We start from the raw sequence: 72,089 nt of genomic DNA on the forward strand, positions 1-72,089 counted from the left end.
TCCTTGAAAAAAAAATCAAGGGTGAATTTTTTACCCTTAGATGAATTTATGACAATCAAATTGGAGCTAATGTGAATGAAATTGAAATTTGTGATTTTGAAGCACTAAAAACTTTGACTGCACTTTTGAAGTGTAAAATTACCTAACTACCATTTAGGGATATTTTCAAAAGTTGGCCTTTTCCATCTTAAATTTTCATGAAAATTTTCATATAATAATTGAACTTTTTTTAGTATTTTTGATGCATTAAAAACCCAAATCACACCTTAGGAGGTGTGAAATTACAAAATAACTTTGAGGGTATTTTTCTAATTTGACTTTTCTAAGGTTGAATTTTCGCAAAACACTCCAGATCAAGGTTTGGTATTATTTGATGACTTATAGAATTTTGAAAACCTTGATCGCACTTTATAATGTGTGAAATTACTAAAATTCCCTTTAAGGATAATTTTATAATTTGATCTTTTATCATAATGTATTGGTCTAAAGACTCGATCATTAGACATAAAAATTTAAAAATTGTGAAAAACACGAGGAATCACCACCAATCTTTTTAAGGTATGATTGGTCACCCAAAAATTTTATCTTTTTAATATAACAATAAAACAGGTTTAAAGCTTTATCAAAAGATAATTTTGGTACATAATAATAGATCGGGTTCAAGAGTTGATTACATGGGGAAAAGAATTAAAACCCTTACAACACCCATAAAATTGGTACCAATTAATTATGTGCTATTTGTAATTCTAGATAAAAATGGTCTTTTATGTGAAATTTAATTATAATTCCCTTTGTTTGTAGGAAATAAAATTAGTTTAAAAAATTTTTATTTAGGAATATGATGAAAATTTTAAATACCTTTAAAGTCTCTGACATAAAAGCAAAATTCAAAAATGGTCTTTCCATTTAAGATTTATCATAACATTCCCTCCTAATTAATAAAATAATACACTTTGTAAATGATAATTATTGATGACTCTCCAATATATAGGTAGGTACCAATCATTATATTTCCTAGAATGCTATTTTAATTTTATTTGTTCAAAACTAAAAATTTTTAAGAAAACTTTTTATGCAATAAAAAATGAATAATATAACAAGCATTAAACACCAACAAATATATATATGAATTATGAATGTACACATTATTCTAAAAATAAGTTATATGCAAATGATGATAAAATGCAAATTTAAGAGCCGAGTTTTCAAATATAAAGAAACCACCTGAACTCCCAGCCTCTAGGTAGAGTTTGGGTGTGACTTTTTATATTTAGAATCTCGTCCTATATTCTTATTATATTTATATTTATATTAGTTATTTTAACAAAACAAATTTATTTTGAGTTGTGGAAATGTTTGCAAATTCTTAATGAAATAAAATTTCCTAAATATCCCAACATCTAAGCAGCAATCGGGAACAAATTATTTCATAAAAGATTTTCAAGCGAATCCTTTAAAATGAGTTTGGGATTTTAGGTAAGTTTAAAAAAAATTATAAATTTACGAACCTCTCTAGAAATCTCTAATACCTAAGCAGACTTTCGGAGCAAGCTCATTTTTATAATTCTTCTAAAAAATGAATTTTTATATTTTTATATATTTCATATATATATTTCTTCTTTCTTTAAATTATTATTATTATTATTATTATTATTATTATTATGCATAACTTTAAAGTGCATGAAAAATAAAATATATCAAACATGGATTTAAGTATGAAAGCTTAAATTAAAACGAGCATAGGAATCCAAACAATGAGGAAATTCACAATGCATGAAATTAAACTTACAATTAAATATTAACAATCATAAAAAATTGCATGGGTATAATTAAAATCAAACACACATAGAATTAAACTTTATTGGAAACAAACTTTAAGCCTTATATTTTTATAAAATTTTATTTGTCACAAGATTCCAACTAAAGTGATTTTTTAAACTAGTATTCTACCTTTTTTATTATTCATGTCAGAACCAAAAGGGAAACATAAAATACAATAGCTTTATCCTTTAGTCCCAACGTTTTGGGCTTTTAATATTCATCTTTATTTGGCTTTCTTCATTTAGTATTTTTTTCCTTCCATCCTAAAATCATGCAACATGTAGCCCCCACCCATTTTAAACAAAGCTTAGTTTTCTTCTTTGTAGCTTTCTTCCCAACTTTAGTGTTTCTTCTACCCATTGCTTTTCTTAGGTTCTTTTAGCTTAAACGAGAATCATTCATGTTTAAAAAGAATGCATCAAACCTTTTCATGCAAAAATCATGAGATAATGAACTAAACATCCCCACAATTTACACAAATGAAACAAGATGAATATTACATGCACTTAAAAGGTAGAGAGATGGATAAAGCAGCTATCTTTCCCCTGAAATCTTCTAAAGATAACAACTTCCTTCCAAGCTCCCTTTCTTTTCTTCAAAGCCCTTTTCCTTCTTTTCTTCATCTTTTTTTTTAGCTCCTCCAACCTCTTTCAACTTTTGGCTGACCCCTTTCCTTTTTTTTTTACATTGACAGGCCTCCTTTCTTTGTGAAAAAGAAGACCCTTAAAAAAATTTCTTTTTTTGGTGAATATAAGCCCCTAAATCAAATCTCATCACAAGGCCAAAGTGCTTTCCTTTTTTTTTCAAAAAGCAATCTTTAGCAATTGGATCAAGATTTAATAAGAAATCTAATGATCTACATTATTCATTGCAAGTGTTAGATTTTTATAGCCCTTAAACCAAATGAAAATACCATTTTAACCTTAGTACAAAGTTTTCGATATTTAGGCCATTTTCTTACAAATAAATGTTCCCATGCTCATTTTTAGGATTGTAAAGCACCAAAAATCATGAAATACTATAAAATTGAGATATGAAAAGTTTCACGAAAATTTAAGCTCATAAAGGTCAAATTATGAAAATACCCCTAAAGGGTTTGTAATTTCACACCTCTCAAGATATTGCTATGATTTCATTTATACTATTTCATAGCAATTTTTATAATATCTTAATTTCATAGCAATATCATTTATACTATCACACCTCTCACACCTCTCAAGATATTGCTACCTTTACAGAGACTGCTGAAAACTTTTTTTTCATTTATACTATTCTTTGGTGAGTGCAGATATCACTTCCTTGTTTTTTCAAGTTTTATTCTTTCAATACTCCACCATATTTCTTAATTCTTCCATATCTTTATTGGATCCCCTCAAAAGTCTGATGTCCAACCTCAATCGTTTATTTTCTTCATAAAGATCTTGTAAATCTTCTTTCAATACCTTTAGTTCATTGGTCAATTTTTGTACTACATCATCTTTCATCATCTAATCATATCTTAGTTGGTTAACTTGATCTATCATTGCCATCTTTTCTTTCTTCATCTTCTTTCTTTCAATCTCACACTCTCATTGGGTAATATTAATAGTTGACAATACCAACCTTGAAATAGAAATGGGCAACTCATCTAAAACATTGACTGGTAAAGGCCTAACTTCATTAACTTTTTCATCCTTCATGCAAGTTACCTTTTTACAATATTATCTATAAATTTGGTCGGGCTCATTTGGTTAACCTACTTGCATGCCTTGATGACTTCACGAATCTTTTTCATATAACCAGATGCCACATAATCAAATTCGAGCAAATTGAGTCCATGAATCATAAAGATGAACTTATGCAAGTCATATTGTCTCTGAACCATAAGAGGTGCATAACTTACTACCCCTATATCCCAAATAGGGGTACCCATGACATGTTTCCATAACTATACAAAATGGTCATAAAAAGCATTATGGTGCCCTCCGTGTTACATTCTCACTAGTAAGCTCTAGAAAGAACAATATCCATTGCCTTTTTGTCTAATCCCTTTATCATTTTTTGGTGACGAACTCCTTGATGGGAACAAAATGAATGGAGAATAGCCAAAATGATATTTTTTCTTTTTTCTAAAAATGACTTCTAAGCCAAATAAAGAGCAACTAAGCAAATCTTATGAATCACCACTCACCCATCCTTTGATAAAAATTAAACAATTTAATGATCTTTGCTAAAATAGTCAGTGAAAGATTTATACCTTTATCCAATTACTCAAAAATGTCAACCACTAATGCTTCTACATGTCCTAATACCTTAGAGAAAATCATCAATCCATCACGACCAAAGCAAACACATCCAACCCCCTATTAGTATCAATATACCTCTTTATATGCTTAAATAAAAAGCCTAAAAGAATAGTCTCAACCTCGTCATTTTCCTTCTTATACTTGTCTATCTCCTCAACCCCTATTTATATAATCTTGGCTAACTTCTTTCTATATCTAGTGGTCTTCTACTTCTTCCAATAGATCATGTTTTGATTAGCAAACTCCATCCAGTCAAGATGAATATTCTTCAATTGTGGGGGCCAAGTCTTGTTGGTTAAATATGAAACACGGATAAAATGGATCCCAAAATTGCATCGTAACCCAAACCAATGCCTCATCAATCTTCACCAATATGAGCAGTGTCACATCTCCATATTTTTTCAAAAAAGATTCATTTTTTACTCTCCAATGTTGCCATATAGATTTTAATTCGACTACATTATTTTGACTCAAATCCATGTGCACCAATTGTGGAAGTGTAGACATATAACTGACCCTTAAGCAATCTCTTTTTTTTTTCTTAAATGCTTTCTGATTGGCTTTTGACTTCCAAATAATTCTTACTAGGGCTATTACTATTGATGGCTTCATGAATGCTTCATTTACTATTGATTGATCTAAAACAAATACCCTCTCTAAGAAATATGATGCCCATATAATACATGCAGCAAGATTAATGACAACAAAAAAATTAAATAAGTCAATAATGTTAATGAATAAATAAACAAATAAATAAATAATCAAGCATAGCATATAACAGAGTAGAATATACATATTGTCCTAGCTTTATGTAATTTTTTTAAGAAGGACAGCATGGCTTTATCCTAAGCTGAACCCCTAGGGTTTATGCTATGCTGGGTTAGGATTTATACGTCCAAAGGTTCCCAAACTATTCCTTACATCATCGTCCATTATAGACTAGTAAGGTTCCCTTATCCTCATACATTACAGGCTACTAACATAAAGGGTTCAATATGAGTGGAGCTGTTTCGCTAGCAAATATGAAGGTTATCACCTCACGAGAGCAAAGCTACCACACTTCCTCCTAATAAGGATAGAGCCTAGGTCTAGAGCTCATACATGTAAATGAATATGCAAAGATGTGCAAAATGATGTATTAAACAAAATAACATAAATAGACCATAAACACAAAATCAAAACAAAGTAATAACTAACATACAATTTATTTTATTTATTAAATTCTGTATTTTCATTATTTTTTATGAAATTAAAATAAAAGAAATTAAATTAAATATTAATTAAAACCAATTGAATCCAAAATTTTTAATAGCATATAATTAAAATTCTTGGCTTGACCCTCAAAATATCCCCAATGGAGTCACCAAACTATCATAACATATCGGTCTGGAAACTCAATTACTAGACGTAAAAATTTAAAAATTGTGAAAAACATAGGGAGTCACCACCAATCTTTTTAGGGTGTGATTGGTGACCTAAAAATTTTATCTTTTAATAAAACAATAAAACAGGTTTAAAGCTTTATTAAAAGATAATTTTGGTTTACGAAAATAGGTTGGGTTCAAGAGTCGATTACGTATGGGGAAGGATTAGCACTCCCCACAATGCCTACAAAATTGGTACTGATTTGTTATACACTATTTGTAATTTTGGATAAGGTTTTATATAGGAAATTTAATTATAATTCCCTTTGTTTATAAGAAATAAAATTAGTTTTAAAAAAATCTTTATTTAGGAATATTATGAAAATCTTCAAATTAAAGAAATACTTTCTAAGTCTCTAACATAAAGACAAAATTCGAAGATAATCTTTCCATTTAAGATACTGTTTTGAAATGAAAAAGAAACCAAAAAAGCCATGAAACAACTAAGGGAAGCTCTTGACCTTAAGGCTCTATATCTAGGTTAAAGATTTCTCTTCACTATTTGATGCTTTACTTGCTTTGTCTTATAAATCTTGGCATGTCTATGTGTTGGGGCCTTATGGTTATATGCTTCCTTACTTCTTCATTCCTTGGTTTTATGTGTTTTATGCATAAAGTATTTCTTTTTTAATTTCCCATTCATAGTAGTTCTCTATGTATTTGACAAAAAATCTTTTGGCTATAATGAGTTGTGTCTAAAGATATTTTCATGTGCTTGATGTGTGTCAAATATGTATATTGATCTTCCTATTGTATTGGTTAGAATAATATTTACATTTCTTTAAAAATTTTCTAATTGTTTAACAAAAGTTTTGAAAACAAAAAAAAAAATGGTGTTTTAAGTTTTTCTTAAAGTGTTTGATAAAATAAAAAAAAATATTTTATTAGGTTTTTTTAACATTTTATATAGGTTCTAGCAACATGGTAATAATCATTAGTGAGTGGCCAACAAAAAATTCCCTTAGAAGGCCATAGGGTCATTTGGCCAAAACATTCCCAATGCTCGACCAAAACCTTTATTCCCCCCATCATGATGCTTTGTGGTTGTTTGCTTGTGCATGGTTAGTATGTTTAGTGTTTGTGTAATTGCCATAGTCATATAGTTGTATGGTAGTCTAATTTCATTTATCATTCACATGTAGTTAAATTTCATAATTAGCATTTAAATGTCATAAGCATTGGTCATGCATTGCTTATACATTAAAACCCTAAAACCATAAACCTATCAAACCAAAACTCTTTTCCAAACCCTAAATTTCAACTCCAAACCCTAAATCCATGTTGCATTTTCATGCATTTGCATTTTATTTATTCAATATACTCTATTACTTACATTTACATTTTTAATTTTCATATATAAATACCTAATCTATTTTGTTGCATTCATGCATTTTACTTTGTATTCACATTATCTATTTTGTTGCATTAATATGGACTTTTAATGATAGTTTCAAAAATAAATAAAAAACAGACAAAAAATTTTAGAAATAAAATAAGATAATATTCCAAGTAAAAACTAATTCTTGAGACCTTGCCTAGATATAGGAGGATTCTCAATAATTATCTTTTAAAAAATATATTATATTTATTTTGATGGATCATCATGAAAATTCCAAAGTTAAGAAAAGTTTTTGAAATTTCACCTAGATATAAGAGAGTTTAGAAAATGTTCCGATGCCAAAGATTTTCATTTTAATACAAAATAAAATGGTTTGCATTTTCAAGAAAAAAAAAAAAAGAGATTTTGAGGAACTAAATGAAATTTTAAGGAATTAACTTTAAACATTAAAGTCAATATCATTTTATCAAAACTTAAGAACAACATGTAATTAATTAGTATCATTTTTAAAATCGGTGTTATAAGGGTGTTAATCCTTTGTCACACATAAACGAACTTTCAAACCTATTTCTGATTTCAAAGACCAAAATTATATTTTTGATAAACTTTAAACTATTTTAGGGTTTTATTAAAAAGATATACTTTTTAGATGAGCAATATCACCTATAAAAAATGATTGATGGCAATTCTTTGTTTTGATTTTAAAATTCATTTAAACGATCTATTCTCAAACCTATACATTATAATAAGAGGTAGTCAACTACTCAAACTCTTTACACATCCTATTTAAGCTTTAGTTAAAGGTAGTCAAATATTCAAAAAGGATAGTTAATTTCCCTTATGAAAATTACATTTTGTGTGAAAATTTGCCTAAAGCAATCAAATGCTTTAATAAAGGAAATCGAATGCTCGATAAGATTTTACAATCATGTTGAGATTTCACTTAAAGCAATCAAATATCATTATTAGTCATTCGAATGCCTTTCTAAAATAAAAAAAAATGTTTGTTCAACATGATATTTCATTCCAAAAGTAATAATTCTTCAACCAATTAGAGGCGCTCATTCATGGAAGGGTATTTCAAACACTAGTTGAGATTTATAAGTACTTTCATTAATATTCATTTAACACAACTTTACATTCAATTACTTGAAAAATTCATACCATTCTCTTTTTAGACTTTATTTTTTGTTCAAGTAGATTTAAAAAGAATTGAAATGCAATTTGATTTTTCTTCAAACTTAGGTATTGTATTCTAAGAATAACATTTTCAAAAGTTCATTTATACCATAATAAAAAAAAAAAACTATTATCCTTAAAATATTTTCATAGAAGTGCTTTGCTTAAAAAAATCTTTTGTCTTCTCCATTAGTGCATTATTTGCCAAAACTATACCATAAAACTACATACAACATTTCAGCAACAAAATGCTAAGCTTTACTGCAATAATGTTGTTCCATTCTTATGTGTTTTTTTCAACTTTTGACCAGTTAAAGGGTGATCCATTTTTTATATTTTTTGTACTTCAATCACTGGTTCCTTTTCTTTGTTACCCAAGTGCTACTTTTTACATTCACATGGTGTAACAAGAAAATATATTCTTTTATTTAAGGTTTTAATGAAACCATGGGTTGTTTTAATTGGTTTTGTTTCTAATCAACTACTTATTTTTAATCAAAAATGATTAATTGTGAAAAGTGATCATAAAGATGAATCTATGATTAATTTTTGTCCTTTCATATTAATAATACATATAATAATTATGTTTGTGACTAGGTTGCCAACCATCCAAACTATAATTGAACAATAATGAAAGCTACAATTACTTGGACGATTAATGCTGCCACTAAGTTGGATTTTATATAGTATACACTTAACATTAAAAAAAAAAGCCAAATGAGCCAAGTTTCAATTTCCCTAACAAATATCAATTTTTGTATTAATTTAAAGGCTACTAGAATGACATTTGTCATTCAAATAGCCATCTCACAAATTTTTTATTTTTTTATTTTTAGGATTTTTATTTTTAAATAAAAATAAAAAATGTAAAGGAAAATAAAAATAAAAGAAAAAATTGTAAAATTTTTTCCTTTTCATTTTTTAAAATTTTTCATAAAAAGAGTTTCAAAAAAAAAATGGAAAAAAATAAAATAAAATAAAAGATAATTAAGATTTTCTTAATTTTCTCTATTAATTTTTATGAAAAAATAAAATAAAATAAACATTTTTATGAAAATTATAAAAATAACAAAAAATATAAAATATTAATAATCAATAATTACCAATGAATTAATTAGGTTAAATTATGCGATAAGTCCCTGTACTTATACTAAATAGAAACTTTAGTCCTTATACAATAATTTGAAGAAAATCAGATCCTCATACTAATTTAATTTAGCAATGTTGGTCTAATTGATAACGGTGTTAATTGATCTTTATTAAGTTAGCTGAAATAGCCATTAACCATACTAACATTGCATTGACTTCAATGATATGACTTGACTTGCTTACGTGGCAATTGAGATTGATGAAATTAGTTGTTAAATTATGCAAATGGTCCTAATACTTGCATAAAATTTGAAATTTAGTTACTATACCCACACAAAATTTGAAATTTATTCTCTGTACTCGTATAAAATTTGAAATCTAGTTCCTCTAATACAGAAAATATTTTGAATTTTCAAAACTTTTCTAATTTTTTAAAACATTAAATTTTAAAAATTGTTATAGTGCTCTCTCATAATATTTTATCACAATATTGAAAAATCTATCACAATATTTAGTCACAATTTTCATATATTGTCAATGAATCTATCACAATTTTTTGTCACTCATGTGAAATACTATTACTAGTTTTGTCACTATTTCTTGTTACATTCTATCATTAAATATAAATCTGTTACTAATTTTATCATACTTTTTTTGTCACAATTGTAGCATATTATGGCCATATGAAAAAAAATCTTGACCAAATATATGATACAAATATGTCACTAATTGCATAATTTGACCCTTAGAAAATGATGCAAAAATTAAACTTAATTAATATAACTACTTAAAAATTTACAACAAAAGCCAAAAAGGTCAAATAACATTAAATGCTTAATAGCATCCGACGACCCTAAGCACTAGGCTTTCAGCTTGCAACAACTTCCTTTTTTATGCTTTCAATTGCTTCAACCTATTAGCTAACCTTAGTTGGGAGACTCCTAGCACTTGTTGTAGATCAATGTAAGCTTTGGCAATTTTTGGGTTGTATTAGGATCAAGGATTCACCACATAAATAAATGAAGTTGGTTCAGCCTTGCAACATATTAGCTCAAAGGAAATGATCAAGAACTTAGCTTTTCGTCCTTTAAGCCATTAAAGTCCAAATTAGCCTCTCTATGTTCCATGATTGCAGGTTTTTCATCATGGGAACATGAACATAATTAATGTTTCTCAAATCAAAGAACCTCATACTCTTGTTAAGTATGATTTGGTCCCATTTATCAACCAAATCCTTTGCAAATTTCTCGTTGGAACTTGTTTCCTCCTAAAATTTTAGCAAAAACATAATCACTTTTCCAATACCACTTTTCTTGAACTGTTCTTGTCATTCTTGTTACTCTAAATCCAGTGGAAAATCTTCAAAATGTTTAAAACTATGCCATGGATATTTGCGTTTCATAAGCTTATATCAAAAAGGGGTTTAAGCCAATTCTTTGAGATTGTCAAAACCCCACAATCCAAGAATTGTTGTTGAAAACTTTTCTTAGACAAAACGTCAGTAAGAAAAGGTAGTTTTCAAAGTTTGTTGATGGTAGGTTGGCTAATTTTCTATTCAATTGTGCATCATCTTCAATAGCAATATCAAGCTCAGCCATTACTTTCTCAACAAACAATATGATTTTTTTAGGACTTTTTTCAATATTCTTTCTCCTTTTAACAACATTAAACATGGCATTGATCTCTAGATCATCTCCTAGAAAATCTAAAAATAATAGTTTTATTAAAATTAGATAGTGACAAATTTGTACAATATATTAACAAATTTGTGATAGCTTTTTAATATATTAGTTTAAGATCTTTTTTCATATGACTACAATATATTTTACTTGGGATAAAAAAGCATTACAAAATTAGTAATAGATTTATATTTTATGATAGAGTGTAACAAGAAATATTGACAGAACTAGTAATAGTATTTATATGGGTGACAAAAAATTATGATAGATTTAGTGATAATATATGAATATCGTGACTAAATATTTGATAGATTTTTAATATTGTGATAGAATATTATGAAATAATATTGTAGCAATTTTTAAATTTTAATATTTAAAAAAACTAAAAATTTTCTAAAAATTCAAAATATATTTTGTATTAGAGGGACTAAATTTTAAATTTCATGCAACTACATGGACTAAATTTCAAATTTTGAGCAAGTACAAGCATTAAATTTTAAATTTCATACGAGTATAAAGACCATTTGCATAATTTAATAACTAATTTCATCAATTCCAATTGCCACATCATTGAAGTCAATGCCACATCATTGGAGTCAAAAACACGTTAATATGGTTAATGGCTATGTCAAGTAACTTAACGAAAATCAACTAATACTGTTATCAATTGGACCAACATTAATAAATTAAACTAGTATTAGGATATGATTTTTCAAATTATTGTATAGGGACTAATGCTCAAATTTAGTATAAATACAGAGACTAATCGTATAATTTGACTAATTAATTATCAATAATAATAACAACAATAACAACAATAACAATACTAACAACAACAACAATAATATAAATAATAAATATAATTAAAATTTTCCTCAAGTAATGACAATCCAAATTGCAGTGCTCAATTGAACGACAAGGAAAAAAATTCAAAACATAAAAAGTTTTTATTTATTATTTATAATAAATAAAAGATTAAAATCCTAAAAATATGTAATAAAATAAATAAAAATACAAAATTGGTAGGTTGGCCAATTTTCTATTCAATTGTGCATCGTCTTCAATAGCGACATCAAGCTCAGCCATTACTTTCTCAACAAACAATATGATTTTTTTAGGACTTTTTCAATATTCTTTCTCCTTTTAACAACATTAAACATGGCATTGATCTCTAGATCATCTCCTAGAAAATCTAAAATTAATAGTTTTATTAAAATTAGATAGTGACAAATTTGTACAATATATTAACAAATTTGTGATAAATTTTTAATAGATTAGTTTAAGATTTTTTTTCATATGACTACAATATACTTTATTTGTGATAAAAAAGCATGACAAAATTAGTAATAGATTTATATTTTATGATAGAATGTAACAAGAAATATTGACAGAACTAGTAATAGTATTTATATGGGTGACAAAAAATTATGATAGATTTAGTGATAATATATGAATATCGTGACTAAATATTTGATAGATTTTTAATATTGTGATAGAATATTATGAAATAATATTGTAGCAATTTTTAAATTTTAATATTTAAAAAAACTAAAAATTTTCTAAAAATTCAAAATATTTTTTGTATTAGAGGGACTAAATTTTAAATTTTGTGCAAGTACATGAAATAAATTTCAAATTTTGAGCAAGTACAAGGATTAAATTTTAAATTCCATACGAGTATAAAGACCATTTGCATAATTTAATAACTAATTTCATCAATTACACTTGCCACATCATTGAAGTCAATGCCACATCATTGGAGTCAAAAACATGTTAATATGGTTAACGGCTACGTCAACTAACTTAACGAAAATCAACTAATACTGTTATCAATTGGACCAACATTACTAAATTAAACTAGTATTAGGATATGATTTTTTCAAATTATTGTATAGGGACTAATGCTCAAATTTAGTATAAATACAGAGGCTAATCGCATAATTTGACTAATTAATTATCAATAACAAAAATAACAAAAACCACAATAACAATAATAACAACAACAACAACAATAATAATAACAAATATAATTAAAATTTTCCTCAAGTAATGACAATCCAAATTGCAGTGCTTAATTGAATGACAAGAAAAAAAAAATCAAAACATAAAAAAGTTTTTATTTATTATTTATAATAAATAAAAGATTAAAATCCCAAAAATATGTAATAAAATAAATAAAAATACAAAATACATAAAAAATAAAAATAATTTATTTTAAAATTATAATTTTGTATTTTCTTATTTTTCTTTGCTTTCATAAAAAAAATTATAATATATAATAAATTGAACAAATCATACAAATGATAAAATAATAAAAAAATCATTATGCTTTAATATGGTACGAAAGGTCAACAACAAAAACAATAATTACAACATATTAAATATTATATTTAAATTTCTTTTAAACTTTTAGTTTTCTTATAATATTTAGTGTGTACTAAAATTTAAAAATAATATGTATATATTAATATAAAAAAATTCATGAAAAATATGAACCCGGCATAATAGTGCCAAATCCTAGTTTATATAATGACAAGAAATTATTTTTATTTAGAGACAGATAAGACTATTGCAAATGCAAAGAATCAAATAGAAAATAAATATGTACAAGAATTTGAATAACTAATTATTTATGGATGAAATTTTTGTGCATACCTACATATCTATAACTTGTATATAAAAGTAGTTCAGTGACTGTCACTGGCTAAACAAGTCATCAATGTCTTAAAAAAACATTAGAGGACAAATTTGGGAAAAAAATTGTTTTACAGTTTTTTTATTCTAGGCTACTATGAAAATTTAAAAAAAAAAACTGAGAAAAAAAGATCAAGGAAGTTGATTGCACTTAAATTTTAGCTTTTTCATTCTCATTTTTATTGCAAGTTCCTATATATTTTAACTTATTCCTTAGGATTTCTGGCAAATTACTCCTAAATGAACATTTATCTCATATATAGGCACAAATAGAGCAAATGAGAAATTTTGGAAATTTTGGACACATTTTGGAGGATTTGTGGTGGTAAATGCCAGCAAAGGTCACAACTAGTGTAATTGTGCTTCATTGCCTATTAAGGGAGTTCTTCTTATCCTTTTCTTTTATAACTTCCTGAGCTCAAATGAACTTCATGGAACCATATTTCAAGTCCCAATTCTTATCATTTTCATTTAGAATTATCTTTCTTAGCTCAATTATACAATAGTACCTTTTTAGGATCATAATATATGCTTGAAAGGTAATGTGTCATTAGTGAGTTGAAAGTTAATTTTTATGTGGTAAATTTTCAGAATTTTTTTCCAAGCATTATAATGTATAAATTTTTCCTTTTATGACTTGAATTTTGGCAAAAAAACTAAAGAACATATGGATGCATTTAACACCAAAAAGAAGGAACAAGGATGCAAGCTTACATGTTGGAAGTTGGCCATGCAACCAATGCACTTTGGTGCCATCTTTTGAAGACTTAAAGGAGGTTTTAACGAGTACATGAGCTTTCACTTTGGAGATCTTCTATTGGCTATAAAGAGGACTTTTTGACATGGCAAAAATGCATGCAAAAATGCTTGCAAGCCAATAAAGAGTTTTAAACCCAAACAGCCATGCACCAAATGCAGAAGCGAGGAGGAAAGAAGTCTCTAGAAGTTTGCCTCATTGTAGATATTTTAAAGAGATTTTTTGGGTTTCATTCACCACTCACATGCCTATAAATATCAGTGGAGCTAGCCATTTTAGGGAGACTTTAGCCTAGAATTTTATTTTTCTTGTTCTTTAATTTCTGCACTTTCCTTTACTGTATTTTACGTTCTTAGCAATGAAACAACCTTTGATCTTCATGTTTTTCTATTGATTTTGATTGCATTTTTACATTTCCTCAAGTTTTTTTCAGTTTTATTTACGATTTTGGCAATGAAACTTGCAAAGTTTATTTATTTCTAGCTCAAATCTACTAATTTTTTGTTGATACTCAAATCTATTTTTCCATCTACTAGTTTTGACCTACTTGGGGTTTTTTTATGGTATCTCATTCAAATATTTTTTTTTTTTGCTCAATTTTTTTTTCATAGTTTATTAATTCAATTGGATACAACATAGTAAAAATTCAACCTCAAACTCATACCACAGCCTTCCAGATCAAGCTTGGAAGATTTGTCTAGATGCAGATGACAAGTGCAGGTCAAATGTGATCAATCAAGTTTGGTGTGGAACTACTATCCCCTTGGCAAGTTGTTTGCTTTCTTTTAATTCTAAATCCTATTTTTACTAGTTTACTTGTTAATTCTTACTTGATTCAATTTTATTTCATACCATCTCATTGTTGTTTGGATCATTTTCGTAGATGATGTTTTGATTTTTTAGATTCTACACCTATTTTGGAGTTGAGTTTGTTGAGCTGATTTCTTTATTGAATCATGCTATTTTCTTGTTGATTTAGTAGCTAATTCATAGATCTAGGTTGTTGTAACTTAGATAGAGTTCATTTTTAGTATATACACCTTGAATTTTTTTTCTTTTGCAATTTCATGCAGTGCAATACATGCCATTTGCAAGTCAAATTTTGTTAACCATTTGCTTAATTGTTCTTCACATGTTCTGCTGCAATTTTGGATTTCATTTGGTCCTTTATTCTTTCATCCATATTCTATATTAGATGTAGTTTCATCTATGCCATATAGGAGTCTCAACCGTGAAGTATAAAAGTTCATTTACAGCTTGTGTTTAACTGTATCTGGTTTGCATTTTCTTTGTAGTTGACTTTTCTTTTACAGTCATTTTATTCATTATTCTTTAGATAATGCAATTTCATAGGCTGTTTAGTGGTTGGTTAAAATTCAATTCAAGTTTAGGAAACCTTGCATGTTTAGCTTTGTTTACATGTGCTATTGATAGTTTTATAGTGATGTTCATTATAGGCATTAATTTTAGCTATATGATTTGTTTTCAGTTTTTTCGTCATCTTTGTTCATGCATTTTATATTGGATTTTCAATTTTGTGTTTTATTTTAGATAGCATTTGATTTTGCATTTAGGCTTAGTTTCATTAAAATTGGTTACTATTTAGATATAGTTGCTTGCATTTCATGCCTTGATTGGTGCATTTTATTCTTATTAGCAATAATTCACTATTTTTCATGACTTGTTTATCCTATTTGATTTTAGTTAGTTACTTGTATTTTTTTAGTAGAATTTTAATTTTGATATATCAGTTTTAATTGATTTTTGTTATTTTGCATTTTTTTTTGTTAATTTTGCCTTAGTAAAATTTTCATAGATACTCTTTGATTGAATCAACTTTAAAAGGGTAAAGTGATAACTAACACTTAACTTAGGAAGTTCTACCTAATCTCTGTGGGATCGATATTTCAACCAAAAGTTCACTTTTACTATTTGTACTATCTATATACTTGCAGTTTTTTCGAATCAAGTTTTTGGCACTGTTAGCGGAGATAAGGTGTAAAGAGTCCTAGGTTGATATTGACTTTCACCATACTCTTCTATAAATTAGTTCCCTTTAGTGTATATACCTTAGGCTAAAGCTTAGGCTTGCTTTGGTTTTAGGTGTATATATCATAGGTTCCCTTTGTTGATCATTTTTCTTCTTTAGTTGTACATACTTAGGTTTTCATTTTCAGAGTGGTTCATTAGTTATAGTGTTTTTATGGACCATGTATGCACTTAGTTAGGAATCATGAGCTATCCATGTAGATCTTGTGCTTAAGGCTATTCGTAGGAGGATTAGAAAGGAGAGACAAATTAATCCTACAATCACTATGGCTGAGCAAGACACTAGAGTCCTTAGAGATTTTATTGTACTTGATCTTCATAGTTTTCAACTGAGCATCAGGAGACCAGTTATACAAGCCAATAATTTTGAGATTAAACCTATATTAATCTAAATGATACAGCAATTGGTGTAATTTAGTGGTCATTCGAGTGAGGATCCGAATACTTATCTTTGAGATTTTTTTAAGATTTATGATACATTTAAATAGAATGGTGTTACTTAGGATGCCATTAAGCTTAGAATATTTTCATTTTCTCTTAGAAATAAAGCCAAGAGTTGGTTAGCCTCAATACCACCAGATTCCATCACCACTTAGAATGATCTAGTGCAGAAGTTTATGGCTAAACTTTTTCCTCTGACCAAGATGGCCAAACTTTAGAATGAGATCACTAAATTTGCTCAGCATGACTTGGAGACCTTGTATAAGGTATGGAAGAGATACAAAGAACTTTTAACATTGTGTCCACACCATTGACTACCAAAATGGCTAGGGATCCAGATTTTTTATAATAGGTTAGTGCCTAACACTATGACTTTTTTAGATATTGCATCAAGAGATGTTTTGATGAGTAAGACTTCTGACATAACTTATGACCTTATTGAAGATATGGCAACTAATAATTATCAATGGTCTAATGAGAGACAGCATTCTAGGAAAGCTTTGGAGGTGTACAAGATTAATGAGCTTATAGTGATTAGTGTTACAATAGATTTCCTAGCAAAATTTGTAAAGTCTTTACATAGTAAAGTTACACCCTCAGAGTCGAGTCCTAGTCATTCTAGGTTTACTCATACCTATAGTTTCTTAGCTATGTGTAATGTATGTGGGATAAGACACCCATGGAGTTATATCCGAGCATCTATTCAGAGATAGTTCAATTTGTGTGATAGAACCCTAGGCAACCCAATAACCTTCATATTCCCACATATGGCCTAGGTTAGAGGAATAACCTAGGTCAATATATCTAATCTAGTCAAGTTCCATAACAGCCTCAATACACTAGACCACCTCACCTTTCAAGTTTTTAGCAACCATTATATCAGTAGCAGTAACACCTACTACATATACCTACATGTCCATCTATGCCAACCCTTGAAAAAAAACCTTCAATCAAGAATCTTTTAGTTATAATGATTAAAACTCAGATCTCATTCATACAAACCCAAAACACCATGTTCCAGAGCCAAACTGCTATGTTCCAAAACCACTTTATGTCCATAAAGAACTTAGAAACCTAGATTGGTCAATTAACGATCTTCTTTAATACTTGACCATAGGGCATTTTACCCAGTAACACAAAATCAACCTTAGGAATGAGAGGAAGGAGTACTATAAGGCAATCACACTTAGAAGTGAGAGGCAGTTAACTAGTAGTCAAGGCCAGATAGGTTCTCAAAATATGGTAAATAAGAGGTCTTATGGTGATGAACCTGATATTACCTAGTTTATGATTAGAGGAAAGACAAGAAGAATGATAAGGGTATAGTACTTTTTTCTAACCAGTTACCATAAACATCATCACATAGTGCTTTACTGAGTTCATCTAGGCTTACTTTTTCTAGTGTTAAGCCACCTAGACCTTATGTTCATTTTCCCTCAAAGGTTTGAAAAGCAAAAAAAAAAGTAGCAATTTTTTAAATTTCTTAGGTGTTTAAGAAGCCACACATTAATATCACATTTGCAAATGCACATGAGCAGATGCCTACCTATGCACATTTCATAAAAGACATTATCTTGGAAAAAGAGATTATAAGACAGTTATGTTCACCAATTAGTGCACATCTATGATTCAAAGAGGACTATCTATGAAGCTTAAAGATCCTAGTAGCTTTACCATTCTATGTACTATAAGTAGTATGTCCTTTGATTAAGCTTTGTGTCACCTAAGTGCTAGTATTAACCTAATGCCTCAGTCCATTTTTTAAAGATTAAGCATAAAAAATGCTAAACCGACCTCAATTACTCTATAGTTGGTCGACAGGTCACTGAAATACCCTAGAAGGCTTATGGAAGATGTCTTGGTTAGGGTGGAAAAATTCATTTTACCTACTAACATTATAGTTCTAGATATGGATGTGGATTATGATATCTTAATTATTTTAGAAAGACCTTTTTTAGCCACTTCTAGGACTTTAATTGATGTATAAAAAGGGAAAGTGACTATAGGAGTTCAAGATCAAAAGGTCACATTTCATGTTTTAAGGCTTTACCATTCCCTAATGATTTTTATAAATGCTCAAGGGTAGAGGTATTTAATGATGTGATTTATGATGTTTTACACCTAGAGCACCATGTTTCACATTTTGAGGAGTTCCATGTAGTTGATAAAATAAAAGACATGGATTTGAGTGAGGATGATTGTGACATATCAATAGCCTTTACTTTTTGATTTGCACTACCTTCTAGTGGTGAGCCTTTAGTTAATCCTGGCACTCTCCTTAAAATGATTAAACCTTTAAATCTAAATTCACCAGATTATGAGACATTTTCATTTTAATGATATTTATCAAAGTCCTGCAAAGTGTAAGGGTGATGGTCTAGTTGATATTGATGGGATCTAATTTTTAGTTAATTTATCAATATTTGAGCAATTTCAATTTAATCATTCATGTCATAGTCTTTTTAAGAAGGAGGGTGCAGATATGATAAAACAAGTTATGATATGGTTCATGTTGCTGATAAACTGATTAACTGGATGCCAAAACCAAAACTTGCCTTAGTCCTTCTAGGTGTGAGGTTAAGGGTTTTCTTAAGAAGTTTACTGCTATTTTTGCTTTCCCACATGATCCACCATTAGATCATATTTGTGATTAGATCGTAAAAAGAGAGGTCTTGAAATGGTTAGATTCAAGAATTAAGTGTGGAGTGATTACTATGAACCTATAGGTTTGAGCTTATTATGATAGCCTAGCTTTTGGCTTTAAATAAAATGCTTCTTGAGAGGCAATTCAAGCTTTACATTTCATGTTTTTTTTTCATATATTTTTCTTATCTTTTCTTTTAATTGATGTAGTTTCTTTGTGTAGTGGTTTTCTTTGTTATGTAGGTTGAATGAGAGTTTAAAATGGATATACTAGTTTTGACCAAATCTAGATTGGAGATTTGGTCACCATCTTCCATGATTATAGGGGATTTTTTTATTCCTCTCTTTTTAGATTTATTACTTTATGCTTACACATTGAAGGAAATGTGTTATTTAAGTTTGAGGGTATGGGAAAATTGCTCCAAATTAAAAAAAAAATTTTGAATATTCCTTGAATTTTACCTTGAAATTGAGCTTAACATACAGTAGCTTGAATCATTATGATACTTTCTTTGATTAGTTCTTTATGAAGCCAATAATAAGTAGTGATTTATAATGAATATAGCTTTAGAAAAGATTGAATGTGTGAGAAATATGAGATGATACTTAGATTTAGTGAATTCTTAAGTATGGTATTCATTTATGAGTGATTTTTAAACATTGAATTGCATTTTTATATGTAGTATTGATTATGTGAGCATGAGATTTTTTTGCATTAGTCTTTGAAATGGTGTTTCATGATTCTAGGATTTGTTTTAATCATCTCTCGAGGTGAAATCTTAAAAGATACGTGATTAGAAAAATGAGATAAGCCATCTTTGGATCGATTGAGCCATTCGAACCATCCTTAATATAATATTTTCATAGTCACCCCATTAAGCCTTATAATGCCTTTTTTTTTTTGTTTTGAAACCATATTACAAGCCTATAGCCTTATTTTGTACATTTCCTATATTTTTGGTCCCTTGTTGTATATGCATCGGGACATTCATGCACCATTTGTGAGTTATGCACTATTAGAGAAAAAGGGTGGAGCTTGAAAAAAGAATGTAAAATTAAAAAATTTAAAAAAAAAAGAAAAACTCAGGCTAGCTTGCAAAAAAAAAAAAAGAGAAAAACTTTTATCAAAAAAATTTATGAAAAAAAAGAAAAACAAAAGCAATAAAGTGGTGAAAAGGCAAAGAAAAGAAGAAAACAAAGAAAAATAGGCAAAATCAAAGTTTAGGGTGATTATTAAGTTTACTTTTCTTACCTTGAGAACTTAATGGTGAATGATCATTAACATGTGATACATTGTTAGGGTACTTGAGCCTAAATAACTTTTATTATACCTTAACCCTAACCTCACATTACAAGCTTATTAAAGTCTTAAATGATCTTTGGTCATGTGTTTATTTACATTAGTGGAGAAAGATATCATAAGCAAACTTATGAAACATGAGCATACTTTATTGATCATTGTTATTAATGTTTCATATTTTTCATAAGATTACTAGATTTCATGCAAGGATATGTGAGAGGTGTTGCTTGCTTATGGAACTATAGTTAGGAATGATCTTACTTAGGTAGATTCTTGTCTATTAGCACTTGTTCATGATTTTACTTTAGTTATATCCATTGTTCAATCCATAAGGCATTTATGTTGGCTGAAACATTGAGGGTTTATTATGATTCTTGCTCAATTTTGTTTTGCTTGAGAACAAGTACAAGTTTAAGTTTGGGGGTTTTACTGCATTTAAATTTTAACTTTTTCATGCTAAATTTTAGTGTAATTTTTTATATATTTTGGCTTGTTCCTTCAGATTTTTGGTAAAATTACTCTTAAATGCATATGTATCTCATGTGTAAGTACAAATTGAGAAATTGAGAAATTTTGGACAATTTGTACACATTTTTTAAGATGCACATGAGCTGGCACTTTGGAGAGCTCCTATTGACTATAAAAAGGATTTTTTGGCATGGCAAAAATGCATGAAGAGAAGCTTATAAACTAGTGAAAAGTTTTAAAGCCAAATAACCATGTACCAAGTGCAGAAGTAAGAAGAAAAGAAATCTCTAGAAGCTCACCTTATTGTAGATATTTTAAAGAGATGTTTTGGGGCTCCATTCACCACTCACAGCCTGTAAATAGGAGTGGAGCCAGCTATTTTAGGAAGACTAGCTTAAGATTTTATTTTTCTTGTTCTTTAATTTTTACACTTTCTTTTACTACATTTTACTTTCTTAACAAACAACCAGCCCTTGATCTACATGTTTTCCTAATGATTTTGATTGCATTTTTACTCAATTTTCTTTATGATTTTGGTAATAAAACTTGCAAATTTTGTTGATTTCTAACTTAAATCTACTGCATTTTTGCTTATACTCAAATCTATTTTTGAATCTACCGACTTCAACCTACCTATGATTTTTTGATGATATCTCATCAAATCTTACTTGTTTTTGCTCAAATTTTTTTTCATAGTTTTCTAATTCAATTAGCTTCAACATAGTAAAAATTTAGCCTCAAACTCACATCACAACATTTCAAATCAAGCTTGGAAGATTTGTCTAGATACAAGTGACAAGTGCAGGTTATATATGATCAATCAAGTTTAGCATGAAACTGTTCTCTCCTTGGCGAGTTGTTGGCTTTCTTTTCACTTTAAATCTTAGTCTTACTTGCTTATTTGTTGATTCTTACTTGATGCAGTTTATTTTGTTACATTTCATTGCTAATTGAATCATTTTCTTAGATGATGTTTTGATTTTCTAGATTCTGCACTTGTTTTGAAATTGAGTTTGTTGAGCTAATTTTTTTATTGAATCATGCTATTTTCTTGTTGATTTAGGTAGTTAATTCATAGATCTAGTTCGCTCTAGCTTAGATAAAGTTAATTTTTAGTATATAATCGCATCTTGAATTTTTTTTTCTTTTGAATTTTCATGCATTGCAATACACGCCATTTGTAGGCCAAATTCTGTTAACTGTTTGCTTAATTGTTCTTTATATGTTTTGTTGCAATTTTGGATTTTGTTTAATCCTTTATTCTTTTATCCATATTCCATATTAGATGTACTTTCAATTGTGCCATGTAGGACTATCAATCATGAAGTATAAAAGTTATAACTAGTGTTTATCTATTTCTGGTTTGCATTTTTTGTTTAGTCGACTTTTATTTTACATTCATTTTATTCATTATTCTTTAGATTATTCATTTTTATAGGCTATTTAGTGGTTGGTTAAAATTCAATTTGAGTTTAGGAAACCTTACATGTTTAGCTTTGTTTACATATGCAATTGATAGTCTTATAGTGATGTTTCATTATGAGTGATAATTTTAGCTATAGGTTTTACTTTCAGTTTTTTTGTCATCTTTGTTCATTTATGTTATATTTGATCTTCAATTTTACATTTTATTTTAGATAGCATTTATTTTTGCATTTTAGGCTTAGTTTCATTAAAATTGGTTACTATTTAGATATAGTTTCTTGCATTTCATGTCTTGAACAACGCATTTTATTCTTTTGGCAATAATTCACGATTTTTCATAATTTGTTTGATTTTGATCTATTTGATTTTAATTAATTACTTGTATTTTTTTGATAAATTTTTAATTTTGATATATTCAATTTTATTTGATTTTTGTTATTTTGCATTTCTTTTGTTAATTTTACCTTGGTAAATTTTTCACGGATATTCTTGAATTGAATCAACTTTAAAAAAGTAAGATGATAACTAATATTTAGCTTAAAAAATTCTATTTAATCTCTATAAGATCAACATTCCAACCAAAAAATCACTTTTACTACCAGTCCAAACTTATATATTTGCAGATTTTTTCAATCGGAAGCAGAAGAAGTTCTTTCCCATTCTACTTCTTTCCTCTATGGTGAATGCCTTGAATTTTTCTTTTTTTTTTTTTACTTTGATTTTGCTAATTAAGATTTTAAGTTGTAAGATTTAAGGTTATGTTTTCAGTACCCATAATTTGAATTTGAATGCGTTGAATTTTTTACGTTTTCTTTATTTTAAGATTTTTTTATTTGTCTATGCTTTTTAACTTTTGCAAGAGATTGAGAGACAGTATACATGGCAATAGGAACAACGATAATAAGTTTTACTTTCTTTTTCATCATCCAATTCGCTCTTTTGAATGCCTTTTTCTTTTCTCTTTGTTTAGGGTTTTTCTTTCAAGCGACACTGCTAGTGGACCAACTCACTGCAATGAACTTGACCAACGTAGTTCAGAACCATGCATTCTCTTATCAAGTCTTAATCCGGTCCATCATGGGCTAATTCGATGGAGGGCCTGGCTTTGCGGGGCAACAAGTTCAGGCTGGTGGTTAGGTAAAGACCGGGAGAAAGCAAGGAAAAGGAATTTTTCACATTTTTAGAGCTGAACAACGAGTCATGTCCATCAAACTTGCAAGTTATTGTGGATGCTGGTGTGGTTATTTTGAGCAAGCTAGTGGCGACTGGCACGTGCGTCGTGGTTGATGGAATATTGAAGTTGTCGCTTAAAGGAAAAGCACAAAGAATCATCGTATTTACCCTCTGTGAGAGTTTCTTCGCTTTTCTTCACAATTTTCTTCAAATTGTTGGAGCTTTGTTGTTGTGTAATCATTTGCTTCATTTCTTTTCTTTTTTTACCTTGAATGAATATTCTGATGTTGTTGTTGTTGTTGTTTTCGTAAAGATGTGTTTTTTGGGGCACTTGATGTGCAAAATTGAAGGAAACCATCAATCTGCTGAAATTAAATAGTTATAGATGTTTGTTCAGACTTTGTTGAAATTAAATTTGGTGCTCTTTGTTGTTTTCTTCAAAGTTCAAGTTGGGATTTTTTTACTATGATTTATTGACATGTTTGTCCTTTTATGCATATATGATTTCTGGTTTGTTTATATTTTTTTAGTTTTAGAAGCATTAAGCATCATTTAAATCAAATGAAATGAAGTTTTGCTAATGGATCTCTGCAAATAACCACAACTTTAGCAATGATGATAATGAAAATAAGTAAAGAGTTAAGTGTTTTCAGTACTATGCTTTTTGGGTTTTTTTTTTTTTTTTTTGATCATTGATTTCTAGGTTTTGTGTTTGTTTTAGTTCAAAACTGAAGATTTAATGCCATAATGGATGACTTTGCTGAACCTGGATCACTTGCTCCAACTGGATGCAGAGATACAATGATCTATTTCAACGGGCAATGAAGTTGAATGAGAAGGGTTCATTGTCTCAAGTGAGCTACTATATTGCATTCCGAAGCCTGGAATAAACTTTTGGGAACTGTTTGAGTGCAAATACTTTTAACAAGAGCCTTGCTAAAGCTGCCACATCTCCCACCCAGGGTATGATCTGTATTGAAAAAGACAATGAAAGCTGAAGCACAAACAAAGCAAATAAGAAAAGAACCCAACCAAAAAAAGAAAGGTTAGAAATAGCCATTGGCATATGGATATATTTTTTGTAGATTCTGTTCCCAGTCCTTACTGAGATTTTTTGTCTTTTGTTTTTTGTTACAAGGACACTCAAAGCAGGAGGTAATGACTGTTGCAGCAACAGATGGCTTACAACAAATGGTTAGTTCTGTTTTATAAATCAGTAGCCTTGTGAAAGATGTTTTAATGATTTAAGAAACAGCCTTAAAAATTGAATAGCTATAAGATGATTGTAACTTTTTGAATCAAGGAAATTTTATCAGGCATGTGTAATAAAATTGGCCAAACTTTGATCACTCGAATTTTATTTTGCAGGAGAAATTAAGCTCAAGATCAATAGCCTTGGATGGTTATTTTGGCACACAACCTAGCGTTCAAGGAATGGTAAGAATAGTTACAATTGAATTCATTTAGTTTTATGTCAGTTATATACAATTTCATGCTTTATGCTTTTTGCAAGTTCAGCTTAATTTAATGGCACCACATGATAATTACTATGGGAATCAACAGATTATTCAGGGGCTGGTATTTCTCTTATTATTGAAATGTAATAAGCAAATAAGATACTCTATTTATCTAGTAAAGTGTTGTATTAAGGAAACTAATTTTGCAATGCAGGGTTTGCATTCATAGGGACAATTAAACACCATAGCAACGAGCCATGAAGGTTACTATGGCACTCAGTAAACCATGCCTGGGATGGTATAGTATCACTAGATTTGCATCTTTTTTCTATAGTAAAAATAATGGCATATTTTGGATCTTTGCAAGAATGAGCACTTTAGCTTTTTATTTTTTTAGCATCACAAAAATGTCACTGATAGTCTTGATTGAATATGAGCAATCTTATAGAATTATTTGATGTATTCCGTTGTCTTTGCAAGAATTAATTAAAAAGAGATACAATGGATTTATGCATTTGTGATACAAGGTCAAATTGCAAAAGAAAAGGATTACTCATGTGAATCACACTTGAACTTGCAATATGATTTACTTGGACTTGATGATAGGGGACAAATCTTCTTTTGTTCCCGGATTGGCTACTTGGACTTGATGACGGGACAATTCTCAGCGTAATTGTTGTCTATAGTTTTCCTTTAATAAAAGTAGAATACGTTTTTTTAAATATAATTGTTTGACATATATTTATTTTATTACTTCTTTTCCTAAAATCATGTTTGTTTTGTTACTCTTGGTTTACTGTCTATCACTGGTTTTTTATAGTTTTTCTTAAGGGTAGGATCTGAAACGCCATATCAAGTTGCAAACTGTTATTTACAGCATCTTGATTTCTTAACTGCTAAGCTATCACATGCTTATTTATCTTTTTCTTCTCTTTTATTCTATAAAAGGTTGCAGGGGAAATACCTTACAATGGTTATGGACTAGACAAGTTTAATCCTCACAAAACCTCAGCTTACATGAGCCAATATGATCTGTATACTCTAGAGATGACAGTGAGGGAAACACTTGATTTTTCTGCACGCTTTCAGGGTGTAGGAAGCAAAGCTGGTAAGTGCCATATATAAAAATGGTGATTTTGATGTAATTTACTGGTTTAATTTCTAATCTGTTTTATGCTTATGAAAGAAATAATGAAGGAAGTCAGCAAAAGAGAGAAACAGGCAGGGATAGTTCCAAATCCTAATGTAGATAAATACATAAAATGGTTTCTTTTTAGCTTATCTATTTTATTTTTAATGCTCAATTGGAAGTGGTCTTCCATTGTGATATACTTTTATACAGATAGAATATTGATAAATCAAAATGCTTTTATACCTTCCAATTAAGCCATTGCAAGTGCCTGTTTCTCTTTCTTACTTGGGAGCCAAATTGATCAACTAAAACATTTGAGTATCTTAATCCTTAGTAAAAACTGCAAGATTTGTAATTTGTTTTTATGATGCAATATGAAATTGACAGCCTTTTATCACATCACTAGGTGTAATTAACTGAACCAACCATTGAATTTTAGTCCATTTTCTTTCCTTTGATACATTTTATATTCATAACAACAATGAATAATGAATGATTATTCCCTAAACCATTGAAATCTAATCCTTAAAGAATTTATTACATAATTTCTATTCTTAATGTTCTGTACACCATTGATCCAACTATTATATTTCATACAGGCAATATCAGTTGAAAGTATGGAAAGTAACTGAACCAACCATTGAATTTTAGTCCATTTTCTTTCCTTTGATACATTTTATATTCATAACAACAATGAATAATGAATGATTATTCCCTAAACCATTGAAATCTAATCCTTAAAGAATTTATTACATAATTTCTATTCTTAATGTTCTGTACACCATTGATCCAACTATTATATTTCATACAGGCAATATCAGTTGAAAGTATGGAAAGTACCCTTTAAATGAATTATATCTGATTTTAACTTGACTGTTTATTCTTTTTTGTAGGACTTTATTTGTTTGTAGGGAGTTGAATGCCATTAGAGATGCTTAGTCTTCCCTATCTTTAGTAATCTTTTGTTATGTAGATTATTGTTCTTTTAGTCCAAAATTCAATCATTTCATTATATTCATTAATGATTTTTATGCTTTGGTGGACTCGAAACATTTGTATATCTTTGCATTTATATTTCTAATATACATTAAATATTGAGAATATCATGTGCTATACAAAACTGATTTCCAAGACCAACAAGCTGTTAATGTTTTATAAATTTAGATTTTTTACATTGATTTTGGATTTGTAATCAAAATACTTTCTGTTTACATTAGGAGTTACTTTCTCCAAACTAGATTGTAAAATGAAAAAAAAAAAAAAAAGCATGCAATGCAACCTAGAGGATTAAGAAAATGTTTTGAGATTAAATGTTTGCTTTTTCCAGATCTCCATTGAAGATGTAATGTGGGCAATTCATCTAAAGTCATTTGACTATCAGGTGCTGAATCTTCTTCTATTTCACTTAAGAGGATAAAAGGTAATCTGCTATTTGCTTATTTATATGCATTTGCATCTTTTGCATGTTTGAGGGCGTTAACATCTTTGCATCTTTCGCATAATCTGCATCTTGGCATCTTTTGCATAATCATGGCGGTCGTCATTACAGAGCATCTTTGAGGCTGGAAGCTGATAGTGTTGTTTTCAGGTTTCATTTGTAAGGTGAAGATTGGGTTTCGAGAATGGGAATGAACTGCCTCTTTCATTTAATGATGCTCTTCATGGTTAAAACCCCAAATTATGGAATATAGAAATTCACAAAATGAATGAAGGTGATAACCAAGATTTCCGATTTGTTCCCTCCTCCAAGTAAGTTGTAGGTTATAATATTTTCATAGTTAAAACAAGAACGCAGCATTGTGCGGACATGTTGACTAGTTCCTAAGGGAATCACTTTTTTTTTTTTTCTAATAATACGATCAAATTATTTTTAGATTTTGTTTGGCCTTTGTTTTCTTCAAGTGATTTTAATCTTTTACATTAACACAATGCATTTATGATTTTGTTCTCTAAGAGTTCCCAAAAAATCGAATCTTGATGGACAAATAAACACGATGTTAATGTGTGAAACAAATAAATTTGCTATTTTTTTTTTTCAAAATGACTGGATTGCCCGAGGACAAAAACCATGCGAGAAAGCAGTAGTATTTGCATCGCTAAAATGTCAGAAGAAGCCAATCGTCATTTTTTGGATATGAAAATAAAAGTTCAACCACATTTTCTTGACTCTTCAACCAAAAAAAAAAAAAAAGTTCCTTTCATTGACAATAAAAAAAAAAAAAAGATCTTTTGGAAATACCTCATGCAACTTCTCTTTCCATCTTCATCTTCTTTGGGCATATAAAATTTATTAGTAATATCTTCCATATATTGATGGTGGAAACATCACTGCCTAACATTCAGGATTTAGTTCTCTTTTCCCTTCCATATTGATGATGATTTTAATATATTGTTGTCGCTTTTTGGCGCAGCATGGATCTAATAAATGAGCTAGCTGGTCCTGTTAATACCAAACTTTGAACAAAAATCTCATTCATGACTTGCCTATTTCTGCTAGGCTTTAGAAATGATTGAAGCAAATCACTTAAAGCCTATTTTTATTTTGTCACAGTACTTTGAATTTTATAATTATACCTTCGATTTTGTTAATTTTTAAATTAAAAAAATAATGGAATTCAACAAAACTCTTTACTTGCATTAATTGAAAAATATTTTAATTTTATTACTTTTTATTCAGAAATCCATAAAATTAAAATATAGTAATCAAATTCATTAAATTTGACCGTAATCTCAAATTTCAGTGTCTTTCTCTAACATTAGGGCGTCGTCTCATTATCTACTTTGTTGAGCTAAGGGAGTACTCCGTTTTATTGATAAAATAGAGTTCATAACCCATTATTATATCAGTCCCGCTGTCATTCTTACTAATTGTGCACCTTCTTTCTTTAATTGTTCATTTAAAAAAAAATTAAGGACTTACCTAAATTTTTAGAACATTTGTCACTATAATTGAAGTTTCAAAACCCAAATTAAAGAGAGCTGTCATCTACATTAATTATTTTATAGTTGTGACCACAAATTAATTCATTACATTTATGGTTATAGAGCTAAACTGTATACAATTTAAAACTTAGAGATGTCTTTTAGAAAAGGGCTAGGTTTTCCTATCCAACAAATTAAAGGAGGTATGAATATGATATTGTAAGAGTTATAACTAAATACACAAATCAATTTTCTATCCAAAAAAACACGAGAAAACATTTTGACAGACTTATAAGATGAGAAATGCATCTTTAGTTTCCGATTATCTTTTTTTTTTTTTTTAAATTAATATTATTATTTTTGTGGTGTTTGTGAATAGTCTAACAAAACAACATTACTCTTTTAACATTTTATCATTTTAAATTTTCTTTTTTTTTTTTTTTTGTGAATTTTCATTTTAAGGATTTTGCATATCTTGTTACATGTCATCCTTATCGGAGGTTGTTTAGTGAACTTTACTAAGCTTGAGTAAGGAACCCTCACTTAAAAATTAATTTTTCCTTTGTTGGACTTCAATTGATACAAAAAAGAAAAGCTTATAAATGTTAAAATTTGATTTTAAATTTGTTAAATATTATTTTTAAAAATAATTATATAAATTAATTGAAATAAAATTTAAGTTCAACTTTAAAAATAATATTAATTGCAAAGAAATCGTGTTGTTTTTTTTTTTTTTTCTTTTGGCTTGAGCATAAAAAAAGCTCTTGAATCAAAATTAAATGACAAATAAAATTTTTATTATTTTACTACAATCAATTAAAATTTTAAATATCTATTTTACTAATTAAACTCTTTTTAAATAAAAATTAATTAACTGTCAACACCTATTTCCATCCAATTGAGTTCAATTGAATGAAAGTAAATATTTAAGATTTCAATTAGGTAAATATGAATGTTTATGAACTCAATTGGATGAAAATAAATGTTTAAGACTCAATTAATTAAAAATAAAATGATAAAAACTTGTAAAATTATTTAATTCTTAATAAAGATTTTTTTTTTTATAGGGGGCAAATAAAATATTTTAAGACTGCAATAAAAATTGATTTTTTTTTGTTCTAGTACATATCTTTGATTTATAAGTGAATTTAGCTTAGATGTGTAAAGGAATTGGCCACGTCAAGCTTGATTGATAAAAATGGAATTGAATCAAATTTTGATTGACATCATTAAAAGTTTAAATAATTTATTCATAAAAGTTTATTTAATTTAAATTTAATATTAAAAATATTATTATCGGTCAAATAAGATCGCATTTGAAAAACTTATTCAAAACCTGAACTAGACCATGCCAAGTGCACAAGTCTAGCAGACTATTTGACTCATGATCAGGTCAAATTTTAACCTTACGTCATGAATGAAATGTTATTCAATTTAAAAATTATCAAAAGAGTTATGTTGAGGTCAATTACTATTGTGATGATCAAAGGGAAACATTTGTGCATTGTAATATAACTTGTCACACATAAAGATGGGACATAGAATATTGAAATCAAATAATGAATATGGTCCTTCCATTTCAGCAATGAAACTGATTTCAAATCCATGCCAGCCAAGACAAATCAGTGGTCAAACAAACTTACCCGAGGATCTATCAAGTAGAATATTTTTTTGTCTTTTAGAAGACATCCAAAACTAGGAAATACCAAAATCACTCAAATGAAAAATACCACCAGAAAAATGCGACCATTTTGCGGTTGAACTGCTTTCCCTCGATATTTTAATGTTACACTATTTTCGATTTAAGCATTGAATTTATGATTACTATATAATACATCATAGGTAAGAGTTTTGAAATTTTACGATCAATATTAGACTATTATCATATATTTCACTAGCTTCTTTTACCCATGCAATGCATGGAATTTTTTATTATATTTTTTATAATTTAAATTTTTAATTTATATTAATTTTATATTATATAAATAAATAAAAATATTCATAATCATTTATAATTTGGAATGTAAAATTACAAAAGTCATATATATAAAAATTATTATGAATGAATCAAAATAAGCATTATGAAAGTTTTGAATTATGAAAGTAAAATTATATACAAATCTCAATAAAAAAGTTAATCTCTAATTCACGATTACATATTTTTAAAAGTATATATTATTTTAGTATAAAAACTAAGATTTACACATATGATATATCATAAAAGATTTTTTTTTATATTTGATTTTAAAACTTTATAATGTCAAACTTTTATGACAAATATCTATTGCTCTATCTTTTATAAAGAAAAAATATTGATTGTGAAAAAATCATAAATATATATTTGATAATTATTTAATTTTAAAAAATTTTATATTTTTAAAAATGTAATTTATCCAAGTTTAATTTTGAATTAAGATAAAGAAGTTACTATAATTTTAAATATAGATATATGTTTAATTTTAAATTAAGATAAAATATATTTTTCTTTTATTTTAAATCATAGAAAAATAAAGACAAAAAGATTATTAAATAATAGTGATTCAACCACAAATTTTATTTATTTAAATTTATGTGAATATTAATTTAGATGGTATGTGATTTTTTTATAATTACCAGGATTTAACTTTTAAAAAAATTTGTATTTCATATAAATGAGTAAAAGTAAGATATAATATATATTTTTTCAAGTTTAAATTAAGATAAAATTTATATAATTTGAAAGCTCTTGATATATGTAAAATTTAAAACTTTAAAATTTTTAAAAATTGAATAATTAATTGGATAAAATTATTTAAAACTATCTTACGTGTCAATAATTTAAGTTGTCCACCTAAGCATCCTCATAAATAAATTTTATTATATTTTTATAGATATTGTAATATGATATTATATATGATTAAATATTAATAAATTAATATAATTTTTAAAAAGACATATATTAATATTTTAATATTATTTATGAAATTTAAAATTCTTTGGTAATATATAGAATAATAATCCTTGAATTTATTGTGGATTTATGTTCAAATTATCACTTCATTTATTTTAAAACTATTTGAAGTTGAATATTTAGTATTTAACTTTAGATTGTCAAAAATTTTTAATAAACTTTTTCTTAGAAAAATTACATAAGAAGATTTGCTTCATCTTTCAACTATTCTACCCTGCTGTTTTAGTTTTTAAATTCAATAAATGACATTAAAATATTATCGCATGGTCTTTTATTCATAATATTAATTTATTAATTATTTTAGATATATTTTAATAAGTTAAGTGCTAGCTTTTTAACTTCATTAGTAAAGTTTAAAAATTCTATTGATGGCGTAGGAATTAACTTGTCATACTATTTTATCTAATACGTTCAAGCACTCACAAAATGAAAAAAAAAAATAGTCAAATACATACAGTAATGTTTCACATTCCATCCATTATTTGTCTATTGTACATTTTTTAATCAATACATGATTGAGTTTGAACGTACTAATCAATTAAAATTTTAATATAATATTAGAGTTCATTTTGATACAAGAAAAATAAAATTTTTTTAATTTTACAATTAAAATTAAAATAATAATATATTTTATTTTTAATTATTTTTTATATCTTAAAAATATATATTATCTTATTAATGTCACTTATAAAATTTAAAAAATTTAATGACAATAAATGTTGAAATAATTTTTGTAATATGTTTTCAACTTCTTAACTTAATGACCAAAAAATTCTTAAAAAATATCAAGATTAAGGTTTGATCTCACCCTTCTCTCCTCTCTTTGTTGGAGGGTTCTACCCTCCTTAAACACCAAAAAAACAAATTGTAATATTATTTGATATTTAAAAAAAATTCCTTTTACTGTAGACAGCAATTCAACAGTTGGCTTAGAAAACGACGAAAGACCGAAATTCAACTTTTTTTTATTTAAAATCGTTGCAGGAAACATGGAAACTCACGTGTTTATTTCTTTATTATTATTTCCCCTAATTATTACAACAGTCAACAGCTTAAGTAAAAGTTACTGTTTGGTTTGTTTTCACGATAAACCCAGTACGTTAACCTAAACCACTTTGGCTTTGAGACTGTTGAGGTAATTAAAAAATTGCTTAATTTTATCCACGTGGTAGTATAATTAAGCGATTATTGAAATTTTTTGTATTAGTCAGAGTAGGTTTTGAAAATTTCGGTGAAGGCTTTTGTGAAAAAAATTACAAAAGAGAGTCCTAGGCAAAAGCTACGCGTAAGGACAGCGGGAGACAGATAGACGTAGACTTGACGACACGAGACAGCCTGTCCCTCGTTTGTTTTCACTTTCGTCTCTCATTCCATAATTTTTTTTTTTTTTGAAATTTGCATTCATATTTTAATTTTAAATATATATCTTCTTAAAAAATAAATTTCATAAATACACCATATAACCAATGTCAAAATAAAATATCTGAAAATTAAAAATATAATATTTAATTACTTTATAACTTATTTTATTATTTTATTATTTAAAATTATTATTTTTTTATTTTTTATTTAAATTTATATTATCTTTTTAAAATTTTTTTTTTCTCTAAACTTAAATTAATTCATAAATAATAACCTTCAAATCATCAAAATCTTCCCATCACCACTATTATTATCATTACAAGATCACGCCATTACCAAACTTTTATCTTTGAACTTTTTTTATCAAAAAGTCAAATTTTTTGTTCTACTATAAGTCACAGTAACTCTTCTTCAACATCTAGAACTCCTTAGCCGTTTTGGCCTCCATCTCTAAACAATTGAGAAATAAAAGGTCTTTTTTTGCATCCCGTATAGTTACTTTTAATCGTGACGTAAGGATTGTTCGGCATCTTAATGGTTTTATGGCTGTCAAAAGCATTCATAAAAAATAGCCTATGACCACATGCAGCTTGAAAAATTGCCTATTATGGTAAAACACTATATTGATTTCAATAAAAGAAAATCTAAATCGATGGAAAAGAACGAGGTTTTTGTTTCTAGATAGAAAAAGATTTTGACAGAGGAATGCAAATCTTCATCAGGCATCCCATTGATGATCATATAAGTTCTAATTCAAGTAGTTCATTGGAATCTAAAAAAAAATTAAACCAAGCGTTTGTACTAATTTTTCAAATAGTATGTGCACAGGTAGGCTTTATGTTGAAGCCAAACAAAGTTTCACCAATGAAGAAAATAGTGAATGCGTAAGCAGTGTCGAAAAGTCTGGTGAAAGTGTTGAAGTGAGTAAAAAGACAAGAATTTATAGAGGGAGCACCAGCAGTGATGTTAGTGATGAAAACAGCTCTAGTTGTAAGCAGTACCATTTCACAAAAGCAAATGATATAAGATGGGAAACAAATCAAGTTGTTAGATGGGGAGATTTGGACTTTAAGCATTTTAGGGTGCGGAGGAGTCTAAGATGTGGGGATTTAGGCAGTGTTTTATCTATTAGAATTGACATAATGGTAATGGTACTGCAGAGATTTTGGTGATTTAAAGTTGTTGCTTGTGAATTAATTTGGGTTTAAAAAAAGAATTAATTTTGTTTTTAAAAAAAATAAAATTTTTTTAAAAAAAATATGAATTTAGATAAAAAAAATATTGAAAAAAATAATAATTTAGATAAAATATAATAAAACAAATCATACAATAATTAAGCATCACGTTTTAAAATCTTAAAAAATACTTTTATTTTGACTTTAATTACATAATATATTTATAAAGTTGACTTTTTTTAAAAAATTATTTTTGAACAAAAAAGGAATGATATGAATGCTGGATACTAGGAGATATGAATATTGGCTTTTGTAGTACTAAAATACTTGTTTGGGGTATTTGTATATTTTATTGTAAGTATTTTATATTAAATATGTTTAAAGTATAAAAAGTAATGAATTATAATTTATGTTGACATTTAAAATGTGAAATATAATTTTTTATTTTTATCAAATCCTTGTATACTTTTTATTAAAAATTTAAATTATATTTTTTAAATGTTGTTTTCATGTTATTTTTATATTATATCAATACCTTATTTTAAATTATTAGATATAAATTTAATAATATTTTTAATTTAAATTATATGAAATGGATCTAACACAATTTTTTTCTTAATACATGAGTTATAATTGTAACTCATTCTTTTTATTTTAAATATCAATTTCTTTTTAAAAAAATCATAAAGTCGAATTTGAGTTCTTTGGGTAAGAATTTATTAATATTTTATTAAATTAGCATTTTCTAGCATTTTAAATTATTTAATGATTTAATGATTCATGTATGAATATAAATAAAACTCCATTCATTTCAAATTAAATGATCATAAAACTTGAAATATTTATTTTATATTTTTATAAAAATGGAATATCAATGTTTGACTTGGTACTTAGATTGAGAAAAATTCTCAATACCTAAAATGCTTTTAATTTAATGTTTTTTTTACTAAAATTTGAAAATTTTTGCTAATACAAAAGTAAAAGAAACATTAAAGTTAATATGAAATTTGAAAAAAGTTTTAGGACAGCTTTGAAAAACCCTTAAAAAATGGATAATGAATGATGAATATGAAATAGAGAATATTATTTTAGAAATAGAATAAATTTACATTATTTTTCATTTTTCTCTCTTATGCTTTTATTTTTAGAATTTTTTTTAATAATTATATAGCAATTGATGATGTAATGTAGATTAAATTTTTTGACATCTATTAAAATTTTATTAAATATTCATATTATATTCACAAGTAAATTGATGATATTAACCTTAGATACTAAAATAAAAGATAAAATAAAATTTAAATATCAAATTAAAAATTTTAATTTTTTATTAAATTAATAAAAATGTACAATAAGTAATCATTTTTATATTTAACAAAAAAAAAAAAGAAAGAGAATATGAAACAAAAGAAAAGATGTGGTATTCTTTTTATTCCACTATTTTAGATTGTTATTGTTATTATATATTTTTTGGGTATTCGTAGCATAGCTGGAAGAAGCAATGCAAGAGTCAGAACCGCTCACTCGCTTCAATTTAATTTTTTCATTAGACGGACAATTTGACCGCAAAAAAAAAAAAAAATTCCTTCAGTGCGCGTGAAGCTGCTTTGCACGGCAGCAACAGCAGCAGCCGCAGATTAGGCCCTTTCAAAGCGTCCCTTTTCACTGCCAAATGCCCACTTCATCCACATCCATCGAAATCCTTTTCCTCCCCTCGATCTTTTCAAACAAAAACATCTCATTTCTCCATACACTCACTATTTTCCTCAGTTCCTTTCGCTTCTCTCCTTTTCTTCACCTTCACTTTTGTTCTTCTTTTTGATCCCATAATTCCCTTCTTTTTTGAAACGAATCATTTTACATTTGCGTCAAGACATATAAAAAAGAACAAAAACCCTTTCTTCTCTGCTCTCTTCTCTCACTTTCTCAACTCTTCCTTCGCTTTATTGTACGTCCTTTTTTCTCTTCGTAGATTCCTCTATTTCTTTTGCTACAATGCCCTTTTTAACCAGTTTCAGACATTTCTTTGCTATGTAAAATAAAGGGTCTTTTTCTTCTGTTCTTTCTTGGCTATTTTTTTGGGGTTTAGATTGTTGGGTATCAGTGAACATGATTTAAACTTGAGTTTCTTTTGAATTTTTTAAAAAACTTTTCTGGGTTTTTTGGAAATGTCGGTGGTAAGAGAAATGAATGAGCAGACAGAGAAAACGGCGTCGGCTTTGGCTATAACGGAGAAGAAGCCTCATAGGACTGGTGGCTGTGTTGGCATTTTCTTTCAACTCTTTGATTGGAACAGAAGAATTGCAAAGAAGAAACTTTTCTCCCGAAAATTACTTCCTCCTGGTAAGCTTTTTTATTTTTTAAATGCAAAATTCCCCTTTTGACTAAAAAGGATTGAACTTTTTTCAACTGAATTGTTTCTTAGCCCGTAGCAAAGCTTCGAAAAAATTTGGAGGAGATGAAAAAATGCCCAAATCCAAGCTTCATTTGGTATGTACTGGGATCTTTGGTCTCTTTGGTTTCTTCTTTTTGGAAAGTTATTATTTATGTTTAGTTACTTTTTTTGTTACTATAAAAAAAATAAATTTTATGTTTATGTGGAATTGGTAGATTGCTGATGAGAATAAAGGGGGATTTCCAAATGTGAAGAAGAATATCAAACATAGTAATGGAGAAACGGAACAAAAGCATGAAATGCGAGCTCCAGGTTTGGTTGCTAGGCTAATGGGACTAGAATCCTTGCCTGCTGTGAAAAGAGATAAGTCTAATAAGAAGGCCCTGGTTTCAGGAAGTAATTCCGATGTTAGAGATGGTAAAATGTTGAACAGTCAAAGTGGGGCTAATGGGGAGGCTTTGGCTTTGGAGAAGAGTGGAGTGAAAATTGAAGCAAGTCCTCAGAAATTACAGAAGATAAAGCCATATGATAGACGGGTGGTTCCTAGGTTTGGAGCTGAGGCATTGCAAATTAAGGGTGTTTTGTCGCTATCTAAAAAACATCATCATCAAAAGTTTGTTTCTCCTGTTAAGTGTCCAAGGATTTCTTCCGCTAGGAATGCATCTAGGGCATCTAGGTTGATTGATGCTGCTGCTAAAATTCTGGAACCTGGGTTGCATGCGACAAATAGAGCCAAATATGCTCTTGCTTATTCAAGTTCTATGCATTATTCATCTAAGAATGAGGATGTAACTAAGGGAATTGGGGTTCTCTCACCTGATGTTTTGAAACAATCGGGATGTAATGTTATCACTGGTAAGTCTCCGATGGGCCAGATGTCTTGCAAAAACTGTGGTAATTTGCTTGATGAGGAGTATAGAGCAAAGTTGGAGGAGCAGCAATTTATTTATCCAGCCTTTGCTCCGAATTTCATAGATGCTTTTTCTCAAGGATTAGAAAAGAATTGGCCAAGGTCTTCCCCATCCACATTTAGTCAAGGGAAAGAGGTAATTTTTGAAAGAGGCAATGATCAACCATTATCTTCTACTGGTCAAGAAGAGAGCAACGTTCAGTCCAGTAATGTTTCCGATGCGTTTAGAAAGCCTCTATCTGGAGAAGCTCAAGCTCGATGGCATTTGACAAGCCAACTGGGCAAACCTCCAAAGAATGAAAAGTCTCCTATTTCTTTCAAGCCCAAGACTCAAACTCAAAACCATATATTGCTAGACAGGGATAGAATCCCAGCAAGGGCTAAATTAAATAAACTTCAAAGTAGGAGAGCCGCTTCTGCTGCAAATGCTGTTAGTGGAGCCAAAGATTTTGTTGCCCTGAACAGAAGTTTAACTAGTTGCACCAGACACAGAGTGCCAATCAAAGTGGATAGTTGTCCTATTGACATTCAGAGAAAATCTTGTAGTCATCAGGATGATTCCTTGTCTCAGTTAAGGTCTCCGGTAAGAAAGAGGAGAAGAATTAGAGTTAATGGGCAAGCTGAAAGTGCAGGTTTCATCAATTCGACAATTGGAAAAGAAAGAACTGCAAAATGCAATCCAGTGACTAGAAGAGATATGGTGCATGCTGCTTGCACCGTGGATCGGATATGTGTTAAGAGCAGATCAACAAGCCAGGAAACTGGTAATGGAGCCAAGGACAAAAATGACACTGATATTATTTCTTTCACATTTAATTCTCCATTAAAGCAAAAACATGTCATTTCCAGGGAATTGAAGGATGAAGGAAAGGATCAAATTGACATTAATTGTAGAAATGATTCTCTTCAGAGAAGCGAAATATTGGAAGATAATTATGGAGAAACATCTGTGCAGAAGAATTTGCCACTGGCAGGAGATGCTCTAAATGTTCTTTTGGAACAAAAATTGAAGGAATTGACTTCTCAAGAGGAGTATGAACTGAAAACAGGTTGTACTCTACCAAAGAGAACAACTGCCATGATTCTCCAGGAGCTAATTTCAGCTTTAACTTCAGAGCAGCCTAACTCTCAGAATGGTCACCTGTTCAATTCAGATACGGTTTTCCAGGTTGTTTTCTCCTTCTTCCTTTAGTTTCTGCGGTTCTTGACAAAATGTAAAATCTGCTATAGTGTCTGTTTTCAATTTTATGTTGTATGCTTTGGTCCCAACTTGCATTTTTAGTTGTCTTTCACAATGACAACTTTCTTGGTTGTTTTGAAGTACTGCTTAATAGGGGTAAAATACATGTAGGAAGATCTTAAGAATACTTTTTCACCAACCCCATTACCAGGGTGTGGGCCTGGAGTTCTTATTACTTGAGTGGGATCAGGGTCCAGGTCCCTCCTCCCAAAGGAAGAAACCAAAAAAAAAAAAAAGGGAAAAAAATGAAAAGAAAAGATTGAAAGTCTACTCTTGTACTGGTCATTGAAAGGTTTGAAGGACATTTTCCATGTTATTACATTTGGATACATAAACTGCCTAGTTGCTCCTGAACTGCTAAAAGTTAATTGAAGAGTTAACACTGCCTTTAGGAATTAAGATTTGCTGGAGTTTGCAAAATCTTCAATTTAATACAAAATATTTGCCCCAGATTCAACCCAATTTAGTAGAAAAAAGATTGGTGTAGCTTAGCTGAATTTGTTTCAATTGAAGCTCATAATTTGAACCCTTCCTCTAATCTTTGTGGATGTTGTTCTTATCTGATAGCTACTGTGTAACTTTCAAAGAGTTATATATATATATATATATATATATATATATATTATGTTTCTTTTACTGGGTAGACAATTGTTCCAGAAATATGATGGCCCCTGCTTTTATTGCCAATCTGTATATTTTATGTTGCTTTTACATTATTTTTGCAACTTCATTCTATTTTTATTGGATCTTCTTTGGTAAATATTAATTAGGATGAATATTTTTTGGCTGTTAGTATGTTTCTTAAATGTATATCTTGCCTTGTGGCTGAAAAGCTTTTGTATTCCTGTAGATAATCCTTTTAATTTTTGTGCTTTGCTTGAGGTTTGTGCTAAAACAACAGCTATTCCTGGCATTTATAAGTTTTAACTTTTTTATTTCTTAGACCGACGCAAAGGCTGAAGGGACTGCTGCAGTTGGATTTGTGAGCCATGGTGATAATTTTAGCCCAGGTTCTGTTCTTGAAGCTTCATTTTCAAATGATAGTTGTGTTTCAAGCAGCCTGGATGGAAGCTTAGGTAAAAACTTTAAGTCCTAAGCCTCAAAAGCTCCCTTTTATTTTTGTCTCTGTGCAGATATGTGCATGCTATTCAAGTAACTTGTTTGGCATTGTAGTTATAGAAATGCAGATTAAATGAGTTTATGCTGAACTCTGATTAGACCGGCTAAGTAATTTATTTTCTTTACCACCTCAATAATGTGCTTTTTCGATTCCCCTCCTTCCTCACAAAAAAGAATGGATGATTCATTGTAGTTTTTTTGCATTTTTACTTCTTGCTCCAGGACTTAGGTTGCATCTGGATTCCATGGATTCCTTATATGATGAACCACAACAAACAGAACCTGATAAAGATCTTCTGGATTCTGCAGCTTCATTGGACAGAGAGACATTTGGTAATGAGATGATAACTGATCTTGTCAACCGAATTTCCGTTATGTTGCCTGTCATCAGTAATTTTGGTCTTGGATTATCCGGAGACAAGCTTATCCATGTAAAGGAGGCTATCATGAAAGCAGAACTGTTGTTTGGAAATGTGATTCCCCATGATTCAGATGAGACAGATGATTTTCTCTTGGAGCCCTATGTACATTATGAAATTGAAACTCTTGCTGGTGCTATGTGGATAGATTTTAATTCTCTTCTTGGTGTTGAACAGACCAAAGAAAATAATCAGCTTAGAGGATTTCTCTTTGATTGTGCAATAGAGTGTTTAGATTCCAAATATGGTCGATACTGTAACTCTGGATTTGAAGCGTGGAAAAGCCTACCATTTTACATGAACTCACGAAAGCTGATTCAAGACGTTGCGAACGAAGTTAGAATGTGGACAAGGTTGGCTGGGATGGTTCCTGATGAGTTAATAGAATGGGAGATGAGTTATTCACTGGGTAAATGGACAGATTTTGATATCGAGGCATATGAAACTGTTGCTGAAATGGACTGGGATATTCTTCGAAATTTAGTCGAGGAAATTGTAGTAGACCTGGTTCCCCCTTGAATTACATACAGGCCCTATGATTTGAGTGTCTTTGTAAATCATGTTGACATGCAACCACTTAATTCTCTTTGTGATGAAATTAAGATGGTAATTTTTTGTACAAATGGGCCATGGATGGGATGGTATTGTTGCCTGGGGCCATGGGATTTGTAGATGAGCATTGTATAATCTTCTGACTTGGATGTAACTTGTTCTGAAATAGCTGAACAACGTGGAATAGTCTACTGATTAATAGTTGTTTTAAGTACTAAAACTGGAAGGTAAAGATCCTCGCACAAAATTTTCTTCTTTTGCGAGGAATATGCTTGGTACTGATCAATTCCTATTCCTAGGTTACTTGCTGGTGCAAAAACTTGTAAAAAAAAAAGTGAAAGAAGGAAAAAACACATCTTTTGTTTGGTTTGGTCTTTTTCCTGAAGACTTGAGTAGCAAAAATACAGGAGATGACACACTAATTAATTGGAAAGTTGATTGAAAATGGCTCTTTGTGTGTTTGGCTTGTTCATGTTCAATCTTGAATTTGTTGAAGAAGTCAACTTTAGTTCTTCCCATTTTTTTTCAAACAAAGATTAGCAACTCCCGTTATGAACGATGCACATTATATTTGCATTTCATATTTAATTTAGTTAAATCATGAAATCATTTTAAAATTAAAATTTAATATAATTAAATTATATAATTATTTTTTAAAATATAAAATTTTAATAAATTAAAAATTCAAATCTCAAATCTCAAAATTTACAATTTATTTTTTTTTATCTTTAATTATATTAGTAATTGATGCGTAAAACATGATTGCATCTAGAGCTTTACAATGGAAAAAACAAACTTAGCAAGAAAAGAATTCATAGCCTCAAACCTCTCTGACATGTGGGAACAAGTAATCAAGTCCTTGGAAAAAAAAATCCAATCGAGAAACCCAAAAGAGAAAAAAAAGAAAATTGTTTGAAAACCAAAGTGAAATTCAGTCTTTTTTTTTTTCTTCTTTTTCTAAAACTGTCTATACCCCAAAACAGTTTTGTTATTACCAGCAACTCCTCTCCCACTACTCTTCCCTCCCCTGTTTTCTCCATTGATAGCATTAGCTGCCCTCATTGAAATCCCTTTCAATTCGTCAACATTAGCATAGCTCTTCCTTGCCATCATCAACCTTCCTTTCTTCTCCCCCGCATTGGCAGACTTACTCCCCCTGGAATTCGACAACACCCCATTCCCTTTTGACCAATTCTTTCCTGGTGGTGTCAATTCAATCCCATCGTTAATCCGATTTTCTTTCCTCAAAGTTGCTGAAAAATCAGGCACTGATTGAGCCAAAGCAGAGGACACTTTCCTAGAAATCCCGAAACTTGAATTAAACTTCACTTGTTTCTTTGTTGGGGTTTGTTTAAATTCAATTTCTTCCCTTTCTTGTAGCTTACCAATCTTCATTCTCAGCTTTGTTTCTCTCAACTCTGCATATGCTCTATATCTAGGACCTCTTTCCATTATATAACTCTCTGTTGTAAGCCTCAAAGGAATTGGATTACTGGGGCTTGAGTTCTGAGAAAGAATGAGAGAAATAGGGTCAAGGGCATGGCAAAGAGATTGCAGAGCAGGATTTGGCTGATGGGTTTGCCACTGAGATTCAGTTGTCCCTGCCATTTTTTATGAAACTTGAAGATTTACTCTGTTCTTTATCTGCAGAAAAAGAGAGTTGTTTGAATTAAAAAAAAAAAAAGGGATTTATTTTGATATTAAAAGAGATTTGAGTTTGCAACGGTCTAATAAAAAAGAGAAGAGGGAGAGAAAGTCTCGCGACGAAGTTTTGATCATTTATTTTTATTTTTCACTTTTTTTTCTTAAATTTATTCGCTTTGTTTCTAACGTCCTTATTTTGAAGTGAGTCCCAAATCCCGATGAAAAAATAATAATAATTGTGAGAAAGGAACATATGGCTTACTCTATCAGCCGTTTGATTAAAAATTTAAAATCATATTATTGGAATAATTTTATGATGGGTCATGATTTGGGAGATTGGCTAATGGGGGTAACTTCCTGGGCTAATGCAATGTGCAACGGATTGTTTTTTTTTTTTTTTTTTTTTTGTGGTTGTCGTTTTGACAAAAAGTTGTTTTCTCAATAGCGGCAATTTAAAGGCTTTACATTTGGATCCAAATTGTGCATCCTCCTCCCTCTAAATCCTCGTGATTTTTTTTTTTTTTTGGGTTTTATAATTTATTTTCTCTATATTATTAGATTTTATTTGCTTTCTTTACATAACTTTTTTTTTTAATATACAAACTTATATAATAACTGTAAACATCGAATAATTATTATATTATTAAATAATGATGAAATTTTAATCAATAAAAATAATAATGTGATTGAGGTTCCATTTATAAGTATAATATAAATGTTCTCATTATATTAAAGAGTATGTTTTATGGATGAACTCAAATAAAACTTGAATCGTGTCTATTTACATAAAATTACACTATAACAAAATTTTAGATGGAGAAAAGAATTGAATGAATGAAAATGGAGACTTAAAACTAGAAGTATTTTTTTTTCGTTGTGTAATAGATGGGTCTAAGTGATTAACTAGTGAATAAGAAATGTATGGTGGATTAGGCTTTTCTCCTCCCTTTTTTTTTTTTTTTTGTTTTTTTTGATAAAAAGCAATGGCTGTGCTGTCAATCAGTTGTCTTCTAATATTAACTTTGACACCGTCTTACTACAACTACGAGCCTCATCAAACCCATGAATCAAGATGTAAGAATACCACCAGACATGATTTATAGCCTTTCTATTGGGGTAACACTTCATGCACCTAAAAAGGCAATTTTTGGTATGGAATCAATATAGATTTTTTTTTTATTATTATCATTACATGATCTGTTACTATGATTTAGACAAGGGTAAAATAATTTTTTACCAACTTGGAGATATTTTAAGGCTATTAAAGTATTTTAATTTTTTTTTTATCGATCTGATGTGACAATTTTTAAGAGAGAAGCTTTTCTCATACATTATCGATATTCTCGAATCTGCACTTTCTTAGGCGCCGACATGGATAATCACATCATACCTCATATTTCACTTCATCATATATACGTGTCACTTTAAGTATTGAATAATCACATCACACCTCATATTTCACTTCATCATATATACGTGTCACTTTAAATATTTAACATTTGTAAGGCTATGTCAGATAGAACTCGATTGCATCAGCTCAGGTATAAGTGTCTCATTTCCCCCGCTAATCTTAAGGCTCTCATTTCTTTCATTTCCTCTGATTCCTTTGCCATTTTTTTTATTCCTCCTCTCTTCCTTGGATCCATTGACTTGGAGCACATAGAAATCACTTACTCATGCCGTTGTTATTCCTTTTAGGTGCTTACCTCGAAACCATTTTCATCCCAAACCTCCGATACTCAGTTCACAATCCAACTCAATAATTGTTGTACGCCTCCCCCCCCCCCCCCCTCTTCAAAACGTTAAGTTAGAATCTTCTCATGGTTTGATCTATAATCCTACCAAGGATGATGCAACTCTATGCCTTCGAAAGTTGGTAGAGCAGGCAATGGCATTGGCAGCACAGCATTTAAGATGTTGAAATAATATTCCATTCCTGAAATTTTTTCAGCTCTAGACTAGGGAATAACTATTTTGTTAAGACTGCTAGAATACTTTTAACACAATATCAACTTTAAAAATTTATTTTTCAGTAAACTGACATTACATACATAGTTTGTAGCAATTACTTTGAAAAGAAAATATATAAACAGATTGTGCTAAAAAGGTAAAACATATCAAATACATAGTTGAACCTTGTTTTCTAATGATCAAACTTTGTGATGCTTCTGTCCTAAATTAAATCTTGTGATTTTTTGGTTGAATCCATTGAGCACTAGGGTCCTCAGCCTCAACTCCCAGTTCCAATGCTGCATCAATCTGTCAAAATGGCCACTAACAGTTGAAATTATCAGAGCCAGAGAGAGATATTTCCACGTATTAAAAGATTAAAACTGCTTAACACATTAATCCAAGTTCAACTTTGATTTTATTTTTTAAAGTCGAATGAATCAAATATAACGCACCTAATTGAAGAGCTGAGTTTTCTGTGCGAGAGTATAATTCATTAAACATTCTGAGGGAAAACATTAAAGCAACCTGGCATCGATGTTCTCACTGTAATATAGGCAAGAGACAACTAAACCTTGCAGACTAGTTGAACTCAGTAATAATATGCCTGATTTTGCTCCACCAAACTGAACTTCTGCAGAAGATAAGCTTTCATGTCAATAGCAGAGGTGGATTTCCAATGCCTGAAGCATAAATAACTCTTTTAGAATTATGGAACTGTGAATCATTAAATGCATCTAATCTACCTTTTAGAAGTAACATCCGTTTATCAAGCAAATACTCATAGTTAAATAAAAGGTGGTGGTATTCTAGGAGCCCACCTATGCATAAGTCACGACGCCTATCACACTCTTTACTCTGCAACAAGAGAGCACATGTTAATGATTTTGAATTTCCATTGGTTAAGCAGGGAGAAAGGAAAAGATGCAATTAAATAAAGAGACAGGAGAAACAACTTTGAGATTTATTTATTAGTCCTTTGCATTAGGATGCAAATATGATCTAGTACTGCTCAAATTGATAAGATGAAGATAGCTCAATGAAAATGTGGACTGATATCAAGGACAAATTCTAGAACAAAGTAATGATTTGGCAATAGAGATATGTCCAAGCAATCAAGTCCATAATTACCAGTGGTAGAACCAGAATTTTTTTTCGGGATTATCTACTTATAATATATATAAATAACTGTTGATGAATTTACCGATTTTACCGATGGAAAGGGTGTCCAGGGACAACTTTCCTTCAATTTTTCTTATTTTCCAATCTTCATGAACACCCTAACAAAACATGTGGATCCGTCCTTGATAATTACTGAGACTACCAAGAAAACAACTTAGAATTAAAAAATATATGAGATGTTATACTCCATTTTTGTCACCATAAACACTAGCATTCTATTTTTATCACCATAAAACAGAACACAAGGACTAGAATACGATGGAAAAATAACACAGCATACAAGAGTGTCTAATAAATAAGGAGAAAGAAACTTGAGCTCCAAAGAAGCAACTACTTTAGCAGCAAATTGTCTCAGGATAGACATCTCAACAGCTAAGCAACTTTTTTTTTTCTCAAACCTTATCTAAATGATCTCATCAGAATGGTATAAATTCATGAATTAGACAGCTGAACTCCTGTTACTGCTTCAGAAGTTCTTGAATGAAAAAGAGGTTACTTAAAAATCTCAGTTAGGTTCATGAAATAGATAAACCCTATGTGCTGCTAGCAAAGCTCTTGAATATAAACAAAGGCATCTTAAGCAACCTAGCTTGGGGAGACTTATGGAGATTCTGTTATTAGTCAGAGATAGAAATGATTATAAGGTGGCTTAAATAAATAATCAAAATATCACTTAAAACTAATGAAAAAGGGTGGGGAGAAGATATATATATACAAGATAAAGAGATAAACATTACCATACATTCCATACACATTCTTTATTGATCATTAAATAAACATCTTGAATCAGCATTGTGTTATGCTTATCTGCCTATATGCTATTACAACGTTTGATTCCTCAAAGATGTACAAACTTGAAAATAATATACCATTTATACAGACAAAGCCTGTGCTACTCATAAAAGAATCCCCTCAAGTAAGAAACACTGGTTAATAAACATGAACTTAGGTGTTGCAGGATAGTCCGGGAGCTGGTAAAGTCCATAATACAGGATTTACCATTTACATATAAAAATCTCTGCCACTGTTTAAAAAAAATCCCCTCATGCAAAAAACACCAGTTAATAAACATTAATTTGGGGAGTTGCAGTGTTTCCTGGCAGCATGTAAAAGTTCAGAATACAGGATTTACCATAAACAAAAAGAGGTAGGTCTAAAAGATTAACTCCAAAAAGAAACATGGTAATTTACTTATCAATCAAATTTAAGTAGTCATGGCTTGGAATTCAGCACAACGTATTTAATTTGATAGTATCTAGCAGAATCCATCACCTATCTATACCTAATTCAGACATTCCTGATTTTAAATTCAGCACAAATGCCAAAGGGAAAAGCTCAGACCTTAGAACATTCATTGCAAGCAGTAAGGTTTTAATTGCATTTCTGATGCTTATAATCATGATGGGGCTGATGCATTTTCCTTTTGAAAATCAGAAGCATGCTGAACTACCTGTTTCAAGGACATCGGTCCCTAGACTTTATTTGTAAAACAAAAGTTGACCATCATGAGTAAGTTTCAATGTGACAATTTGTCCAAATGTCTAAACACTCATTCTAAGAGTAAGTTTCAATGAACTACTTAAACACTCATTCTAAGAGTAAATTTTCAGTTACATTCTAGATAAACCTAATCCATGACACTGCAGCATAGACGGTCAGGTGGCAATTGGTAAATAAGATAGAAAAAAAAGGAACTGTTATGTGAAGCATGAGAAATGCTGCAATACTTCTCCATGTAATAGAAAATAATCCAGCAGAGCTATTTTTTCCAAAAAAATTTTTTTTTCCTTTTCTTAATGTCAAGAAGAACTTTCCATTTGGATAATTTCCTTTATGAAAACTTCCCTTATTTATAAAATCAAAGCTTAAATTAAGATAAAAAAGGGATCAAAGTAGAATTTGGATAGCACTAATTGGGTTCTTCTAGGCCTCAGGAATTGAGGCAATAGATCAAATTTTATTTTAGCATTAATGAAACAACCAATTTAACTAACAAGATATGCAATTTATAAACATCACATTAACTTTCTATAAATCAATGGTACTAAAGACACCATACAATGATTTTTCTTTAAACTCCTAAATTATAAATAACAAGAATACAATGAGTTCCAAATTTATTCAGAGTCATAATATGATCCCTATTCCTTTTATGGATGGGTATCTAGGAAATGGTTTATTGTCCAAGAATCACTGTCCTCTAGCTATCTGATGGAAAATGTGCAGCTGATTCAAGAAAAGAGAGATGAAGGAAGCATGTATTAGAAAATATTATGAGCAAACGCTTTGACATCTCATTTCCAGCCATGTTATAAAATAGTACAGACATCTTTTCTTTGCTAACCAAAATGTGAGGAGATTCTTCAAAAGGACATATGAATGTAAGCTAACTCGTACTTGATAAGCATGACCTAGACCTGCTACATAGAACTGAGGCGAGAAAGGGGGAAAGAAAAATGCATGAGGACTAACTGACTCCCCACTGAAATTCATGTATGTCTGAGGCTTTGCCAACAGAATTGGTACTTCCCCAATGGCACCTGTACTGGTCACAAAAGGAATCTAAGCAAACCATCAAGCGTAACTGTGAATCTGGAAAGATTAAACAACACAAATATTAAATATATACCTATTCCTATTAGAGCTTTTGGCTGTATAGCGTTCAACACAATCCCTTCCTCCTGAGAAATTTGATCAATCATTTCAAAACCAACTTGATAATATACAAAAGTAAATACCATATAAACCAAAACAAAAATTAAGCCATTGGCTTCATAATTTGTAATTGATTACATTGTGCCCAGTTCCATGTTACTTATTTCCAGGGTTACCGTATCCAACAATCAACCAAGGTGCATACTCCACTTTAAATCCATCATTATTATCTGCATTAAAACAAAGCCTTGTTGAACCTGGATTCCCTTCAGCAAAATACCGGCTTCTTGGATACCAAATGCAAGCGCTTGGAAGAGAGATTGAATGCAATATTGACCTAAAAAAGAATATTCGGCCTTCTTGTTACTTGTTCCATTATCTAAAAATTCAATCTTCGATTATAATTTTCTGTTTAAAGCATAACAGAAAAAAGGGAAATCGACAATTCATTATTATGTTTCATTTCATTCAAATTTCTACATTGTTCCATAGCCAAATTGAAGCTTGAACTGAGTATCGATAATGAGCAGCTCTTACCAGAGAACACAACGAAGTAAGCAATCAGAACAAGAGAAACCCCAAAAAGAACAAAAATTTAGAACTTAAACGCTGAATAGCTAAGATAAAGTCACTGCTTTGTTATTGATACTTAAATGCCTAAAAAAAAAAATCTTTAAAAATGATAAAAGAAAAAAAAAACACAAGTGCAAAAACATAAGAAAAAGAAAACTGATATAGGAATTAGAAGCGAATAAAAAACAAGTTAAGGAATTTACCTGTTTGTCTTTGGGTCATTCAATTCAATAAAAAAAAAAAGAAAAAAAGAAAAAAGAAGGTAACAGAGAGATCAAGGGGAGGGAAGAGGCGAAGATTTCAGGCTTTGGCTGTTGGATATTTCATGTTCGGATAATTTAGCCATAATAAAAAACATGAATGAGGTTATGTTTTTGTTTTTTTAATAAAAAAATTATATCTTGAGAACAAATTTAAGTATTAAAATATGACTTTTAAATTTGTTAAATATTATTTTTAAAAAAAGTTATATAAATTTATTAAGTTAAATTTCAAATTCGACCCCTTTATGCTTTGTAATAAAAAATGTTCTTATAAAATTGGAATCCAAATTTAGAGGTAAGATAAAAAAAAATAATATTAGTGATAAATAACAATATTCCTTTGAATAAAAGGAATATCTTTGAATCTTGGATTACAAATAAAAAAAAACTACAACTTTTTTAACTACAAAAAAAGTTTAAAAAATAGTAGAGAGTGTTAATTTGTTAGGGAAAAAAACAGTTTTATACTTTTGTTCTTTTTTGTAAAATTTTTATTATCTTTGATATTTATAAAATTATTTTGGATATTTTATTTTAATAAAATTTTATTTAATTAAATATTTTGTTTTAATAAAATTTTTGTGCCATTCTTGTCTCCATGTTAAGCAATTTGTGATTTCTGCTATCTCTTATGATATTATTGAGCTTTTTTTTTTATTCTTTATACAAATAAAGCATATATTTATTTATTACTTTATGTTAATGATATGATTATCACTAGAAATGATCCTTAGGGTATCCTAGAATTTAAGTAATATTTTAATAAACAACTAGTTTGTAACTCACGTTACATGTAAGACTATAATTAAATTATAAAATCATTTAACAAAGCTATTAATGTAAAGTTTAAACATTTATATTAATAACATGCTCATAATATTTTAAGCATGAAAAAAATGCTTTGAATATATTTGTTTATCTAATAGATACATGAGATAAATATCACAAAAAAAAATATATGAACCAAAAAAAAATAAAAAAAATAGCTTCCTTCCGATTCTCAAATGTGAAGCCTCTTCAACCATACCAAGAAACAAAATTAATACTAATACGCTAGAAAGCTAAACTCCTAAAACGACTTTATAATATTCAATGACAAATGAAATGAATGAAGTGGTAATTTCTTTTCACCGTTTCCAATTAGATGATCCCACTACCAATAAACAAAAGTGTTTCAACATAGTAGGAAACTCTTAAATTCAATCCTCAAGTGAGCTAACAATTAATAGCAGTTAATTGTCCTTTGCGCATTTCCTTGCTTCATGAATGTCATTATTATTTAGTAGTGCTTAATGCATGCAACAAAGCAATGCACTTAAGTTACTGATATCTAATTCTTCAAACAAATATATGAAGTAACCAAATGCAGCAAATTTTGCTTTTTGTAACAAAATAAGCACTTAAGATGATTATATGCTCATGATTTCAAGACCTAAAATGCTCACTAAAAAAAACCATTAAAGCTATATTAAAATGAAAAACCATATGATTCTTGAAACAATCCTACGTGACAAAATATCAAGTAATCAAATGTAACAATTTTGTTTTTCCTAACAATATGATCAGATGTTCGTGATTTCAAGCACATAAGATGCAAAATTATAAACTCTCATAAATTATACCCAAAACTAAGCTAGAATTTAGCAAAATATATATATATATATATATATATATATATATATTACCAATCAAATAACATATACTCATATTATAACCTTTCATAGAAAAGTGCAGAATTTGCAAAATCAAACAAAATAAGATATGAAGCAAAATCGATAAAAAAGAGTGAGAGAGAAATGGAACATACAATTTGCCATATGCATCTTAATTAAGCTTAATTTTTTTTCATATGCTCCATATTCAAAATTTATCAAATTCTGAATAAATACTTTACATTAGGGACCTAAAAGTCAGTTGCAGCAATCAAATAATTAAAAAAAAAAAAAAAAAACTTTTTAAAACTTTTTTTTGGTGAGGATATCTATAAAGTGTAAAAAACATCTATCCAATATCAATGAGTAATTGACAATAAAAAATCAAATTGCCTAAGAGATTAGCATGTTGAAACTAAGTCAATGATAATACTTAACACTACTATAATATCAATAAACTAACACATCAAAGCATACATCTTAAAAAACATATCATGATATGTAGATGAATACATGTTATTTGCAAAAGATATAAAAGCAAATGTAAACACAAAAAGTTACACTATCAAATAGATTATGCATATTGAAGTACTTAAATTGCTCCATCAAAAAGTACTTAATTTACATAGATTAAGGGACTGAATAAAATTTAGATTTGTCTAACTCTAGAAACATAATCAAGTATAATGTTTTAGTCAACAATCTTGTAGGAAGTTAAAAAGTGTTAAAAGAAAAAAGAAATTCAAAAGATAAGTATCGTTTCCAAATCTTGATTTCTTTTTAAATGCAATCAAAGATTTAATAGCTTTAGCAAAAATGATCAAACTATCAATCTACAAAAGTAGAAACATCATTACGAAATTTTCAACAGTAAAAAAATTAATGATATGTGAACCACATAAAAAAAGATGAAATAAAATTAAACTAAAACATGCATTAACAACAAATATCAAAATGATTAATATCAAAGATTTATCAACTAATCAAACTAACAAGTAAAAATTTTCATCACCTCAAAAATAATAGTTCTAAGAGGGGAAACCAGCAATTAAGAGTGAACTGTGCAAGTTTACATCAAAATTCTAGAAAGTTACCACAAAAGATAAATTGATTATTGTTATTTGTTTTTGAAGTCTTTTTACTTACATTTGAACCAAAAGTCTAATATGGTTGCTACCAAAGTTAAATTAGCACTCAAAGTTATCATTCTTATACAATCAAAACCATTTTTTGGTAATCATTTTAAAATCTAAGTAACAATTAAAAAAACAACTGAAGATTCAACTTTAAAGTAAAATCCTTTACCTAATGAAATAAAAATAAAATGCTTTCGATTACAATAATCGTTTTGTAATGAAATGTAAATTACAACAAATTAAATTCTTCTAGTAATTAAACGATTACAATAATCTTTTTCTTGATTGACTATTTTTAGAAGAAAATTAATAAAATGAGCTTAGAAAATCACCTTCTTGTGGTAAAGTTGGTATCAAGAAAGATTCGAAGACCCTAGAGGAAGACATCATTATGTTCTTTTACATTCAAGAACATGGTCTAGGAAATTGAAGATTAGTGACCATAAACAATGATATATTTCAACAACTAAAAAGGGTCAAAATATCTTGAAATATAATAAAAAGATGAACAGTGAAAGAGATTGAACAAACATTTTCCTTTTCCTTTCTATACATGAATGGCGCGAAAGAGATATATGAATGGTGAAATTTATCTTGTTCTTTTCCCTTTTTCTTCCCTGATCATCTTGCCTTTGTTGATTGTCATTACTCTCATCTATTTTTGCCTTCATTGTTTTTTTTTTTCCTTTATCTTTTTCTATCATTTAATTTTTTTCGTCAGATCAATTTTCTCCCCATCTCTCCATTCTTCCTCTATTACTATTTTAGAGAATAAAAGGTGAAGCTTTGTCTTGCTTAAATAGTTTTTCTTAAGAGTTTTTTTGGTGAAAAAAAACGAACTCTTTTTTTTTTTATCCCTTTTATCACTCTTCACTCTAGAACATCATTTCCTTTTTTTTTTTTACATTATAAATTTTTATGCAAAAGCATAAATAAAATAAATGTGGATGCATGTTAAGCCAGATGTAAACTTGACAAAAAAGTAGACCATATTACTCCGTTAACTTTAAAATTAACATCTTGTTAGATAACTCTAGTAATTTTACTAAAAAAATAAGACTTTAATTAAGGTGGGCAGCTGTCAACCTATTATGAGAATACAATGAGGTTATTTTAATCTTCTAGACTAGTATTTTACTTCACTAACATTGTGTTTCACGCCAAACTTTTTTAAAAAATAACAATAAATAGTGTTTTTATTTGTACCTTAACTTTTTTTAATACACCCAAAAAAATTAACTTTTAATAAAATTACTTAAAAACTCATTAGTTAATTACTTTTTTATCTTTCACACCATATTCTGAAACTCCATTTTAAAAAAATCTAAGAAAAGGTTTCTAGACATTTATTTCCAGAAACCTTGGATTTTGGATTATGCCTTTCTTGTTGATTTCTTTGATTGACAAACCTCTTGGGTTGTGTAACTAGTTGAATTATAAGTGTAAGATTAGGTACAAGTGCTTAAAAGTTTGTTTGCACATTTGGTTGTGCAACTGATTGATGAATATAAGGATTTTAAAGAATATTATTTATAGTCGGGTAGTAAGGTGGGTAAATAGGGTAAGGATGGTATAGGATAAAGCCTCCAGCTTGTTGCCCCTCATAAATCATAGCTTTGGCATCTTTTTTTTTTCTTTTTTATGCATCACCATTTTTTTTTTACATTAGAAGTATCACCTCTTTCAAGTTGCCATTTTTTATGGCATGTTCTATTATTTTTCGAAGATCACCATATCAACGAAATTCTTGGTAACATTCTTAATCATTCTTTCATAATATGGGGCTTTTAAAGTATTGATGAATAGGATAGTGGTCTTCTTATCAGTAAGAGGTGAATGAACTTGAGCAACAACATCTCTCTACCTCTGGGTATATTTTATAAACCTCTCAGTAGCTTTTTTTTTTTTTTTCCATTTTCTATAAAAATAGTTGATTAGGAGCTAAGTCTATGATATATCCATACGAGTGATGAATGCTTTATCTAATTCTTTTCATAAAAGGATGCGAGATCTATCAAGCTGAACATACTATTTGATAGCAGAGCTAGTTAAATTGTCTTCAAACACATGAATCATAAGTTTCTCATCATGAGTATGTGCAGTCATCTTGCGATAATACATGGTGACATGATACACAAGAACTTGAATAGGATCACATACCTTTTTGGAAAAGATAGGATTGGTGTAAGCTTGGAATGTTCTTAGGGAACTACAGATGACATTCTTGGATATGCATATGGATATGCCCCCTAAAAAAAGAAGCTATATTGTCCTTGTGCCCTTTGAGAAGTTTGAGCCTGGTATAGGCTATACCCAGGTGGATATAAAAGATCTACAACATCTTGGGATAGGGAGTCTCGTAAAGCAAAGGTTTTTTCAACAGCTTTTCATTTATTCATCTTATTGAGTATCTCCATAAACTTTTCTAACTCCCTCTTGATTTTTATTTGGGCTTTCTTAACCTTTTCAACTCGGATAGCTTATTCTTGCTTTATAAGCTTTGGTTTAATGTGAGTGTTATAATAGTGGCGAGTAAGTTACCCAAAATTATTTGATGATTGAGCAATTCTTAAACTTTTTTTCTCACAATTAGGATGATATGTTATTAAATGCCAATAATTAGGATGATATGTTACTAGATGCCAATAATCATCCTAACTTGTTAGAGAAATTTTTCTATGTGTGTGAATGAATAAATGAATACATGTATTGGATGTGATATTTAACAATTCAATGATGCATGAATGGACAAATGCTTGCACATAACAATTTAATGATGCATGGATTGATAAATGATTGTATGAATGGGTGCATGAGTTAATCTTTGCCCCATAATGATGCATGAATGAACAAATAAGTGCTAGGTTAACATGACAATTTAATGATGCATGAATGGATGAATGTAGCATGAGATGCTAATTACATAAAAATTCAATAATGCATGGATTTACGAATATGTTAATATTTGCCATATAACAATGTATGAAAGACTTAATAAACTCAAACTTTTTCAACTTTATCACAAACTGCAAAAGTTCCTTCATGTAACCTAATTGGGGTTAAATTTTAACAATGGGTGGATATGGCTCTAACCTAAGGTTGGTTTTTTATAGTTTTTCTATTTGTTGGGTTAGATATTTTGATAATTTAAAGATCCCCAAATTATTCCCTATATTATTATCCATTATAGACTAGTAATATGGTTTTTCTATTTGTTGGGTTAGATATTTTGATAATTTAAAGATCCTCAAATTATTCCCTATATTATTATCCATTATAGACTAGTAAGACACCCTAATTTTTATATATGATAGGCTTCAAATAAAAAAAGTTCAATTTGAGTGAGAGTGTTCTCTAGCTCATATAGAGGTTATAACCTCATGAAAATGTAGGCATTTACTCCCTCCTAAAAGAGGACAAAGCTTGGGTAGAGAACTTATATATGAAATGCATGTGTAGTGTGTATCAAAGAACATAAAAAATAATTTAACAAAATTTTCTATTCAAATAAATAGATAAAAAAAAAAAAACAAATTAGTAAACATGAAAAAATAACAAAAATAATTAAATTAAGACCATCAAAATAAGGCTTGAAACAACCTAAGATTAAGAGTTGGCTCAACACTCTAAGTCAAATTGTCATTATGTGTATATCCATGAGCTTAATCTATTAGACACATAGAGTTGCCATCAATCTTTTTTAACTAGGTATAATTGACCATTTAAGTAAATTTACCCATTTTGAGAAAATCTTAAGCTTGACTAAGAGTCCCTAAATAGAGTAGGTTTTGGTCTTCTAAACAAAACTAGGTTCAAGAGTTCGGTTATATGCAGAAAAAGTTATAACATCCCTACAATGCCCATCCTAAAATGGTACCAATTAATCTTAAATTATCTTTTTAGCCTTAACTCGATGTTTTCTTATTTCTAATTCATTTTTTAAATTTATTTTATTAATTTAAATATTTAAATATTGGAATATTTTTAAGTTTTCTCTAACACCTTGATTGCCCTCTTAAAAATATTCTTTACCGTAAGATTTTTCAAATAACATGTTTGTCTTCTTGAAGAGGTTCTATCATCCAATTTATTAAATATTTTATGAAATTGAATTAATTATATATAAATGATTGAATACATAATCAAATACAGAATCTTCAATACATAAAATATAATGATCAAATAAAATATTTAACTCGTGTAATACAGAATCTTCAATACATAAAATATAATGATCAAATAAAATATTTAACTCATGTAATCACAATTTAATTAATCATGAAAGGAAATTAAATCACTACTTATTCTCAATTTTAATTTTTTAAATTAGAAATAAATAAAAATTCTTATATTGAGATCAATTTTTAAATCTTCTAATGCCTTGATTGAATTTAGAAAAAAGTCCTAACCTAAAAATTTCAAAAAAAGTTACATGCTAATAACTTCCTTAAAATTTCATCATTGGATGAAATTTTATTTATTTTTAATTATTTTTATTAAAAAATACATTACAAAACCAAATTACACTTTTTTTTATCTTCTTCAAATAATTAAAAACATATACTAAAATTAAATATACAAAAACCATAGTTAAGTAACAAATAAATGGAGTAAAAAAAACCGGTTCGTCACGTGGGTCCACTCTTTTATTTGCTTGTCTTTGAGTATTTCAATTCTTACACACTGTTATTTGCTAAAAACCCTCGTTCCTTTTATCTTCTTTGGCTATTTTTGCAAATCAATCTAGCGCTTTTAACCAGAAAGGTCGCCTTCTAGCACTGCCACCGTTTCTTTCCGATACCAACACTTCGCTGGTTCTCTTTGTGCTTCTTCTCAACTTCTTCCCCGATCCAGAATTTCGTTCAATTCCTTCTTTTCCTAAACAAACCAAAACCAAAACCAAAACTTACCAAAATTTCTGTCAACTTTTTTGATTATGCCTTTCTCGTTGATTTCTTTGATTTCTTACTCTAAATTTTTTGCTCGATTCTCCTCTGATTTTTTCTGAATTTTCCAATTGATCCTATAATCTAACCAAGAATTTGTTCCCACAAAATTGTAAGAAAATAACACTGCCAGAATTTTTTTTTCTATTTTATGATTTTTCTTGATTCTTTCTTGATTGATTTTCACAACTGCTAATGGGATCCTTTTATATAGGCCTCTAATCCTAATTACATCAGAATTGGGTTTTCTTGATTGCAATCTCCTAATCACACTTAATTTTAGATTTTTAATTCAAGTCCCATTTTTGTCTTTCCTTCAAAACAAATCCAAATATGTTCCTTCTTCAATTGGAACACTTTCAAATCAACCACCCCCATTTAAAATTCATTCTCGGACAAACTCTTCCTTTTTCTTTTTTTCTCTTTTTTTTTTTTTTATTAAATTAACAAAAACAAAATAGAAAATAAAATAAACTAACCTATAAAAACACAAAATTAACCTTAGATTGGATATGATGTCTACAACAGTTAATGAATTCTTACTAATAAATAAATAAATAAATATATATATATATATATATATATATATATATATATATATATAAAGAGAGAAGAGATCTACTTACATCAATATAAGTGTAACTTTCTTCTTTACCATTAAATTTAGATCAAAATAATATATGTTAAATCTTAACCATTTTGATTCAAAGATAAAAGAAGGCATAACATTTACATTAGTATATCTGAAAATCCCTACTCACTTTTATATATGTATATACTAGTTATTTGTTAATTTATAAAAAAAATCTTAGATCAAATCTCGTGCGGAGTAGATTTCCATGCAACAATTGTACATTGGTTAATGGTTCGGGGATAGACGATTTTAAACCCTCATGTTCGTACCTATGTTACAATATAAGATTGGGTGCATTTGGTAAGAAGGAAAAAATTTCATATCACCAAATTACTTGTTATGTAAAAAACTGGTGGAATAGTTATGATTGGATTATTCTTCATTTTATTATTCCGAACGGCCACCTTTCCTTCTTCCTACCAAAATCTAAGTGAAGTTGGAAAATCTGAATTCGTGAAAATGGCCCAATAATTAACGTGCAGACATAGGAAAACATGAAAAACCTTCCTTTTTTTTTTTTGGAAAATGATTCTATATTCAAAATTGCTTCCCGTTCCATAAGGCTACAGCCTTTAAATAGTACTCTTAATCAAGAGAGTAATTAAGATTAACTATGTTGCTAGGGAGGAGAGCAAGTCGTGCTATCAAAGAAGAGAAAAAGATTAAAATTGCATTGAAATTAAAATTTAAAAATTAAATATGTGAAACGTATTTCCGACACTTAAATCAATGATTGTATGAGATAATTGGTGCAAGTAAAAAGGATGAATGTAGCAAATTAGGGGAAACTAACAAGAGTGAGAATTAAAAATAGCAAAATCCATATAAGATTGCTTTGCTCAAGAAATTAAGTTCATAGAGACCATTATCAACGAAAGTTAAAAACCAAAAAAATACATTTCCCAAACCTCTAGCACTCCAATTTTATAACTTTGGAGTTTCATCAAGCCCATACATATTTATTATTATTATTATTATGGGACTTCCGGCCCAAGACTGAGATGCAAATCCAAACCTAATCCCTTATCAATCTTAGGCCCACAATCGTCCCCGGTGAACCGTCTCACTGCCCGCAAAACTCCAGCATGAGCTTGGACATCACCCGACTCTGCGATCGCCATGGTCTCCCCTCCTTCTCCTCTATATATACGCCGTCCAAGCCCAGCAGCTGGCCCACAAAGGTACGTGCCACCATGCAACATATGCAATGGTGCTGCTGCCCCCCCTCCACGTGACACGTAAAATGAAGAATGATAGTGCGGTGGTACAGCTGCTGGTACCATCTCCGGGGCAAGGAGGTGCGGCGGAGGTGCAAAAGCCGATATCATGGAGTTTTGGATGTGAGGAGAAGAGAAACTTCGACTAGCAGCTTGCATTTGTGCACGCTTTAGTAGCTGCCTTTCCTTCTTGTGAGCATTTTGGTGACCCCCTAGGGCTTGGGAGTTAGCAAATTCCCTGCAACAATACTGACACTCGTATTTACGGGCATCCGATTCGAGTTCCGGTGATCCCTGTCCCTGTGGAGACTTGTTTGAATCGTTGGCAGTGCTTTCCACTATGTTGAAGCCAAAGAGCTTCAAAGGTTTTGCATGAAAATCATTATCAGCCATGACAACAAAAGATGAGTTAGAACTTACTTTAAACAACTGATGCAAATCAACAAATTGCTAGATGGGTTTCATGAGCTAAATTTATACAAGGTAATTTACTTGAGAGGAAGTAAAGACAGGCAAGAAAAAGGAGGGAGTTGGTTGTGAAAATAAACCTCAAGAAGAGGAAAGCAGGATTTGCCCAAAAAAATGCCCAGAGCAAGAAAACTGAATTAGTGTCTTTGGGATTTTATACTTCAAAAAATCTATTGTATATTTTTTTATGTGAAAAAAATTTTAGGACGAGGGAGGTTTCTTCGTTTTAAGATCAAGGCAGATTGTAAGCATTAAAAAATATTATATTAAATTTACAAATAATTTATAAAAAAATTATGATTAACAGCAAAACTTGAATCTAATTATTTAAATAAAATATTCAAATTTTATTAACTTAATCAATTTCGCTGACATTACCTATATATTTTTATACAAGACTATTGGAATTTTTAGTTTGAAGGAGGATACAGTAATATAAATTTATTATTATCTCTCACACCAAAACTCCATGATGTATGTGTAATCACTATGTTCTTCACGTTTAATTTGTCAATCTAACATCATAATCAAGATTAGATCCATTAATTTTTCTTTCAACATGCTTTAAATCTAATAGGATAGGATAGAGAAATTAATTAAGGAAATTAGCTTGAGAAAGAAGAGAGAGGGGGGGGGGGGGGAGGGAGATTGGAGGATAAATTATTGCGCCGACGGGGCCACCGTGACGTATAGTGTTGGATTATAATTTGAACATGTTTGCGTGATTGACGTTGAAATCTAAGCTTTATTATTTATAAAGGGAATATCTTTACGAATCTTACTAGCCACCCCAATTTGGGGAGGTTTTAAGTAACCCTCTTTCTCTCTCTTCCCAAAGTCATCACCTTAACTTCCATGATTTTGAGCCATCACCATAAATTATTCACATCTTGTCTCCCCAAAATTAATTATGAAAATTATATATTATATATATATATTATATTATATTATATTATATAAGTTAATCATCTTCTATCTCATAAGTCACTTTTGTCCATTCTAAGATATGAACATGAAATGTTTAAAATAAAATCTTAAGTTTTAATTATTATTTATATAAAGGAGGCTGTAATTTTGTGAGTAAAAAAAGAGATTTTAAATGTTAAAATTTAAAATTTATGTTTATTAAAAATAATTATATAAATTAATTGAATTAAATTTGAAAATTTAGAATTTAAAAAGTTGAGGCGTTCCTTCAAAACAAATAGTAGTGAAACGAATTAGGTAGTTAATTATTGAAGTGTTTGACGATACGTTTTCAAATAGTCATGAAAAATAAATACTAATAAATCTATTATTTATTTTTTTTAGTAGTGTAGCTTTGTATTGAAGACAAAATGACACGAAAAGAAGAAATAAAAAATTTATGAACATTTATTTTATATTTCTTGTCTAAGTAGAGGAATTGTTTGTCACTTTTAACATTTTTTAACCGACGAGTGTTTTAAGTAGAACATTAAAATTATTATATCAATTGATAGAAACTCTCAATGCATCAAAATTTATCAAATTAGTAATTTATTATTGTATTTTAAAAACAATTAATACTATAAATAATAGTTTAATTACTGTTAAAATTTTCCCACGCACGGTATCATGATTGCTAGGTATTATATAGAAACTCCAATTTAAGAAATGGACCAAAAGTCATAGGCATAATTGTCATCAAATTACAAACTTCTATTTATAGATAAAGTGGCCGAAATTCGGAACCAAAATTGATAATTAAGGTTCATGCATCTCCTTTAATAATTCGATGGCATTACTGATTGCCATGTTTTAGGTACTAAAAAGCATAGTGATTTTGGATAGCAAATTTAAAATCTTCCCCTTTGTAGGTATAAACATTCTTTGAGCTGCACATGAGACGTAGCTTTTGTCATCTCCATAAATCTTTATTATCATACAAACTTTAAATTCAAATCAAGTCTTTCAAAATAAATTTTCAAATTCTAATCACTAGAATGTCCTCTTATAGGAGTACTTCTCTTTTTTTATGGTAGACTATAGATGTTTCCTAAATCACATGTAATATTGACTAAGAAATTTTTATTATACAAAAGAGTGATCATCATTATTAGTTTTGAATTGATCCTTATTTTAAAATGATAACACATTAAGTTAAATAAATTTGATTAAGATTTTGAAAAAGATTTATTTAGTACTTGTTAAATTTTATTATTTTTAGTACTAAATAAATAATATGTTTTTCAAAGTGTAAATAAATATTTCTTTTTTTTTCATAGTTCTTAAACCAAATCTATCTTTAAAGATTATTAATTTGAGCTTAAATAAAAGTCTAATTATTGTTTTTAAAGTGATTTTATTTATCTTGGACTCAAGACAATTTTGATAATATTGGTTTTGAGAAATAGATAAACTTAAGAAAATTATTTTATAAGAATAAAGTTTTCCAACATTGAACTTTTTTTTTATATTAATTCACAAAGTTTTAATATTTAAATTTTATATGGTTGGAAAGCTCTTTGAGTCTACTTTCTAATGGATTAAACAAAATCAGAATATAAATTTTATAAGAAAAGATTTTTAATTTATACTAGATACTATGCAGTTGTCTAAAAACAGCATAAGGGGTAGTTTTGAAAATTCTCTATAATTCGTATACATTGAATTAGGTGATGAATTTTATATGATATAAAGCCCTTTAAGTTTAATTTCTAAATCTTTAAACGGTTTTTAATTTGGAGTTGTATAATTCAACATATGATCAAGTTAGTGAATATAGTACAAAACATTAGATAACCAACAACATTATTCATTCAGAGTCCAAAACCTAGCTTGACCTTATTGATCCCCTAAGGTATTCAATCAATCCCCTTAGCTATAACAATCAAAAATTAAGTGAAATTCAAGAATCAATTAATCTTCTAATGCACCATATCGATTCTCTATCAAAACCAATCGATCCCTCATGCCCAAAAGTGCTCTAACGACTACTTTCAAAGAAGAAAATCAAGTGTTTTTATTTTCCAAGCTTCTCTAATAGCTAGTTCCTAAAATCCTCTATAAATAGGGCATTCCAACACACCAAAAAAGTTGATGAATCAAGAGACCAAGATCAAATGAGTCGTATTTTCATTCTTTCAAAAAAATTAAGAATTTTAGAGCTTAAATTCAATATCCTTTGTATTTCTTGTATCCAAAATATTATTATGTTTCATTCACCATTTTCTTTGTACTTTATTAGACAAACACTCAAACTTGAGAGGTATTTTAATTTGTAAAAATTATTTGGGTTATTTTGTAAGCAAGAGGTGAGGTATCCTCTTTATTATTTAAGGGTAAAGGTTTCTATCTTAAGTATTAGGAAGAAAAAGATAGGTATTCTCAAATCAAGATTAATGGATTGAAGCTTTGGTGTGGACAACCAAGAAAAGGGATATAGGTGCCTTGTAGAGAAGGGCTGAACCTTTATACATCTTTGTGTTTAATTTCTCTATCCTTATCTCTTTACTTTGATTATAATTTATATTTGCTTCAAGTTCATTAATTTATTATTATTTGCATTATATTTTGATATTAGTTTTAATCTTTCATTCAATTATATTGAAATCTATTTTTGAGAAAGAATTTAGAGAAATCTAATTCATCCCACTTTTGGATTATCATCTCATCTAAAAATCTAACAATTATCATCATATTAATTATATATGTATATATATATATATATATATTGGCATTAAATACTCTTCTTAAAGGAAAAAGATCTCATGTCATTGTTAACAGAGAAGGATTGGATTATGGTCTATCAATTATAAGTAAGGTTTATTTTTTCCTATTAAAATGCATTTTTTCAAAAGATAAAATTATGTGAGCAAACCATTTTCAAAGTGGGTAATATCTTATAACAAACATGATTTGATCATCTTTACATCAACATATAACACTATATGTGAGAAATCATTTCAACTTTCAAAGAACACACAATTTTCACTCTTAATTAGGGGTTAATGTCTGAGGGAGAATGGAATATCCCACATCATTAATAATCTAGATTAGACAACTAATAAGCAAGGCGACACATCTTTTCTTTATCTTTTTTTTTTTGGTTAAATTAAAGATAGTTTTATTAAACAGTTTAGAAAACCATTTTCAAGCACTACATAAAAAGACTGGAAAGGTTTTTATTCATACACCTATCATAAGTATTTGTTTCTTTAACCCCCAGTCAAACTACCACTAGGCCATATCAGTTTAAGATCTACCATCATAATTTAATGCCATATCGTCCAAAGATGAATAGAGCAGTAAAGGCTACAAATAAAAATATCAAAAGAATTCTGAAAAAAATTATTGATACTTATAAATATTGGCATGAGAAATTACCTATTACCTTACATGCTTACAGAATATCAGTCAGAACTTCTATTGGGGCCACCCAATTTTGGTTGGTCCATGAAATGGAAGCTATGTTACTAGTTAAAGTGAAAATTTCCTAATTGAGAGTTCTAATGGAAGTTAAACTAGAAGAAGCTAAATGAGTCTGAAATCACTATAAGCAATTAAATGTCATTAAAGAGAAAAGACTTACAACATTTTACCATGGATAGTCGTATCAAAAGAGGATGATGAGAGCATAGGATAAAAAAAATTCACTCTCGTCACTTTTCAAAAAGGAGACTTAGTGCTGAAAATGATCTTTCCAAATCAATATGACAATAAAAAAAAATGGACACCAAATTGAAAAGGTTCGTATGTTGTGAAGAAAGCTTTTTCTAGTGGGACATTAATTTTGGCAAAAATGGATGAAAATAATTTGCCTAATCTGATAAATTCAAATACTATGAAAAGATATTTTACTTAAAAAAAAAGAAAAAAAAAGAAAAGAGGGATATATCTAAGTTGAAAACTTGAACATGTGGCTTGGATATAAAGAAAAGGCAACATAATGAGATGACCACATAACATAGGGCAAATATGGTTTGACGAGCTCTGAAAGATCAAGAATGTTATCTAGTTGAGTTTCAAAAAAAGAATCTAGGAATAGCCTGTTCATGATTATCTTGTAATCATTCTTTGTGTGCTTTTGTTCCCACCCAAATACTTTATGCTTTTGTCATCTATTTTATAAAATGTATTTCTTCTTATTTGAAAAATAAAGATAATATATCCATTCTTTTATCTCATTTACTATCCTTGCCCACCCTACAAATAAATAAGAGAAATGTGTGATACATTTTATTTGTCTTGAAATTAAAATGATGAAAAACTAATCAATAACATAAAAGATTCTTGTATTACTTTTTAAAAGTTGATAAAGGCAGGTAAAAAATGATAAGAAAGGCATGACAAGGCATTGATATTGCCAAAATCTAGAAAAAGGAAATAATATTGTTGAAAAAAATGCAATGATCATATGTTAAGGACAAATTGGTTTATGGCAATTGTTAAGAATTTGATAATGAAAACAGAAAAGATGAGAGATTTTAAAAATCTTTTACCATAATTGAAAGTGAATAATTTGATTGCACTACATGCATTTCATTTAGTTTATTTGGTACATGCATTCATGAAAAGTTAAGATCACAAGTTGTAAAGATTTTTCATTTTCTAATGAAAAACATATTTTTTACCTTTGTAAAATGATAACAATCCAATATAAGACTTCAATCCTTAGAAGAAAGAAATTTGGTTTTTCAAAGATGAGATTTTAGTTTCAAGAATATTTTAAATTGTCAAAAAGTTGTGAAACCTCTTCTTAAATAAGCTTTTTAAAGTTATTGAGCCTTTTCTTAAAAAAGCTTTTTAAAGTTGTTGAGCCTTTTCTTATAGGAGCTTTCATTGTCAAAATTCATAAGTCCTTTGAACATAATATTTTAAATTATCAAAAAGTTAGGGAGCTTTTTCTTAGATGAACTTTTTAAAGTTGTTAAGCCTTTACTTAAAGGAGTATTCATTATCAAGTTTCATAAGTCCTCCGGGTATAATATTTTAAATTTTCATAAGTCATTGAACCTCTGCTTAGAGAAACTCTTTTAAATTTTTAAAAGTCGTTAAACCTCTGCTTAAGAAGCTTTTTTAAAATTTTAAAAGTTGTCAAGCTTCTGCTTAGATAAGCCCTTTTAAATTTTTAAAAGTCATCGAGCCTCTACTTAGAAGAACCTTTTAAATTTTCAAAAAAATTGTTGAGCCCTTATTTAGAGAAGCCTTTTGAATTTTTAAAAAAATTGTCGAGTCTCTACTTAAAAGAGCTTTTCAAATTATAAAATTTTTTTTTTTTTATGCTCAATGTTTCATTTTTCTAATTAAAATAGTTATCTATTTATCTTTGCTTTATTCCTAATTATCAGAAATAGATAAAAAAAGGTAGCTATAAACACTTATTATTATTATTGTTGTTGTTGTTGTTATTATTATTATTATATTTTTTTTCTTTTTTTTCTTGGTCTCTTTTCTGCCCAAAGGTCTTGATGCATTAAATGCACCCACCTTCAAGTCCAAGTAGCAAGCCACTGCCAGCTGCACTGCCAACTGTCGATGGCCCCTTGATAACCAGCCTAACCTTGAGCTAATTTTCAATAAAAAATCTTAGATTTTCTAAGATCTTAGATCTTATTTAGCTTTATAAATAGAGCATTGATCCACACAATGAACATGCAAAAACAAGAAAGCCCAGAATCCATCCAAGAAAAAAAACCATGCAAAAAAGGGAAAAAAAAGTTGACCAGTGACATTTTTTTGGTATTTTCATCATAATTTTTTTGGTATTTTCATTTTTTTTGCTCAATTTTTTTTATTTATTTCTATTATTTAATTTTTTTTATTTTTTTGTTATTTTATTTTATTTTTGTGTAAACTTTTGATAGAGAAATAAAATAAAATGGTAGAAAGAATAAAATATTTTTATTGAAATTAATTTTAAATAATTGCTAAAAAATAAATTTAGGAAAATTCAAAATCTTAATTTTATCTCAAATAATTTTAAAATAATAAAATGAAATAATGAAAATTAAAATTTTAATGAATAAGAATAAAGAAAAATAAATAAAAATAAAATATGATAAAATAAAAAAATAAAATTACAAGTGGTGATTTTATTAAAAATATTTGCACAAAAGAAATTTCTAAAATATTCTAAAAATGTTAGAAATATTTTAGAATTTTTCAAGCATAAAAAATAAAAAATATTATTAATACAAATGAAATCATAAGTGGTGATTTTTTTTTCATACAAAGAAAATTTCTAAAATATTTTAAAAGTGTTGAAAATATTTTAAAATTTTTCATAAAAAATAATAATAACAATAATAATAAAATCACAAGTGATGATTCTTAAAAAAAACATTTTTTCTAAATTTTTTCAGAAGTGTTGGTAAAATTATTTAAAAATATTTTTAATAAAATATAAAATATTTAAACTGTCAAAATAAATAAAATTTTACAAGAATAAAAGTCATGAGTGGTGACTTTGTCAAAATTTCTTCCAAATAATCATTGTGTTGTAAAATCAATGATTAAAGCTTATTGTATTTGATTACAGGCTAGCAATATGAACACTTAGGTTTCTAGGTTCGTCCAATGACTGCATGTAAGTACTCCTCTCTCACATGAGCCAAGAATCTTCTGTTTCCCTAAAATTTTAATTCTGAAAAAAGTGTAAGCAATAACCAATAAAAACTTCCACCAAAATTCAAAAAATGTTGATATGTATATTGAAGTGAATCCCAGATTTTGATTTCTTAATTTTTCAAAACATTTTTGACTACTTTCAAATATTGCTTTTTTGTACTTTTGATTTTATCAAATTAGAACGAATGACAAAAATAACAAGAAGACTTTTAACTTTTTATACTTGTCAGGGCTTGCTCAATTATAAACTATTATCTACTAAGATATGGCTAACCAAATTTCACATGAAATTTGGTACTCTCTTTTACTCCCTAGTGTATAAGATAACATATTTGATAATGGACTAAAGGATTCTAATTTAAAATTTTAAAACAAAAAAAAAAGCATCAAATTTAAAGTTTAATTTAATTAATTCCTAATCATTCTTAAAAAATATATCTACCGAAATTCAAATTTCAGACATTTATAATTTTTTTTATCTTATCTCTAAATTATAAACTTTTTTTTTATAAAAAATTAAATATGCATCAACCATCGACTCACAGGCGTCTACTGTTGAGTTAGATAAAGCACGAGAAGCATCTGTTTATTCTTGTCCATCTAGACCTTGTCCTACTCAGTCCCCTATCTTCAAACCCTTCACATTATCTAAGCTAATGTGGGTCCCGAGCCAAAACCAGTTCTTGGACTTACTTGAACAAAATGATTATCACAAATATATATATAAATATATGTCTCGCATATTAAGTTATATATTTCCATTGCATGGATGAAACTTATGTGAATGGAATAGCCCACATCCTCTCTCTTTCTTGCAATCAATGAATTATTTGGTCTCCGTTAAAGCTATTTCCACATTGTTAGTTCATCGGCAGCTGTTACTTGACAAAGTCTTTTTCTTGTTTAGTTTGATTGAAGTAGATGTTACACTTAAAGATTGTTTAAATCATATAAACATGGCCCACACCAAGTTGCATCTAAAGAAGAAAGTTAATAAAAGTAAATTAGGTATCCATCCAAACACAAGATTCATACTTTGGACACATACTTACTAGACTAATTGTCTTTTGTTTCTTTCTTAATGTTAATAATTACAAGATAACTACACATGGACAATTACCAAGAATGATTGATGCTTTCCATGGATGAATTCAAGGCACCTTATATATATATATATATCCCATATTTATTTTAAATTCTAACCTCTTCATTTAATTGGTGGATAGTGACAGATAGATGTTTGATGTCATTTAGAAATATCAATTCAAGTCTTACTCTTTCTCTCTAGTTTAACCAATACCTCTCACTTAGATCAAGCAACTTGTTCATTCATATTCTTCAACTAAAAACCATTACATTCAATGGTTTATTTTTTTCACATAAACTTCAAAACAACTTTTTTTTCCTATTATTATCAGCACATATAAGGTATAAAAGATAGAATTGACGTAGGCAGGTGGGACATTCAGCCCCATACTTTCCCTACTTACTATTATCTTTGTTGCTTTACTCTCTTGTTCTTTCCTTTTCTCTACCACTATCTTCTTCTTTTTCCTTCCTTCTTGCACTTTGCTGACTTGAGCAAGAGAACGCCTCAAAGAACGACCTTCCTTCGATGTCCCTGGACCATTTTTCTTATGACAGGTCACACCAACCTTTCACATCAACTGTCCGTTTAAAACTCCAGCAAACTCTCAGTCTCCAGATCAAAAAATACATTAACAAAATTGTAAAATAAATCTGTTACATAAATGGGAATATTCAGATGTCAAAACAGTGTAATTGTCCAAATATACACTTTCTCCCCAGTTGAATCGAACTATACAGGAGTAGGACTAAATTGTTGTCATTGTAAAAGGTTTGGGATTTAAATAAAACCATTGAGAGATTAGGGATCAAAATGAAACTTTGTTAAAACGTTAAGGACTACTACATATTTTATTCTATTTCTTTTGACAACCTTAATTCTTAGGAAATGTAGGGATTTCATGATCTCTTGAGCTACAATGAAGAAATTAAGGTTGTTATAACACGTCTAGAAAAATAAAATAAATATATATGGAGTACAAGAAATACCCAAGGTTCACCTAATCACTAAGACCGGTTAGAATTTATATAGAATCCATGTTGAAATTCAAAACTGAAGGCATCAGAACTGAGTTTATTCTAGAAATGTGATGACCTAATAAGACTAGAGATAATTAAACCGAAGTTGGTTTAGATTTTAGACAAAGATGGACTTAGTCACCATGGTATAATTTTATTAATTTCTTAATCAAGAGAATTACGTGTGCTTAAACTATAAGATTAGCATAATTGACCTGGTTGTGAACAGAGTGAAACCCTTGGGGTGGCTAAGAAAACTCATCCATAAAGACAAGTTAGCCAAAGACATGTCGTAAGAGGCTAATTAAACAAAGAATTAACCATATTAACCAATTAGTTAGCTAATATTAATTCATATATGCATGAAGTATTGATTAATTTCGGTACCGACTACTTCCTTAGTACAAGGTTTATTTTTTTAATGATAAGAGATTAGATAAGCCATCTTTGAAAATTGGAGGTACTTGTCTTTGAAGTATTAAAACTGTAGTTGCTAATGTCGTAAGGATCAAGACAAATCTGTTCGAACAAAAGTGGGAAGTTTTCAAATATTTAAAGATATACTTTTTCTTTTTTTTTTTAATTTAGAACTTAGTTCAGTTAGATCATACTTGTATTTCGTAGGATTAAAAATCAAATCTCTAACACTTATAATTTTTTTTTTAAATTGCAATTTCTTTTGTACATAAAAAAAGACACATTTTTTTTTTTATTTATTTGGGCTCAATATAAGGTTTAACTATAAAAGGAGGAAGAAGGAAGATTACAAGAAGAAGCTTCTTCACAAATGAGTGGAGTAGGAATTTAGCCAATCTTTAACTCTTTAAACTTGAAGATTATATATAGATGAGACGAAAGATATTGTTAAAGTCGGATGGGCTAAGCTGAGGATAGATTAGTTGATCAAGTTAGAAACTACGTAGCAGAAGCCTAACTATTATAACAGTCAATCAATGTTTGATTAGCTTCTTCGATAAGATCGTTTCGAATCTATTTCTTAATAAGAGGAGACAAAAAACCATTTCAAGAAAAGCCTTGAGAACTGAGAAATATACTAAAAATGTATAATTTGGGTCAGGCTTATTTATTTTCAATTAATTTAATTAAGTCAAATTATGAGATTATCCATGTACTCAACCTAAAATAAAAATTTAATCATATACAATATTTGACAAATTTGGTACCTATATTTTTTGGATTATAAGATCTCAATCCAAAATTTATCATATATTTATTGAATAAATAATATTTTATTAAAAGATTGCTACATCTTTCACTTTTTTAATTAATTTTGTAATTTTTAATACACTCTAAAAAAGTATGTGCCCTTAATAATTTGGTAAAATTTAAACACTAACAATAATTGAAATAATTAAAAGTAATGTGTTAATGCCACATGGCTCAAAGTTTACCCTTATTTCGAAATGCTGTTGGAAGAAAAATCTCAAGTCATCAATTTTGTTGTAAAAAAAACAATAAATTAAAATAATTAACATATCAATGTGTTTTCTTTATATAAACTTACCATGTTAAATAAAGTTCCAATCTCTTTCATTCACTAAACTTTTTTCATCTATGTGAACACTTTATATTTGAATCTTCCACATTATTTTGTTCAACATTTTATCCTGAATTAGGGGAGAGTATATGGTTGGTCTAAATTGACTGAATCGATTTAAAATTAAAAATTTAATAAAATTAGATTAGTTTTTTTGAGTTTAATTGGTTAAATTGATTTTAGGATCAGTTTGTGATTTTGAATTTTACAAACCAAACTGATCGAAAAACTGACTTTTAATAATTAAATATTTTAATAAAAATATCCATTTACCCTTAATCCATTACCCATTTATGAAATTCCAAAATCTAAGATCCCTATTCTACTGTATTTTTTCTTTCTCTCCCTCTCGTCTCTTTCATTGCCACTCGAACTCCACCATACCAGAGGCATTCACATCTTCTTTCACCTCTCACAAGCATGCTGGAAGCCACCACACCAAAGCTGAAGCTAGTGTGTGCTTCAATTCTTTCCCTCAATCGAAATTTGTTTGGTATTCCCAAAATTTGCTTAGTATTCCTTAAAAGAATGTCAACTTAAATCTACTTGGATTTTTTTTGGCATTTTCTTGGATATGATTTTTCACTTTTTTTTTTCTATTTGTTTTCACTAAACTATGTATTGATTATTATTATCATTTTTTTTCTTAAATTTCTTTTGGAAATCTTAGGAAATTATGTTTTGTTTAAATCTAATCACCATTTTTGTTAGTATTTGAATGCCTTGGATATTTAGATCTCAAATTTCTTGGATGTGTTTAATTTTTAGATATGAAGTATCACAGTTTCACACAACTTTTTTATTTAAAGTATGCTCTTGTTTATGTGTTTTAGCTTAATTTGTTTTAGTAATTTTCATTTTCACTTATGTCGCTTAATACATTTTTAGTCTTTTTTTTTTCATGCAATTTGATTTATAAACTAAAAAAATCAAACAAATTGAGCTTTGCTCTCATGATGTAATAAAAAAATAAAAAAGTCAAACAAATCAATTAAATCAATCGATTTAAGTCAATTCGATTTATGTTGATTTTCGATCTTTTTAATTGATCAATTTGATTTTTACATAAATTAATTTGATTAAGTTAATTTTTAAATTTTTACAATTAAATTAACC

General features: G+C 28.7%; 3 protein-coding genes, 1 long non-coding RNA gene, 1 other non-coding gene and 1 pseudogene across 33 annotated transcripts; 2 read left to right on the forward strand and 4 right to left on the reverse strand.

Annotated features, from left to right (window-relative positions):
• Positions 1–16,966: 16,966 nt before the first annotated feature.
• Positions 16,967–17,073, reverse strand: LOC149512364 (small nucleolar RNA R71). The gene has a single exon (XR_016332882.1). It is a non-coding gene; the product is annotated as a small nucleolar RNA R71 (small nucleolar RNA).
• A 6,377-nt stretch (positions 17,074–23,450) lies between these two features.
• Positions 23,451–28,230, forward strand: LOC111314718 (uncharacterized). Of its 2 annotated transcripts, XR_002693253.2 has the most exons (8): positions 23,503–23,939; positions 24,561–24,811; positions 24,905–24,960; positions 25,135–25,203; positions 25,438–25,521; positions 26,172–26,331; positions 27,683–27,775; positions 27,944–28,230. It is a non-coding gene; the product is annotated as an uncharacterized LOC111314718 (long non-coding RNA). The 2 variants fall into 2 exon arrangements; XR_002693252.2 differs by lacking the exons at positions 27,683–27,775; positions 27,944–28,230 and having other exon boundaries at positions 23,451–23,939; positions 24,488–24,811; positions 26,172–26,312.
• An 8,025-nt stretch (positions 28,231–36,255) lies between these two features.
• Positions 36,256–41,598, forward strand: LOC111314717 (uncharacterized). 2 transcript variants are annotated; one of them, XM_022916358.2, is made up of 5 exons: positions 36,256–37,107; positions 37,190–37,254; positions 37,375–39,237; positions 40,253–40,385; positions 40,651–41,598. In XM_022916358.2, exons 1-5 carry the CDS (start codon positions 36,933–36,935, stop codon positions 41,364–41,366), a joined length of 2,952 nt encoding a protein of 983 aa, XP_022772093.1. In that variant the 5' UTR covers positions 36,256–36,932; the 3' UTR covers positions 41,367–41,598. The 2 variants fall into 2 exon arrangements, with proteins under 2 accessions (XP_022772093.1, XP_089608514.1); XM_089752388.1 differs by having other exon boundaries at positions 36,301–37,107; positions 40,738–41,598.
• Positions 41,599–42,131: 533 nt separating this feature from the next.
• On the reverse strand, positions 42,132–43,752 carry LOC111313648 (uncharacterized). The gene has a single exon (XM_022914317.2). The coding sequence runs from the start codon at positions 43,005–43,007 to the stop codon at positions 42,357–42,359; it is 651 nt and encodes a 216-aa protein (XP_022770052.2). The 5' UTR covers positions 43,008–43,752; the 3' UTR covers positions 42,132–42,356.
• Positions 43,753–45,030: 1,278 nt separating this feature from the next.
• LOC111314715 (chloroplastic group IIB intron splicing facilitator CRS2-A, chloroplastic-like) lies at positions 45,031–49,854 on the reverse strand. 26 transcript variants are annotated; one of them, XR_016332609.1, is made up of 7 exons: positions 49,607–49,831; positions 48,969–49,167; positions 48,805–48,856; positions 46,207–48,720; positions 45,815–45,851; positions 45,449–45,627; positions 45,031–45,302 (listed from the first exon to the last, which is right to left on the reverse strand). XR_016332609.1 is itself a non-coding variant. In XM_089752644.1 (6 exons), the coding sequence occupies exons 1-5, from the start codon at positions 49,623–49,625 to the stop codon at positions 45,645–45,647; spliced, it is 288 nt and encodes a 95-aa protein (XP_089608770.1). In that variant the 5' UTR covers positions 49,626–49,854; the 3' UTR covers positions 45,031–45,302; positions 45,449–45,644. The 26 variants fall into 26 exon arrangements, 4 of the variants coding, with proteins under 4 accessions (XP_089608770.1, XP_089608768.1, XP_089608769.1 ...); XR_016332606.1 differs by having other exon boundaries at positions 45,740–45,851; XR_016332607.1 differs by having other exon boundaries at positions 46,198–48,720.
• An 8,978-nt stretch (positions 49,855–58,832) lies between these two features.
• Positions 58,833–60,104, reverse strand: LOC111313647 (zinc finger protein 6 pseudogene; annotated as a pseudogene). The gene has a single exon (XR_016332588.1). The product of XR_016332588.1 is annotated as a zinc finger protein 6 pseudogene (transcript).
• Positions 60,105–72,089: the final 11,985 nt, after the last annotated feature.

This window comes from Durio zibethinus, chromosome 23 (genome assembly GCF_047325235.1).
Source record: "Durio zibethinus cultivar Kanyao isolate XHJ-2024 chromosome 23, ASM4732523v1, whole genome shotgun sequence".
Classification (NCBI taxonomy): Eukaryota; Viridiplantae; Streptophyta; class Magnoliopsida; order Malvales; family Malvaceae; genus Durio; species Durio zibethinus.

What these genes read in the sequence shown, in the direction of transcription:
- LOC111313648 (XM_022914317.2), bottom strand. Translation starts at nt 43,007, where the DNA reads ATGGCAGGGACAACTGAATCTCAGTGGCAAACCCATCAGCCAAATCCT.
- LOC111314715 (XM_089752642.1), bottom strand. An exon ending in AAAAGCTCTAATAGGAATAG is followed by an intron (nt 48,721 to 48,804) that starts GTATATATTTAA and finishes TTTTGTGACCAG; the next exon opens with TACAGGTGCCATTGGGGAAG. An exon ending in ACGGATGTTACTTCTAAAAG is followed by an intron (nt 45,628 to 45,739) that starts GTAGATTAGATG and finishes TATCTTCTGCAG; the next exon opens with AAGTTCAGTTTGGTGGAGCA.
- LOC111314717 (XM_022916358.2), top strand. Translation starts at nt 36,933, where the DNA reads ATGTCGGTGGTAAGAGAAATGAATGAGCAGACAGAGAAAACGGCGTCG. An exon ending in ATTCAGATACGGTTTTCCAG is followed by an intron (nt 39,238 to 40,252) that starts GTTGTTTTCTCC and finishes TTTATTTCTTAG; the next exon opens with ACCGACGCAAAGGCTGAAGG. An exon ending in CAGCCTGGATGGAAGCTTAG is followed by an intron (nt 40,386 to 40,650) that starts GTAAAAACTTTA and finishes TTCTTGCTCCAG; the next exon opens with GACTTAGGTTGCATCTGGAT.